This window comes from Gossypium raimondii, chromosome 3 (genome assembly GCF_025698545.1).
Source record: "Gossypium raimondii isolate GPD5lz chromosome 3, ASM2569854v1, whole genome shotgun sequence".
NCBI classification, from domain to species: Eukaryota; Viridiplantae; Streptophyta; class Magnoliopsida; order Malvales; family Malvaceae; genus Gossypium; species Gossypium raimondii.
In genome coordinates this window covers 58,942,447-59,014,535 of record NC_068567.1, presented here as the reverse complement: position 1 = coordinate 59,014,535, position 72,089 = coordinate 58,942,447, and the positions used below count along the sequence as shown (strand labels likewise).

General features: G+C 34.4%; 5 protein-coding genes across 5 annotated transcripts; 4 read left to right on the top strand and 1 right to left on the bottom strand.

Moving 5' to 3' along the window:
• The first annotated feature begins 44,482 nt into the window (after positions 1-44,482).
• On the top strand, positions 44,483-48,212 carry LOC105795048 (beta-xylosidase/alpha-L-arabinofuranosidase 2). Its single transcript, XM_012624503.2, has 6 exons — positions 44,483-45,039; positions 45,711-45,998; positions 46,101-46,270; positions 46,363-46,460; positions 46,586-46,936; positions 47,014-48,212. The coding sequence occupies exons 1-6, from the start codon at positions 44,590-44,592 to the stop codon at positions 47,994-47,996; spliced, it is 2,340 nt and encodes a 779-aa protein (XP_012479957.1). The 5' UTR covers positions 44,483-44,589; the 3' UTR covers positions 47,997-48,212.
• Positions 48,213-49,459: 1,247 nt separating this feature from the next.
• LOC105795046 (uncharacterized) lies at positions 49,460-52,635 on the top strand. Its single transcript, XM_012624500.2, has 2 exons — positions 49,460-49,631; positions 50,150-52,635. Exon 2 carries the CDS (start codon positions 50,498-50,500, stop codon positions 52,424-52,426), a length of 1,929 nt encoding a protein of 642 aa, XP_012479954.1. The 5' UTR covers positions 49,460-49,631; positions 50,150-50,497; the 3' UTR covers positions 52,427-52,635.
• Positions 52,636-52,751: 116 nt separating this feature from the next.
• LOC105795047 (uncharacterized) lies at positions 52,752-55,749 on the top strand. Its single transcript, XM_012624502.2, has 4 exons — positions 52,752-52,876; positions 53,429-53,837; positions 54,735-54,794; positions 54,898-55,749. The coding sequence occupies exons 2-4, from the start codon at positions 53,442-53,444 to the stop codon at positions 55,378-55,380; spliced, it is 939 nt and encodes a 312-aa protein (XP_012479956.1). The 5' UTR covers positions 52,752-52,876; positions 53,429-53,441; the 3' UTR covers positions 55,381-55,749.
• Positions 55,750-60,717: 4,968 nt separating this feature from the next.
• On the top strand, positions 60,718-66,986 carry LOC105795041 (dynamin-like protein ARC5). The gene is made up of 17 exons (XM_012624493.2): positions 60,718-61,194; positions 61,298-61,462; positions 61,561-61,683; positions 62,020-62,241; positions 62,547-62,680; positions 62,774-62,866; positions 63,092-63,155; positions 63,390-63,438; positions 63,544-63,626; positions 64,107-64,264; positions 64,376-64,436; positions 64,979-65,041; positions 65,149-65,249; positions 65,527-65,584; positions 65,934-66,281; positions 66,464-66,628; positions 66,724-66,986. The coding sequence occupies exons 1-17, from the start codon at positions 60,880-60,882 to the stop codon at positions 66,814-66,816; spliced, it is 2,295 nt and encodes a 764-aa protein (XP_012479947.1). The 5' UTR covers positions 60,718-60,879; the 3' UTR covers positions 66,817-66,986.
• Positions 66,987-67,357: 371 nt separating this feature from the next.
• Positions 67,358-69,376, bottom strand: LOC105795042 (L-type lectin-domain containing receptor kinase SIT2). The gene has a single exon (XM_012624494.2). The coding sequence runs from the start codon at positions 69,374-69,376 to the stop codon at positions 67,358-67,360; it is 2,019 nt and encodes a 672-aa protein (XP_012479948.1).
• Positions 69,377-72,089: the final 2,713 nt, after the last annotated feature.

The following is a 72,089-nucleotide window of genomic DNA, read 5'->3' as shown; positions in this document are numbered from 1 at the left end:
GTATATAAAATAATAAGGAAATATTTATAATAATTTAAAAATAAAAAAGGTGTACGTACATATTATGGAAATGCATGTATGTTTTTGAATTATAAATGTGTTACAAAATGTGGATAAAATAAACGTATATATGCGTATATAAAACTATGCAAATAGAATAATAATAAAAAAAAATATATAAAACATGCATCTGTATATGTATAGATAATATAATAATAATGATAATAATAATAATAATAATAATAAATAGGGATTAAATCAAAATTAAATAGAATTTTAGGGTCAAAATTAAAAATAAAAAAGGGTTAAATCAAATTGCGCATGAAAGGGGGAGGACCAAAGAAATAATTATCCCCGCGCTTGGCCAAACGGCGCCGTTCCAGTGGGTGCATGCACATGGTTCCTGGACCAGATTGGAGCAGGAAAGAGATTTCGTGGCCAAATCGTAAATACACAAAATGCTGCATTAAAATCAAATAAAAAAAGGGGGACCAAAAGCACAAATTTCCCCAAAATTCAAAACGCGCAGATCCTCCCCGGGTCGGGTCACCGCGCGGGTCATGGCCACCCAAACGGCGTCGTTTTGTCTTCAATACAAAAACTAAAATTTCCTTTCAAAAAACACCATTCTATTTCATTTTTTCTTTTTCTTAAAACAACAGAGGGAGAAAGGGGGGAAGGTGCTCTGCTAGGGTTTTCCTTAACCCAGCTTTGCGCCGTCGCTCAGCCTACGCTTCCACGCCCCGATTTCACCGGAGAAGACACCGGCCTGACGACTCCGGCGACCAGGTAAGTCTCTTCCCCCTTTCTTTATATTTAAAATGAAAGATAAATAAAAAATAAAACAAAAAAAGAATAGACAAAGTAAAAAATAAAGTCGATTCACCTTCGAAAAAACTTTGTATTCCCAGTGTTTTTTCAAATCGTATTTCTTTACACCCTCCCCCTTTTACAGATTAAAAGTGGCTTTTTATAGCCTGGAAAAGAAAAAGAAAATAAACAAAAAATGCCATTTCTTGCTGTTTTTTCTCCTTTGGACTCCTTTGAGTCAATGTTTCCAGGTGTGTGGAGAGTTTGGCACGCGTGGAGGCCGAAACGTGCGGCGATCGGGCGTGGGGCACAACGTGCAGGGGCTGATGGGGCTTGCGGCGCTGGACATGCGGCTAGGGTTTGGGTGTTTTGGGGTCTGGTTTAGTTGTTTGGGCTTAGGTTAGTTTTGGGCCTGTAATTGTTGGACTGTTTTTTAATTTTGTTTGGACCTGGGTCGATTGGGCCCTATTACAGCTGCCCCTCTTTGCTCATTGTCGTGTAACGGGAATAGAGCAAAGACTACAATGCCCAATTGTGCCCGGTCTTATTGAGCCTTAGCTTCTTTAATGCTTCTCTTCTTTAAGTAGCATCATTCCTTCCTACTGCATCTTCAGAGGTATAGGAACTGGTGCTCCAATCTGCCCCACTCTAATGTCGGGGAGATAGGATTCATACGTCGTAGCTTCTCAAAAGAACAAAAATTGCTATCTTTAATCTGCTCCACTGTAACTTCAGGGAGATAAGACTTATAGCTTCAACTTGTCCTGCTACAACTTAAAAATAAATCTGATGCGATCTGCTCTACTGCAACTTCAAAGAGATGAGATCTGCGGTTTTAATCCACTCCACTGCAACTTCAGGGAGATAGGATTGATTTCTTCTGTCTATTCCACTACTGCCCAGGGAAGTAGAATTATTGGTTTCAATGTACTCTACTGTAACCACAGGGAGGTAAAATCTGCCGTCTTCGATCTGCTTCGCTATCTATGTAGGAAGGCAAGATCTAAACTCTTCAGTCTATTCCACTGCTGCCCAGGGGATAGAATTACTGGCTTCAATGTACTCCACTGTAACCACAGGGAGGTAAAATCTGCCGTCTTCAATCTGCTTCGCTGTCTATGCAGGAAGGCAAGATCTAAAATCTTCGATCTATTCCACTGCTGCCCAGGGAAGTAGAAATTCTGGCTTCAATGTACTCCACTGCAACATCAGAGAGGTAAAATTTGTCATCTTTGATCTGCTCCACTACTGCTTAGGGAGACAAGATCCAAAATCCTCAATCTATTCCATTGATGCCCAGGAAGATAGAATTACTGGCTTCAATGTACTCCACTGTAACCTCATGGAGGTAAAATCCACCATCTTTGATCTGCTCCGCTGTTAATGCAGGAAGGCAAGATCTGCTATTTTCACTGATCTGTTCTCTGGAGAACATGACCTGTATAATGAACCTAATTATGCCTAATGATTAGGATGGTATGATCAAAATGAATCAAATGCTCCTAACTAGACATGTATGAATGACATTTGAATGAATGCAGAATGTCATGAAAATGATATTTTAACGCTTGAATTATTATTACTCCAAGTTTATTAAGGTTTTATCGCTAGTGTGCTATAGCGCCTTTGCTCGACTGGCGTCTCTAAAGAAACACTTGACCAGATTGCCCCCACTGTAAACCTCCAAGTTTGATCCACTAGGATGCAAAATTTGCACCATCTTTCTCCCGTTGTAACGTAAGAGTAAAAGATTTGGCCTTTTCTCAATCCTCTGCTATCACGATTCTAGGATACAGGATGTGAAACTCTTTGGTCTCTCACACAATTCCCAGGGTGTCCTACCAAATGCTCATGCACAAATGAAGAATTTTCTTCTCCAAGAACAACTTCTTCTTATTATTCGGTGATCATTGCTTGCTTGTTCATCTAAGCTTTGTCACCAACACGGCATCTTGCCATTTTATTCAATTTAGACAAGATAATTCAAAGGGATAGTCTTTAATTTAGACTCTTCTTTATCAGATTTCCAACCTGGTGCGTTCTAAACAATAGTCCTGTTTAAAGTTCCTATATTATTCAGAGACTTCTAGAGTAATATGCAAAACTTCCCTTGTGAAAATTTTATTAGTCCATTAATCATTATTCTAATGCAACATGCTTGCAAAAAAGATCATGGATAAGAATTGAGTTGGTTCTGAGCATAACTCGAAATGAATAAGTTGTCAAAGATAATAAAGATGGATAACAAAGAAATTGATTTAGGAATGCATATCTTGGAAATGAATGAAGTGTTCCAAGAATAACAAAAATTGTATAAGGATTAGGTGCCCAGATATATGACTGAACTTCTCTGCATGCATGAAGACCATTCTGACTTTAACATGTGTTTAGGAGATCTACAGTACTTTGTCGATGCCCCCAAAATGTCGCTTACCCTTTCCTGTTGATTCAAGTATAGCAAGATCATTGCATGCCCCGTTCTGATCAGTATTTGAGCTGCTCCGATAATCTCATGCCCCATTCTAATCAATATTTGAGCCGCCCTTTTTGGGTTTTCAACTCAAATCCCCTTTGGTCTAAGGCGCCCTTTGCGGGTTTTCACCTTAGCCTCTCCATTTTTACTTTTTCATCTTTCATTTTCATCTTTTCATTTTTTCACATCACTTTTTTTTTGGACCCAAACTTCCCTTTACGGGTTTTTACCTTGGTCCTTTCCTTCTTTAAGCGGAGTATTTCCTGACTGAATCTGTGTTTACAGGACTTTGCAGGTTTATCATCCATCTCGCTCAAAATCAAAGCTCCTTTGGGGAAAAAAACCTTCTCTATAATCATAAGGTTCTTCCCAATTTGGCATCCGCTTCCCTCCAAAACATTTTTTTGTAGAAGGAAGATCTTCAACATTTGGTCACCCTGGTGGAATTATTTGGGATGAACCTTTTGTTATAGGCTCGCATCATTCATTTCTGGTACATATGACCGTGACGAATAGCTTTTAGTCTTCTTCCTTCTATCAAGTTCAATTGATCACATTGCGATTGTATCCGTTCTGCTTCATCCAACTTGCTCAGCCAATACCCGGAAAGAAAGAATTTCAACTTCAAAGATGAACTTAAAGAGAGAGGCACTACTCCGATAGAGTTTTCACTGCATCATTCTTGAACATACTGCAAATTTCTGATATCGGGCTGTTGTTCAGATTGTAATGACAGTGCTTAAATAGGGTACATCCTGGTATGACCATGCGAAGGCATCTTTAAATGCTTGAAGTAACTCAGCAACGTCTTGCTTTATTTTTCGGTCATGCCTGTTCTCTCAAGATCGCAGCCTCTACTGTCTTACTTGTTTCTCTTATTACTTTACCATCCTCAACAAGTCAGGAAATAAGCTACAATCTATGACATCTTCAAAGTCATGAGATCCCTCTAAACACATGTCTCACTCAAAAGGTGATTTTAAGTCTGTAGCAGCGTCACTCATGTCATTGATATTTGGGGACCCATGGTGGGTACCGAAGAATATACAAAAGAATGTATGAGTAATATGAATAAATGAATGAATAATTTGGCAGAAAAAATCTGAAAAAATGAAAAAAACGTAAAGAATGAAAGAACATTTGCTCAAAGATGATTGTAATAATGTATTCATTAAAATAATAATATTCAGACGTGAGCCTATTTCACAAAGAAATTCTTATTGCTTCTATTTGAAAGCAACAAGTGTGTTCGAACATTACTCTAACAGACTCTAAATACTTTAGGGGTTTCCTCTACAGTCCCATTATTTAGAACACCTCTAAGGTGAATATCTAACAAGGATCCTTTTAAATGTGTCTGCATATATGGCATCGATGTGCAAATTTCTCACCACTTCTTCATACATTGCAGTCCCTCCATCCTCAATCATGATTGGGTAACGGATTTTCTACACTTGATGAGTCACCCAACTTGACAACACCCATGTTGATGAGTTTTTCAACTAGCTTTTTGAAGGTAATGCAATTCTCGATTGAGTGCCCTGTAGTTCCCACATGGTAGTCACACTGTGCGTTCGCATCATACCACTTGGGATACGGAGGTTGTGGGGGTTTTAAGTAGGAAGGAGAAACGTGTGCATTGAATAAGCTTTGGTACAGCTCCTTATACGACATCGAAATTCGCGTGAATTGGAGGTTCTCAGTACCTTGTTTCACTCCAGATTCCTGTCTCAATGAACTTTGTTGACTAGCAAACCCCTTTCCTGGATGACTTACAGCAACTGATTCAGAGTAACCTATGTTGTTCACCTCATTTTCTCTTCTCCTTAAGGCTGACCGCTTGTTACTCTCTTCCGCATCAATCTTCCCACTCCTGATGGCATTCTCAATCATCTCGCCATTCATGACTATGTCAGAAAAGCTTTTTGTGGCACTTCCTAACATATGTGTAATGAACGGTGCCTTCAGGGTGTTAATGAACAACATGGTCATTTCTTTTTCCAGGAGCGGTGGCTGAACTTGGACTGCGACCTCCCTCCATCTCTGCGCGTACTGTCTAAAGCTTTCGCTCGGCTTCTTTTGCATGTTTTAAAGGGTGATTCTATCAGGAGCCATGTCCATCACATGACTATACTGTTTCATGAATGCTTGGGCCAAATCCCTCCATGAACCAATGGTGGTACGACTCAGTTGATTGTACCATTTAGATGCTGCCCCTGCAAGGCTGTCCTGGAAACAATGTATCAAGAGCTGGTTATTGTTAATATATCCTGCCATTCACCTGCAGAACATGGTGATATGAGCCTCTAGGCAACTTGTCCCATTGTACTTTTCGAACTCAGGCATCTTAAACTTATGAGGAAGTACTAAATCCGGAACTAAACTCAGCTCTTTAGCGTCCATGCCTCGATAACTTTCAGTGACCTCCATCGCCCTGAACTTCTCCTCGAGCCACTTGCACCTTTCCTCTAACTGTTTCCGTAACTCCTTTATTCTTTCCTTTTTAGCCACTTCATCGAAGTCAGGAATGGCAGTGTTAGCAGGGTAGTTTCCAGGGTTGGAGCCCGATCCAGCCGAAAAATTTGGGGCACCAGTCTGGAAATGCTGAGGCGTGATTGTGACAGTTGATTTGGGCGGGTATTCAGCTTGAGTTCGCACATGTAGAGGGGTGAAACCTGGAGGATAGAGAGATTCATCATCATTTCCCTCATCGACATTTGCCATGGGGCCCTTTCTTTTATCACTTCCCTTGGTTATCACTTGGGTTAACTTTGCCACTATATCTTCTTGGGATTCTCGCATCTTCTCAGACATCTCTTGTTTCATCTTGTCTAACCGCTCATGCATCTGCAGCTGAAGCCGGTCCTGATCTCCTTCTGATACTGTTCGAGCTTTTCTAATCTCTGATCCATAACCTTTGTCTTTGCTCGAGTGCCGTATCGGTGTTGGATTGATTGGTTGGTTTCCAGGTTAACTGAGCAATGATTTTAACTAATTATGATCATTTAACGGTGTTTAATGCATATGATGTAATGAAATGCAAATGCATGAAATTAAGGCCTAAAGAGATGTTAACTTTGATTCAATTACATTTAAAAAACTTTACTAGAAGGCAAATTTCTTTACACAAAGCAGATATATATATACGGCTTTGCCCTCATATTCCAGTCGAAGACATCTTCTCCTTCTCCATCCGGATGCTAGGATATACCTTGCGAATTCCTCAAAAGGGACGTCTCTTCTATCTCTTTTTGCTTGATCCTAGTTGAGATCTATCATCTGCCCATCTTTGTAATGCTCATCGGCTTCTTTTAGGAAGTTAGATTGTCGAAAACTCTTATATAATCAGCTTGAATCCTCGGGCCATGAAGTAAAGTCACGAACTCTTCTGTCGCCCTACTTGTGTTTCTTGGAATATATTCAGGCAGCCGTATTATTTTCCACTTTATCAAGAAATCCGTATTCCATGACAAGCTTTCTAAGTTAGTAATCGAATGTGAATCAACACCTCTTTTCTATAATGCAAATGTAATGTAATCATGATGTCATGCAATCAAAACAAAATAAACCCAAGTTAGTATCAGGTATAAACATTAAATTCAATATAATCAAGAAATAATAAAAACTCCTTGTCAAGTATCTATTAAGGTTTAGAGTGTTTCTACCTAGGCTAAGTTCCTAAAGCTCACTATATGAGGTTTAGTTTCTAGAGTAAGGGTACCCGAACCAGCAGATTCCTCCATCCTCACCCATTATAGGCTCATGTGGATCGAGTTCAGTTCAGGGGGATACATTTCTCTATGGCTGCACGGAGATGAAAATCTCACGAAGACATAAGTACGGATGTATCCCGGAAGCGGTCCACTACCCTGCACGAAGGTGAAAACCTCACGAAGGACTAGTTTCTCGCTCCCACTTAAAGGGTAAAATGCAAAATGCAAATGGAAAGTTGCCAACACCATGATGAAAAATCAATGAGTGCGAAGAAAACTTATGAATTATTTAAAAACTTTTGATTTTTGACACAAAGACAAACATAATCAATTTTGTGGCTCGACTCTCTAAGGTCCCTAGTGGAGTCGCCAAGCTGTCGAAACCCCCTTTTTTTTTAAACAAAAAATTTAGTTGTCAACTTTTAAAAAAACAAAAATTGGAGTCGCCACCGATCCTTTATTAAGGTGTGATCGGCTCACCTTAAAAATTATTTTGGTCTACGAATTTTGAGAAAACGAGTTCGGGAGTCAGTTACGTACGAGGAAGGGTTAGCACCCTCGTAACGCCCAAAATCGGTACCAAATTGACTATTTGATGTCTTAGTGTCGAAAGTTAAAAAGATTTTAAAATAAGCTTGAATGATGAAATTTGCAAAAGGATAACCAATTGTTCAAGTCATGTAAAGAAATCGAGTCCCAATACGTTAGGGTACAATTCCTCATAATCCCCGAACTTTGAATATCACTTTTATTTTATGTGAAAATCTTCATTTTGAGAAAGTAACATGCCACACCCAATACGTTAGGGCACAACAAGTTAAGTTCCCAAAAATGATTTTTATACTCATGCATTTTGAATAAAGAATATCCTCGATCATTTAAGATTAACGAAGAAAATCCGAACCCAATACGTTAGGGCTCAATTTCCTTCGAAAATCCCCAAACTTCGAATAATGCCTTTATTCAAAAAAAACCTTCGAATCAAGAAAATAACTTTGATGAATGGTTAAAACCAAAATATATTTTCAAAAGGGTATGTTAAAAGTTAATATACAATATGATCTGAGATACTTTAATTTACTGACATATACGAATAAATATTTACAAATATATATATACAAATACAATACACAAGTAAATTCACAAATACGTGCATGCATATATTTGACACACATGTACAAGGATACATATAAAAAGATAGAATGGAATATATCAATCAAAAACTAAAAAATGCATGTATATGTATTTGAAAATCGTGAAAAGGATAAAATACAAAAAATATTTATATGTGTATATATTTACAAAATAAAAATGTATAAGTGTATGTATTGGTGAATCATGAAAATACGTATATGTATATTAAAATACTCATATATGTACAATATGTATATAAAATAATGGAGTATATAAAATAATAAGGAAATATTTATAATAATTTAAAAATAAAAAAGGTGTACGTACATATTATGGAAATGCATGTATGTTTTTGAATTATAAATGTGTTACAAAATGTGGATAAAAATAAACGTATATATGTGTATATAAAAACTATGCAAATAGAATAATAATAAAATATATATATAAAACATGCGTCTGTATATGTATAGATAATATAATAATAATGATAATAATAATAATAATAAATAGGGATTAAATCAAAATTAAACAGAATTTTAGGGTCAAAATTAAAAATAAAAAAGGGTTAAATCAAATTGCGCATGAAAAGGGGAGGACCAAAGAAATAATTATCCCCGCGCTTGGCCAAACGGCGCCGTTCCAGTGGGTGCATGTGTCACGGGGCTAGACCTTTCGTCTCGCAAACCGTGCGGCCTTAGGCGATCCGTTTGCTCCAAACTCGCCTAAGTCAACCTTAACTCAAATGAGGATTCCTTAAGAACTCCTCCAAGGCACCAATTGAAGAGCGGAAGTGATTTATGCCAAAAGAAGCTGTCACCAAAGAACAACAAAAAGCCACAGAAAAGAATGCACACAAGGTGTTTGAGTAAATGCTCTCAAAACTCTATTACTCTTAAGAATTCAGAATACAATGGAATGAGTACAAATGAGGGGGAGGCTCTCTATTTATAGTTGAGCTCCCCCAAAACCGACGGTCAAGATATATTTACATCGACGGACGAGATTAACCTTATCCCTTAATTTTAGGGATTTACAAGATATGCCATATCAAATCTAATCTAATCTTTACAAGATATGATTCCCTCTATCTTCTAAGATTAGTTACCATATTAGCCTAAGTTGCCATGTCTTCATCATTGGGCCAACTAGGCTTCAATCTGATAGGTTTCTCCAATATTTCTCTGAATCGGGCCAGCTCTCGTGGGCTAAATGTTCCCCATCTTATGGATATTCCTCCATGGGGCGCATCTTGTGCCATGGTCACGGGCTTTGCACTTTGGCCCGTGACATTCTCCCCCACCCATTCTCGCAACGCCCTCGTTGCGACTTCCGAATGGCACTGACTTGATTCAACTTTGAACCCTCTCGTTGCCTTGGCTTCTTCCTGACTTGTCTTCCAATCAGGTTGTCCCTTCCTGTGGAACCTTTGCCTTGGCTTCCGTCGCATCTTTACTTGAACCGTTGCACTCATTGGTACATCCCGTTGGCAAGAAGTCTCCGCACTAACTTGCCCAAATTTTGACTTGCTTCCTTTTGAATCATCTCAATTCTCACACATTGGCTTCGTATTGCCCACAGTCCCTTAGCCTCCTTGCTCATGAACTTTGAAAGGGCCCCTACGACCTTGGCAAGCCAACAAGTCAGAATTCAAAACACTATCAACGTGTTCGCAATGTACCTTACTCGCAGCATTTACTCGTCCCGACTATTTTTGCATCGCTCCCTTTTTCTGAATGCCCGATGCACAACCCACATTTCCCAAAGGTGTCGGCTTTACAGTCGAATCTGCAGGCTTCATATCGAACTCTTGCGCCACTAACACTTCCGAAGGAGCTTTCGTAACTTTCCATTCTATCGAGTCAATGTTCCCCCCATACGAAACATCCTCGACTAGTTGGATTGTCGACAACACCTTTGCCCCCACCTTCATATCTCGATGCACCGGCACAACAATTTTTGTTAACGGACCAGTGCAAATATGAATTTGATCGGCGCATGGATACAGAACTATTTTAATCCTGTCAAGGAAGTTTAAGCCAAGTACATAATCCTTATCATCTAATTCGATTACCTCAAAGTCTTACTTGCCCTTCCATTCACCGATTTGTAGTTCCACATTCTGAACTACTCCCAAAGTTGGGGCCTCCTCAGAATTTACTGTCTTGATCTTCCTACTCGATTTCCTAATCGACAGACCAAGCTTCTTTGCAGCCTTCTCCGATATGAACAAGTCTGATGCTCCCGTATCAATAAGAGCACTCCGCTTCTGACCCGCAATGTTGATGTCTACAAACATCAACCCTTCTTTTCCATTCCTTTCCTTAGGAATGAGCACCATCGAATTGACCCTCGATGGCTTTCCCTCAATAAACCGCCTCTTCACGCTCATCATTTCTCTTGATAGCCGGCGAAGATACCTTTGGCGGTCCCTCTTCATGTGCGGTCCCTTACAAAAGTAGCATCGTAACTTTCCCCTCTTTTCTTTCGGGCTATTAGGTCTCCACTTCCCATTTCGTGGTTTCCTATCATCACCATCACTACTGCTACCGTTGCCATCATAGCTTTGTCCCTCTTCATCCTCCTCATGGTACCCACCATTGCCCCTCCTGTTGGGCTTGGAAGATTCAAACCTGTCCCTTCTCGGAGCAAGTTCCACTATAGACTCCGCTACCATCATGGCATTGGTGAGTTCTTTAACTCCTCGACGTTGCAATTCTTGCCTCGCCCATGGTTTCAGCCCATCCGTAAAAGAGAAAAATGCTTCTTTCTCGCTCAAATCAGATATTTGAAGCATGAGTTCACTGAACTCCTGCACATACTCCCTAACCGTGCCTCGTTGCATTAGCCGTCGCAACTTTGCTCGAGCTTCATCCTCGGCATACTCGGGGTAAAACTGTGCTTTAAATTCATCTTGGAACTCCTTCTAAGTCCCAATCTCAGTACCACCACGTCTCACATCAGTGGACCTACGTCTCCACCATAACAAAGCAACGTCAGTAAAATACATAGCAGCAGTGTTTACCTTTGTAACATCATCTTCGATGTTCATCGCACGGAAGTATTGCTCCATGGCCCAAAGAAAGTTGTCCACCTCACTTGCAGACCTTGCCCCTTTGAACGCCTTTGGCTTGGGCACATCCATCGCTTGTGGCTTCGGCTTTGAAGCCAACATTCCATTCCCTATGGCAGCCTTGAAAATCTTGAGCTCCCCCTTAAGCTCATTGATTTCCTCCTTCAAAGCTGTCACCATAGCCTCGAGAGCATCGTTCTTTTCAGCCAGCTTATTCTCCGAGGAACCGATAGTATCCCACACAAATTCCCTGAGCTATCCTTGCAATGTTCGCAACTCATCATTGTGTCTATCGTCGACATCGTCGATCCTCTCCTTGACGTCCCCCATGGACTCCTCGAGAGTGACGACTCGCTCCTCCAAAGCTGAAATTAAGTCCCTTGATCGACTCGCTTTTCTGGCCCTTCCTCGGGTCTCTATTGGCTCATTCTGACCAACAACTTCTTTCGACATCCCAACAGTGCCTTTGAACCAACAACTCCGATATTACTTGGTTCAAACCTTACTCGGATACCACTTGTCACGGGGCTAGACCTTTCGTCTCGCAAACCGTGCGGCCTTAGGCGATCCGTTTGCTCTAAACTCGCCTAAGTCAGCCTTAACTCAAATGAGGATTCCTTAAGAACTCCTCCAAGGCACCAATTGAAGAGCGGAAGTGATTTATGCAAAAAGAAGCTGTCACCAAAGAACAACAAAAAGCCACAGAAAAGAATGCACACAAGGTGTTTGAGTAAATGCTCTCAGAACTCTATTACTCTTAAGAATTCAGAATACAATGGAATGAGTACAAATGAGGGGGAGGCTCTCTATTTATAGTTGAGCTCCCCAAAACCGACAGTCAAGATATATTTACATCGACAGACGAGATTAACCTTATCCCTTAATTTTAGGGATTTACAAGATATGCCATATCAAATCTAATCTAATCTTTACAAGATATGATTCCCTCTATCTTCTAAGATTAGTTACCATATTAGCCTAAGTTGCCATGTCTTCATCATTGGGCCAACTAGGCTTCAATCTGATAGGCTTCTCCAATATTTCTCTCAATCGGGCCAGCTCTCGTGGGCTAAATGTTCCCTATCTTATCGATAGACCTCCATGGGGCGCATCTTGTACCATGGTCACGGGCTTTGCACTTTGGCCCGTGACACATGCACATGGTTCCTGGACCAGATTGGAGCAGGAAAGAGATTTCGTGGCCAAATCGTAAATACACAAAATGCTGCATTAAAATCAAATAAAAAAATGGGGGACCAAATGCACAAATTTCCCCAAAATTCAAAACGCGCAGATCTTCCCCTGGTCGGGTCACGGCGCGGGTCATGGCCACCCAAACGGCGTCGTTTTATCTTCAATACAAAAACTAAAATTTCCTTTCAAAAAACACCATTCTATTTCATTTTTTCTTTTTCTTAAAACAACAGAGGGAGAAAGGGGGGAAGGTGCTCTGCTAGGGTTTTCCTTAACTTGACTTTCTTGCGCCGCCACCTACACTTCCATACGATTTCACGGAGAAGACAGGCTGACGACTCCGGCGACCAGGTAAGTCTCTTCCCCCTTTCTTTATATTTAAAATGAAAGATAAATAAAAAAATAAAACAAAAAAAATAGACAAAGTAAAAAATAAAGTCGATTCACCTTCGAAAAAACTTTGTATTCTCAGTGTTTTTTCAAATCGTATTTCTTTACACCCTCCCCCTTTTACAGATTAAAAGTGGCTTTTTATAGCCTGGAAAAGAAAAAGAAAATAAACAAAAAATGCCATTGCTTGCTGTTTTTTCTCATTTGGACTCCTTTGAGTCCATGTTTCTAGGTGTGTGGAGAGTTTGGCGCTCGTGGAGGCCGAAACGTGCGGCGATCGGGCGTGGGGCACAACGTGCAGGGGCTGATAGGGCTTGCGGCGCTGGACATGCGGCTAGGGTTTGGGTGTTTTGGGGTCTGGTTTAGTTGTTTGGGCTTAAGTTAGTTTTAGGCCTGTAATTGTTGGACTGTTTTTTAATTTTGTTTGGACCTGGGTCGATTGGGCCCTATTACAAGTATTGTATGTACTTATGTGTACGTATTTCTAATACATATTTGAATTGGCATTTTATAATCCATACATATATACATACATTTTCTATAATATATATATACGTACACTTTTTTTAAAATTATTATAAATATATTTTTACATATTTCATTTTTTATATACATACATATACTTATATATATCGTATTTTAATACATACATACATACATACATACATACATACATACATACATACATACATACATCCATACATACATACATAATCTATTGTTAGTTTAGTATTATTATATAGATATTTTATCTCTTTCAAATGCTTTAACATCTTTATTTTATTTCAACTTATTTCAATATTATTAATTTATTTACATTTATTTTAATATTTAAATTTATATATACTATATTTATTTCTTAAATTATGTTTAAATTTATATATATCGTTAGTGTTTATGTAAGATTGCGTGATTTTAATTAGTTTCCTCTTATTAGCCAATGTGGGTATTTACATGAGATTATTGTTGCTATGTGTATTACTTGCTTGTATATATATATCCACCACTCATTTGATTAATGTATGGTTTATTTACAAATTATCATTTTCGCGTTGCATATTATCATTTAATCAACTTACATTTTTCATTCAAGGATTTATAAAATAAGACTCGGTATCCAAGATTCTTGAGAAGATTGTGCCCTAACTTACTGGGCTTCAATTTTCCTCATTGAATTTAAGTAACCGAGTATTCCTTTTTCAATTAAAGCAAAGATTCCAAATTAAAGCTTATCTCGAAGATTCAAAATGTTGTGTCTTAACTTATTAGATATATCATTCTGTTATCTCGAGGCAAGGTTTTTTAAAAAAGGGCAAATTCGTGTGTTGTCATTGGAACTTCAAATAATCGTACCCTAACTTACAGGGTCTCGATTTCTTTGTTGAAGCAAGATGACCAAATTTTTTTGTTTTCAAAATAATAAATTTCAATAATGATTTTAAAAGGGAAATCGCTTTTTAATCTTTTTCACTCGACCTTAAGACATTAAATAATTAATTTGGTACTAATTTTGGGCGTTATGAGGGTGCTAATCCTTCATCGTATGTAACCGACTCCCGGACCCGTTTTTCTAAAACTTGTAGACTAGAACCATTTTTTAGGTGATCCAATCACACCTCAATAAAAGATTGGTGGCAGCTCCATTTATATTTTTAAAAGTTGATCCCGTTTTATAAAAAAAATGGTTTCGACAGTTACAATAAGATAAAATAGGATCATATTGGATAAACGAATTTAACCAAAAAAGATAAAATAATATCCTATGAGGGTAACACACATATGACAAGATCATTGTACAACTAAAATTATAAGTTGCTTTCATAATGGTATATAATAAGGAAGAATTTCGCCATGGTACTTTTAGTGGATTAACTCCATGACTAAATAATATTGTAATTAATAAAAGAAGAGTCAAAACTTAATTGCAAATTATTTTAGCCCTAATTATATATGTTCAACCAGTCTCTTCGCTAGCTCAACACAACTCTATATGGATTGCATTAGAGCCAATATGTTGAATGAATGAAAACTACGAATGGAGAAATAGATTGCATGTATTATTATCCACAGTGAATGCATTTTTTTCATAAAAGACAAAAGATGAATTATTGATTAATTTAGTTTTTTTAAATTAATATTTAATTGATTGTAACTAAATAATTGAAGTTCAAAATGAAAATTAAATTAATTAGTCAGTACCATTTTATGGAGCGAAACAATTGAATCTATTTTAACATAATTATAGTTGGGTTGAGAAAATAGTTATTGGGTTGAACAAATTATATTAATTGAGTTAAAGATCAGATAACACATATAATTATATTCAATACATGAAATACCAAAATTTAGCCCATCATATTGCGATGGTTGGCAACCCTAGTGTTCCAAAAATGATGTGCTGCCGATCATATAGTCCCAATGGGATTATGTTTGTTTTCTATTAAAATATTATTATTTTAACTTATTTTGTTCAAGTAAAACTCTTGTGATATTTCTTTATAAATAAGGACTATGGACTAACCCAAAATATATCATATATTAAGATTAATTATTTTGCCAAAAAATAGAGGGATTTATTGTTCCTAAATAAGGTTCATTTTCGTGAGAACTCGAGTTAAGTCTCTAACCCATGGAAAAATTTAATTTTCTCCACTGAAAAATTAAAAGTTTTTATTGTGTGATCGGTTTGTGTTTGAGAATTGTGAAGAAGATCGTGTTGATTGAAAGCCGAGAAATGACCAGACCACTAAGTTAAAAACACATGTAATAAGTTGGGTAAAGTTTATTGTTATAAATAACATAAAGGCTTGATTTTAGAAAAAAAATAAAATTTCGTTATGCATCAAACTTTTCCAAACTAAGATGGTGTTCAGTTAACTTGTGAAATCAACTTAGTAAATAGCTTTATATATAGTACACATTAACTTTGAGGTGAATTCTCTATTTTTTATATTTTAATCAATTTCTTTTTACTAGAACCTTGTAAATATAATTTTTGTAAAATATCAAAATATTTAATTTCATAACACTTTAATATATAATTAAAATTTCACGGTAATTAAAATTGAAAAGTGAATAAACGAAATAAAAAATACATATATAAATAATAACAATAGTATAATTATCTTTTAATTTAAATTTGTTTTAGCAAATAGATCCCAAGAGAGTTTATAGGATTTTTCGAACCTTATGAGATAAGTGAATATTCTTGAAACCATAAAATGTAATGTGCATTTTGATTCAAATGTATACATAAAACTTTTATTTTAATTTAATTATACACATTTAAAGAAATAAATACATTAATTTTTTATATTGAATAAGTATACTTTTTGTGTGTGTAATATGTAAATATAAAAGCTGTGATGTATCGGCACTCGATATTGACAATTTATAAAAATCAAATCAAATCAAATCAAAATGGTATGTATAAAACTGTACAAAATCAAAGTTTATGTATGATATTACAAAAATATAATATAAAGATTTATCTCTATATTTTACACAAATCATTACTAAATACAAGCACTTTGATTTTTTTAAAGAAAGAAATAGAATAGTCAGAAGATGGGTAGGGATGAAAATGATGGAATTGTATAGTATAATTCTTAAAGGGACCACTCCTTCCAGGTCGATATTTCGTCCACATCTTATGTGAGCAATTTGCCATTTGGTCGGCTAATCATCCTTTATAAAAGTCTTACCCTTAAATTAATTTTATTAATTTAAAATAACAAATTTCTTTTATTTTAGTTTTTTAGAACTCTTCTTTTGTCATTCAATATTAATTCGTTAAGTATAGATCGCTCAATGCACAGTTTTTTAACACAAATTTCCTCTAATATTGGCGATATTTTTGTAGCATAACATGACTTTTTTAACACCATTAGTATTTCGGGGTAATTTGCATATCATTTAATAGGTTTGGGTACCAAATTGAATCTAAAAAATCTGAAGTACCAAATTAAGAAAAAGTGTCAAGTTTAAGTACCAAATTGAATGAAAAAAAGCTTAAGTATCAAATTAGTAAAAAGTATTAAATTTAGATACCAAATGTTATATTAAACCTTTCTTTTTTATTATTCTTCAAGAATCCTAATTAACTTAAAGCATTAAACAACGGTTGGAGTTTCAACTCCAACACCCCTTAATTCACTCATTTATTGTAGGTTTAGTCAAAGCTCGTGATTTAGCACTACGGCTCAACCTCTCCTCAAAAAATACAAACAATATTAAATCAACAATAATTTAAGTTCATAGAATAGATTAGACAAAAAATGCATCAAGCAATAACTATATCAATTTATTTTTATATTAGATAAATATAATTATTTATGTATGTAATATATAAACATAAAATATTATTAGACCAATAATTGTGTTACTAATTAGTGAGAATTGATTAAATCAAATTTTCATGTATAAAATTATGCAAAATTAAAGTTCATGTATAAAATTACACATTAAACCAAAGTTCATGCATAGTTTTAAGATATTAATAATATCTAGGTTTAAGGGTGTAAAAAAACTCTCGAACTTAAAAAAAAAAAACAACAATTAAACCATTGCTTTTTTTTTATTTGGCACTCACTTAGATACTTAAACGCCAAAACTCAGTAAACTCAAAATGATGAGGCAGTTAAGTTTGAAGTTTTTGTTCTTTTTTTTCAACTAAGACGCCACTTCGGATGCCACGTGTACTATTTATGACATCAACATTTTTTAAGAGTGAGTAAAACTCATTTCGATTCCAAAAAATCGAAAAAGAAATTAAATTTTGGTTAATTAAATCAATTCGATTCGACCGACTATTCACCCCTTTTTTGTTTCTAATACGAATTGTCTTATTTGTTATTGTAACTAAATTAATTTATTCAATTTTTAATTACAACAAACATCATTTACACCAATCATAAGAAGCACAGTTAATAAATTTGTAACAACTTAAAACATCATCAAAAATAGAAAATTAATCAATAGTCCACATCCATTATGAGGAAATTGTTAGAGTAGTTATCAAAGTAGTTAAGACTGTTAGTGTGGTTATCGATTGCTTGATTAGTCATTACAGCAGTTTCTTTATTGTACGTATGTCTATAAATGCATGAGACTTCTACATGCATTAAAGGAATAATATAAAAAGTAAGAAAGTCTTCTCTTTCTGAATATTTTTGTATAAGTCTAACATGGTATCAGAGGTAAGTTGTTTCTTGGTGTTTTTTGCTTGATTTTCCGCTGTGTATGTTCAGTATGGCTTGCAGTTCTGTTGATGCAGTTGTCGATAGTAGGATTTTTTCATCAAAGAAGATCAGTATTCTTCTTGATGACAGCAACTATTTGTTGTGGCGACAGCAAGTTCTTTTGGCAGTCAAAGCACACAAGCTTCAGCGTTTCTTGGATGAGAATCAAGATCCTCCTACTCAGTTTATTTCCGATGACAGTGGGGGTTGTTGTGAAAATCCAGAGTTTTCACATTTTGAGCAACAAGATAGTGCGCTTGCGTCGTGGCTATTGTCTTCTATCAGTCCATCCGTCCTCCCTCACCTTATTGGCATGGATACAAGTGCGAAGATCTGGAAAGCGGTTGTCGCCTTGTATAGGAGTAAAACCACTTCCAAGTTGATGTTTTATCGGCGGACTTTGCACTCTCAGCGCAAGGGTGAAATGAGCATGAAAGATTTTTTAGTCAAGATTAAAGGCTGCTGTGATCATCTTGCCAGTTGTGGTGAAATCATTAGTGAGCATGAGCACATCACTGCAATTCTCAATGGACTTCCTCCAGACTATGAATCTGTTATTACCATTGTTACTTCCAGCCAAGTTCCCTACACGGTTCAAGGAGTAGTGTCTATGCTTCTTGATGCTGAAGCACGACAACAGCTTGTGAGTACTGAAATTTCTAGTTCTGCTAATGTGGTGTCGCATCAAACGTCTGACTCCACAGTTTCTAATGATTCCATTCCTTCTTATCAACCATCGTCTATGAGTCGGGGGCGTGGGCGAGGTCGTTCTTTTCGCTCGAAGATTCAATGTCAGTTGTGTGGGAAGGCTGGTCATCTTGTTGATCGCTGTTATCATCGGTTTGACTCTTCTTATAAGAGTACCAACTACAGGCCTCCTCCACAAGCAAACATCAGCATGGCTGGTTCCGGTCCTTTTACTACGCCTTGGTTCACTTCTTCTCAACCTCAATGGAATTCATCAGGTTGGTGTTTTTCCACTCCTCCATCTTCTACTTGGACTAATCCGTTTGTTGGTAGTTCTCCACAACAGGTTCCCATGCCGTCCTCTGGCACAGCTCCAACACCACCTCAGGCGTATGTAGCAACTCCTGAAACTGTAGCTGATAATTATTGGTATCCGAATTCAGGGGCCACACATCATCTAACAAATTCAGCCAGCTCCATTGGTGATGCTGGATCTTTCAAAGGCCCAGGTAAGGTATTTGTTGGCAATGGTTCGGCTTTGCCTGTTATGTCTGCTGGACAGTCGTCCTTGCTTACTCACTCTCGACCTCTGTACATGCGATCCTTGTTACTGGTTCCTGGAATTACTAAAAATCTATTATCTGTCTCCAAGTTTGCCAAAGACAATCAGGTCATGTTTGAATTTTTCCCTGATCAGTGCCAGGTGCGTGATTTGAAGACAAGGGAGATTTTACTTCGTGGTTCTGTTCATCATGGGTTATACAGGCTTCATATTAATCAGTCTACTGGAGCTCATGCGCCTTCTAAGTCTGCTCATTGTTTTTCGACTAGTGTCAAACTTCCTCTTAGTGTTTGGCACTATCGACTAGGACACCCCTGTCGTGCTAATCTTACAAAAGCACTTATACGATGTAATATACCATTTACTGATAGTAATAAATTTGTTGATTGTGTTGCATGTCATCTTGGTAAGGAATGTAAGCTTCCTTTTACAAAATCAGCAACTGTGTATACGTCACCTCTACAACTGGTTGTGGCTGATGTTTGGGGACCAGCTCCGATTGCTTCCAATGGTTTTCGGTATTACGTTGCCTTCACTGATGCTTACTCTAGGTATACATGGCTTTATTTTCTGAAGAACAAGAATGAAGTTCAAACTGTGTTTCCACAATTTCATCGCAAAGCTGAAAGAATACTTGGAACAAAGCTCAAGTCTCTGCAGACAGATGGGGGAGGAGAGTTTCAGGCATTGAAAACTTATCTGAATCAACAAGGTATTGTGCACCGACTCACTTGTCCCTACACATCTGCTCAGAATGGCCTTGTTGAACGCAAACACAGGCAGATTGTTGAAGCAGGTCTTTCTATGTTAGCTCATGCATCAATGCCTCTGATGTTTTGGAATGAAGCCTTCTGCAGTGCCGTATTCTTGATTAACAGGTTACTCTCTCATCCTTTGGGTGATGTCTCACCATATGAAAAACTATTCCAAACAAAACCCGATTACTCTTACCTTAGAACTTTTGGTTGTTTATGCTTTCCCAACATTCGCCCATTTACCAAAACAAAGTTACAATTTCGTTCAATACCCTGTGTTTTTCTAGGTTACTCCTCAGTACATAAAGGCTATAAATGTAAAGACCCCAATGGCAAAGTCTATGTCACCCGTCATGTCACCTTTAATGAAACTACTTTTCCATACAAAAGTCATTATCCACCAGTCACATCACCTATCTCTAGTCCACAAGTTAGTGCTAAACTTTTAGTTGTTCCTTCACCTCATGTGTCGTGTTCTAGCACTTTGCCTACACCTCCACCAAATACAGCACCTACCTCCACTACACCTATCCCATCACATTCAACACCTACCTCCACTACACATTTTCCATCACATTCAATGTCTCACTCACAATCTGCTTCCCATAATGTAATACATAATACACCTACTTTATCACCTTTACCACCTCTTTCTCAACAAACAGTACCATCCCCACAATCTGCACCTGTGTTGACTTCTCTTCAACAACAGGAGCAACCCCTTCAACCCTTGACACTCAACAATCATCACATGATTACCGAAGCAAAGTGGAGTTTTAAGCCAAAGGTGTATCTTAGTACAATGACTTCTTCCCCAAAAGATGATCCTTCCAATATTCATGAGGCAATGATGTCCGAGTGTTGGCGAAGCGGTTTATAGTGAGCTCCAAGCCTTGGCACGAAATAATACCGGACTTTGTGCTCCCTTCCGGAGAATCGGAGGCGAGGGTGCAAATGGTTGTTTAAGGTTAAAAGAAAGTTTGATGGCTCCATTGATGATACAAGGCTCGGTTAGTTGCAAAAGGTTTTTCTCAACATGTTGGGTTTGATTTTCATAATACGTATAGTCCGATGGTTCGAGCTTCCACCATCCGCCTTTGTTCTTTCGATTGCGATTATGCGAGGGTGGTCTCTACGCCAAGTCGACATCAACAATGCTTTCCTCAATGGCAAGCTTCTTGAAGAAATATACATGGATCAACCTCCTGGCTTTGAAGTCCCAAGTGTCTCGGGTCAGAAACTGGTGTGCAAACTAAATAAAGCACTGTATGGCTTGAGACAAGCTCCCCGTGCCTGGTTTCAGACTCTTAAGGAGTATCTCGTGACTCAACTCGATTTTAAAGCATCTAAAGCCGATTCCTCCTTGTTCATTCGTGTGGTTGATGGGAAGTGTCTTCTACTCATGGTATATGTTGATGATATTATTCTTACTGGAAGTCATGATCAAGACATTGAAGATGTTGTGCAGCGTCTTCACAGCAAATTTGCTCTCAAGGACATGGGAGCACTCAGTTTTTTTTTGGGCATTGATGTTCGACGCACTTCACAGGGGCTGATGCTCAGTCAAAAGAAATATGTTACTGAACTACTTGAGAAGACTGGAATGCTTGGAGCAGCATCCACGCCAACTCCGATGGTAAGCACGCCTAAGCTAGTAGCTTCTGATGGTAGTCCTCCATTTTCTGATGTGCACTTATATAGAAGTGTTGTGGGCATGCTTCAGTATGTTTGTATTACACGGCCCGACTTGTCGTTCTGCACCAATAAACTTAGCCAATACATGAGTGCACCAAGTGACACTCACTGGAGAGCAGTCAAACGGGTATTAAGATATTTAGCTGGCACCATGGACCATGGTTTGTGTCTTACAGCAGGACAACTAGACCTGGTAGGATACTCGGATGCTGACTGGGCTTCTTCCATTGAAGATCGGCGTTCCACTTTTGGATATGTGGTATATCTTGGATCAAATCCTGTGGCTTGGTGTTCAAAGAAACAGTCCGTAGTCTCTCGATCCTCTGCTGAAGCAGAATATCGCAGCTTGGCTAACTGCGTGTCTAAACTCCTATCTATTCAACAGTTGCTAAACGAAGTTGGAATGTCGATGTCTAAGATACCAACCATCTGGTGCGACAACTCTTCTACAGTATCTGTTGCTGAAAATCCTACTCATCATACTAAAATGAAACACGTTGAAATAGACCATCATTTTGTTCGTGAAAAAATACTTGCTGGTTATTTACAAGTCAATTTTGTTCCTCTGCTCAACAAATTGCGATGTCCTTACAAAACCAATCACGCCCAAGCAATTTTCTTCCTTCAGACGTGCTCTTGAGTCTTGCCATCGAAAGATCTTTGTAATACAAAAACAAATAAGCAAGGGAATGTTAGAGTAGTTATCAAAGTAGTTAAGACTGTTAGTGTGGTTATCGATTGCGTTAGTACATTACAGCAGTTTCTTTATTATGCGTATGTCTATAAATGCATGAGACTTCTACATGCATTAAAGGAATAATATAAAAAGTAAGAAAGTCTTCTCTTTCTGAATATTTTTGTATAAGTCTAACAGAAATAACTTAGCCTAATCAATGTCATTTGAATAGACAATATTGATAGATCTTTTTTAAACGACAGTTTTCCAAAACAAAGTTTGAGGGGCTCGAATGTGAATTTCCTAAAAATAGGACCATTTTAGAAATGTACCGCCAATAAATGTTCCCTAAATGCTAAGATATCAAAATATAATGTTTCTAAAGATAAAATTACTAGAAATAATAAAAGAAAAGTATGAAAGTTTCCCGAAATAGAAAGTTTTTGCAAAAAATAGTAACGACAATGATCAAATTTATCTAACGATCTCTTTTTTCCGTATTTCAATTTCATGAAACAACTTAAAATGTCAAGAAATAAAGTGTTTAACAAAAGGATTAAGTTTGAATTTCATTTGAAGCGCCTTGCTTCTAGTGACTGGTCCACTAAGTAAAACAAGTCCTTGTAAATCATTTGCCGAATTTTCATGATTTTAACATAAAAAAAATTAATGGTTCACATATTTTTGTTTTTTAAAAAACAAACAAAAACTATATATGTTTTCTAAAATAAAATGAAGCATTAGTGTTTTCAATTTTGTAGCGGATACTCTTTAATCAATTATTTTATTGACTAAGAAAAAAAAACTCTAAAATTTAGAAATTAATTTAAAATTTAAACTATATTTTAAAGGTTATAATTCAAACAGATAATTTGGAGGTGGACTCAGGAATCATAGTGCTTAGAATCCAACGAATTTTGATAACTGAAGGATAGTGGTGGATTTAGTATGTCCTTAGAGAAGATAATTTAGTTGTTGACTGATTAGCTAAGCCGAGTTTAAAATAGAGGACAAGTTTACAAGTTTTTGAAGACGCATCCAAAGAAATTTTTGGGTTTCTACACCAAGACAAAACTAGTGAGGCTTTTGCTCATGTAATTTTAGTCTTTTGTTTTTCAAAAACCAAACATGGTTTTCTTAATATGATATTTATTTCTTTTTAGACTTAATAATAGAAAAATATAAAACATTACATATATCTCTAAATCAGTGTAATAAAGTTTTGGCTTATAAATTTAAAAAAACTTTTAAGAAAAACGAAAAAACCATTTAATTTAAAAAATTAAAACCAATTATGTGATACCAGGACGTGAGTGAAATAAAATTTTTAAAATATATATTTATAATTTTATATTGAATATTGAAAACCCTTTTAGAGTAGCAGATGATGCTTCTTTTATCTTAAGTTCTAATGTTGAAATCATAGTTTTTAAGTACTTTCTTTTAAGCATACACCATAAAAATAATCAATTTTGTTTGTCTTAAATTACATTTTAATTATTTATATTAAAAATGTTACGTTTTAATCACTTACGTTATTGTTTTGTTACGAAGTGGTCACTTTATCGTTAAGCTCTGTTACATCCCTAACGGCGGTCCTATGTGGCAGTCCAAATGGGTTTTAAATGCCAACTTGGATGTCTTACGTGACAATCCAAATTAAATTTATTTAATTAAAAACTTATTTTCATCCCAACAATTGGAATCTAAGTTGGCATGTAAAACCTATTTAGACTGTCATGTATGACCATCGTTAGGGAGGTAACGAAGTTTAATGGTAAAGTGACCACTTCGTAACAAAACGATAACGTAAGTGACTAAAACGTAACATTTCAAACATATATAAATAAAAAGTAATCTGGCGCAAACAAAAGTGACTATTTCAGTAGTTTATATAAACTATTAGATATAAATACTTTTATAATAATATTTTGTTGTTTTTAAAGAATAATATTTTAAATTTTTCCAAATTAAATTGGTGTTTTATTGATTGAACGTTTTATATATATAAAATTATTTCATATCCTTTATGTAAGTGAAACAAAAATATATATATATATTTTTATAATTTTATCTTTAAAATTGAAAGGAGAAATTTCTCTTAGAGTAGGGGTTGAGATTTTTCTACTCTAATCCTTTCAATTTTTAAATATGAAAATAAATGGGTTTTGGTGCATTTAAACCCATATATTTTTATATTTATTTTTGTTAAAAAATATTTTAAATATTTTATAGTTAAATTAGTGTTGGAGTTTATAGAGAGAGAGTATTGATACATAAATTAGTATAGAAGACGGTGTGGGTTGGGACACTGGCGGCTTGACTCAAAAGCCCGCCAAACCCGTGCTGAAATCGCTCTGAATGCACTTTATGAGATTATTCAATAAAAGCTGAATTTTCAATACAACTTTTGTCACAATCGTATATGTTTTTCAATAATTATTTTTATTTTAAAAAATACCAAAATTTTATTTTTGACTAAGCGCAGATCAAATTTGAATTATTTATTGAATCATAATAATATAATAAAAGCTAAAGAACTTTATTAGTCTTTCCTATGACTATACCGATTAAGACAAGTCTTTAATTATATTATTACTATTAGGAAAATAAATATGAAAGACTTTAAGGTATTATGGAAATTGGAAAATAGAATGTATTTAAATAAAAATTGTTAGTGCCTGTCGCATTGAAAACTTGAGATATTATTTGCTTTGATTTTGTTTTTAGGGTTGGACGAGAGTTTAAGGTATTTTTTTAGAATAATTGAACAATAAAATTATTATTATTGAAAAGTGGTTTATCTTTAAAATTTTATTTTCAAAACTAGACTGTATGTGGACGTATGGTCACTCACCGAGAGATGACATGAGCGTCTGACCTTTGATGGGATTCGAACACCTGACTTATGTCATATAGATCGATTGTACGTCTTCTTCGAATAATTAATGTAATCATGGATGGATATCTGTATGTTTTGGATGAAAATATGCCCTTTACAACAGATATATACTTGATGATCAATTCACGTCGGGTCAATCCATGAAATCATTGGAAACAAACCAAAAATCCGCTGGAAACCAGCTAGTGTTCCATTGCAGCAGCTAGAGCATATCATATGCTGATGCCTGATGCCTGATGCTGAATTGGCTGGCTTTTGACAAAACGAGACAGCTACAGGTTTTCAACATTTTCTTTAGAAGCTTTTGGGCTGATTTGCTTGTAACTTTGATGTTTTATGAATAAGGTTTTCAACAATATTAGTTCATCGTGGTCTCTGCTTCACCAAATCTTCCTCCATGTTATAACCAAACCAAAGCTAAGCAAATAATTCAGAAGCCTGCCATCCAGTCAAAGTACCTTTTGTCATATGCCCTGTCACAGTCCATTTATTTTAAAGGGTAAACCATATATAAGTTGAGTACATTATTAGTAAGTTTACGTTTTAATTACTTAATTTCAAAAATAAAAAAAAATGGTCATTGAACTATTTGAGAGTTTTTATTGAAGTCGATAGATTGTTAATTTTTTTTTATAAAGTTCAGCTAGCAAGTTCCAAGTGATGATTTGATGATCAGTACAGTGGATTAATATTTATCGACGAATAGAAGAAAATAACTTAGATTTAAGTCAATCTATGGTTAGTGTCGGAGATCAAAAAAGAAAGCTGTTTGGATATTTGTTTACAGATTCATAGTTGTTCCATGAAAAAAAACTGAACTATAAAAGAAAAAAAGAAGGAGAATTTTCTATTCGTGCAAACGATGCAAAGAAAGAAGGCCATATAGTGATTTTAACAACTCAACGACTTCAATAAAAATTTTCGAATAATTCAATGACCATTTTATAACTTTTTGAAATTTAATGACCAAAACATAAACTTACTAACAGTTTAATAATTTGGGTGCACTTTTACCCTTTATTTTAATTGCAGCAGTGACAAACCATGCAGGGTAGATTTCTTTGCTAAAAATATTTGCCATAACTTCAATTCGGACCAGCCCATTTGCTTTACAGTCAAGCGCAAAGCCTCAGCCCTTTGGAAGCCGAACTTAACTAGGCTGTAAAAAGATCATTACCTAGCCAACCGAGAGCTGCTGAGGCTCAGTACCTACGGCCTATAAGCCCACTGGGCAGCGGCTGCCGCCTTTCCTTGGGTCCTCAGGACCTAGGTCTCCCTCACTTTTGTTTTTTTTAGATATCTATTTTACGATTCATGTTTGAAGTTTGTGTATATTTATTTTAATAATATTATTTTTAGAGTTTAAATTTATATTCTCCTTTTTAAAGTGCGATATATTTTACTATTACATCTAATTATTTATAATTTTTTCTTTATAAATCAAAACTAATTTGAATGAGTTAGCTAAATATATATAAATAGAGTATAAAGTAACAATAATGATACCAAAATTACAAAGTAGAAATATCTATGCAAGTCACAATAATAATGATTCCAACTTACTACAAAGAGTATAAAGTAAGCAAAAGTTGATAATACGCCGTGACATATCAATAAAAATAAAAGGAATAATGCAAATCTTTTGCTGGTGGGGGTTAGGGAATTTGTCTCAATTCAGTTTCACAATCATAGCCCTTTTCTTTCTCCATTATGAATCCCATCAAATAACCACCATCCTTGAAGGCCTTCATTTTGCCTTGGTGGACCACACCGATCCACCGTAGCATTGGTCCTTAAGATTTCATTTGAATTAGGTTAAGTTATGCTCTCAGTTCCTTCACTTTATGAAAGTTCTAGATTTAGTCCTTATACTTTAATTTGGTCATTTTAGTCTATCTACTTTTCAAATTTTGAAAATTTAAATTCATTAAGTTTTGTTGTTTCCAATTTTTTATGGGGCAAACATATTATCACATGTTTAATCCCATGACAGCTTTTTATTTTCACATATTACTTACAAAAAATCCAATTAATAAATTAACTACTATTATTTGCGTCAAACCAAAAATTAAAAATTCGAAAAGTACAGGGACTTAAAATGATCTTGTTGGAGGATATAAACTAAATCTACAACTGTACGCGTAGTACTGGACTAAGAATTAAGTTTAACCTAATAGAATTACTACTACTGTTAAAGTCATGACAATATTTTCAAAATTTAAAAAGTACAGGGACTAATAGTAAAATTTAACCTTATATTTAGTGTTTTGTTAGAGCATAAATTTCTTGCATCCTCACTTAATAAAAACAAGATAAATCATAAAGCTCGAAACTCAAAAACAAAAAACAAAAAAGTGAAAAAGTAATAAATAAATACTAATAATAAGTATAAATTATAAATCTGAAACTTGAAACTTAATATAAAACTTAAATCTTAAACCATCAAATCTTAAACTTTAAATTTAAAACTTGAAACTAAAAAAAATAAATTATGTTGTTATTAGTTGAATCATTTCTTTTTAGTGAGTTTAATATTCTATTATTTAAATTCTGCATAGGGATAATTATATGTATCTCTCCCCTAGGCATTGTCACGATGTTCACGTCAAAATAGCAGATAAACTTCGATGCTGTACATATCAGTCATGGTATCGATAGCAGGAAAAAGGACTGATTGGATAAAATCCGAAGTCCACATTCAATATATAAACCAAGTGGGGGGAGCCCCACATTTATCAGTGGTCACAAGGCCAAAAGCAAAAAAGAAAGTGGGGGCAATGAGATAGCAGATCAGACCAAGTTGCTGAATAGCTTTAGTGCTAAGTTAGTCATTATGTATTGCGTTTCTATTTGTATGGTATTAACATTATAGCCATTAAACCAACAAGTAGGCTAGCAGGCACTCCACTTATTCCCACAAGAAAATAAGTACAGCTTTTTCTTTTATACTGCATGGAAACTTGGGGGGGGAGGGGTGGAACAGACAAAATGAGCCAACCCTTGTGACTTAATAATCCGAGTCATGGATTCAGGCACCTCGTGATCTTTGATTTTTGTTCATATATATTTCAATTATTTTGACCTTATTTAGGAATTAGGATAGAGTGTAGCTAAGTAGAGTAAAACACAAAAAGAGACGAATAAAACAAGAGGTTGACTGATGAACCGCCTCCAAAGATGGCCAATGAGCAATGATTTTGCCTTCGGCATTGGCTTAGAAAACATTAGATGATTATTATGTGAATGAGAAGCAAATACTTTCCGCCCATGTGAGTGTTTACCTGCCTTTTAGACTTACAGGATGACAATGGAAACATCCTACGTACCTTTTTATGCTTAAATAAAAACTAAAATATTATCCGTATAATTTTGTTTTTGGTCCTTTATATTTGATTACGTGATATTTTAGTATTCGAAAATTTTTAAATTTAACATAAAAGAGAACAAAAACATCATAGTCCAAATCTTGTCCAGTCAACAGATTTATTCCATGGCTCTATTTTCTTTCTTTATTTTTCTTTTTCCAAACATAACATAAACATCATAGTCGTTTTTGTTTTTTCCCCTCATTTATTTATTATTTATTGGGAGACATGTTGATCAATGTCTGTATTTATAATTTAGTAATGCAAATAATAACATGGAATGGTTAGTATATATTGTATATGTTTCGTTTCAGCTTCCGACGGTGAAAAAGGATTCAGGGTTTGGTGAGCAATGTGGGGATCTTTGATTTGGATATTATTAACACAAGAAAAATGGGGAGGGGCTAGTGTTAGGTGATATGTAAATAACACGTTACCTGCTGCTTATGAGCTCAGCTATGGCTCAACAGTGGTGGTGGGATTGTGGGGGCTCTGGGGTTGTCTTCAATTCAAAATTACTAATTGCTAATATTACAAAATTCTTTTCGGGTCCTTATTCCAAAACTTTTCCAAGTTAAAGCTAGGATACAATTATATAAATAATTGATGAATGTGTTTACTTCTTTTTATTCCGATAGAAATTTATTATGGTAGACTATTAAAATAGTCACTTTTGTTTATCTTAAGTTACATTTTAGTCACTTACGTTAACGTGTTGTAATAATTTATTCACTGCGTAGTTAATTGTTGTTAACGGTGTAATAGTAAGCTGACGTGGCACGTTAAATTATCGTTTCAAACAAAAATTTTAGGTTAAATTATACAATTGATATTCATATTTTTTTTTGTTCTGCGCAATTTAATTGTTTTCTTTTATGTTCTTTTAATTTGCTTTGTTTTTTCTTTTTTTTTTCATTCTCTTCTGCTTCTCTCTCTACTTTTCTCTCTTCTCCATCTCTTTTAACATAAAAGAAAAAATTAAATTGCTCAAAATAAAAAAAATATAGGGACTAATTGTATAATTTAACCTAAAATTTTCGTTTGAATGATGATTTAAAGTGCTACATCAACTTACTGTTACACCGTTAACGACAATTAACGCTTAGTGACAAAATGTTACAATACGATAACACAAGTGATTAAAATGTAACATTTCAAACATAAGTGACGAAAATGTAACCTGAAACAAATAAAAGTGACTATTTTAATAGTTTACCCAATTTATTATATATCTACCTTTAAACTAATGAGTATACCCGTGCATATTATATGTAAGTTTCTACTATAGCGGTTATCATTAAAAGCAAGTAACATAATGATTAAAAACGTAAAATAAGCTTGTAAAAGTAAAGAGGTAATTAGTTATAACTTATATGACAGAATTAGAAGTGAAGAACCAAAATTTGAGTCATAAGACGCACATTTTAATGTATTAATGACATTTAATTTAAAAAAGTTTTAAATTTTATAAGCAAATAAAGAAGGTCTGCTATTCTAGGATGTCTTATTTTTTTAGGGTTTTGTCTTTTGTTTAAGCTTGGTATGCGGCGGTGGTCTTGGTAGTGATTGGTTTATTTCTTTCAGATTTGTGGTGATAGAAATGGAAAATGATTAGGCGAGACTTACTTTGGAAGATGAGGGGGAGGAGATTTTACAAGTCCAAAAGAGGATTGATCTTCCGAAGGAGATCTATGATCTGTGATTGGTCGGTTATTTCTTAATTGCAAGTGTAATCTATTTCCCGGCAATGAGAAGTACAATGGCTAATCTGTGGCACTCGGTGAGAGGAGTCCAAACTTCATATCTGGGAGAAAAACGTTTTCTGTTTTGGTTTTTTCATAAAAATGGATCTTGATCGAGTACTGAATGGTGCTCTATGGGCTTTTAATAATTATCTCTTGGTGATCCATCGCATGGAGGATGGAGAGAATCCACTTAAAGTTCCATTAACCCATGTGAGTTTTTGGGTGCAAGTCCATGAATTGTTGTTTGGTTTCTAATTCTTTACCCATATAGCAAAACAATTAGGCGATTTTTTTTGGGGGGGGGGGAGTTTTTGGAGTGCGGCACTAAAAATCTAGAGAGGGGTTTGAATAATTATATGTGAATTCAGGTTTGGCTAGATGTTACGCGTCCGCTGAGGAGGAGGAAGAGGCTAATGTTTGCTCTGGGTAAGTGTTCGTATGTAGTTTTCAAATATGAAAGGTTGACTTTGTTTTGTTTTTTCTGCGGTTGTCTGGGACACAGTGATTCTTTTTGTCAAGTCAGGATGGCAAAAGGAGTAGAAATAACGTAGATGGGATGGGATCTGTAGACTCGTGCTCAGTTTAGAAGGGTTATGACAATGAGTAACAGATGGTTAAAGGGAGAAGGAGGGAGTAAAGACGTTGGCTTAGAATAATTTGAACCGATGCTGGGGATAAATTTGGAGGGGGGACTCAGAACATATGGGTATTATAAGAGGGAACATCCCCTTCTCAAGGTTTGAAGTTTCACACATCACGGGTGCACTCAGCAACATCGTATGGCGGTATCTAATAGAAGTCCCCATTTCCCAAGTTCTAACTTCATCTAACCTGCCAATAGTTTCCCCGCAACATGCATACATTACTCAAACATTTCATACAATTTATCATTATATATACATCACGCCACTTAACCAAACATTTACTATCTACCATTAAACAATCAACACACGACTAACAAGCTCACATAGTACTATACACATACATAACCTTAGGCAATCTCTATACATAAACAACATGATACATGTAAGTCATAAGACATCATCTATCATCTAGAAGGCAAGGTACAGAGACTCATCTTGCTTCTCTATCCTTGACAGCGTAGCTTGTTCGAACGCCAGAACCTCCTTTATCCTGGTAACTAACCATGACAACCATTTATTATTGTAAAATTATTAATTATTTAGAAAAAAACCAAAAAAATAATATTGACAAGTGCGGAGTATTAATTTACAATGTCAAAAAAATATTTGTACAATATAAATGTTTTAATTATAAATAGAAATAATTTAAAATATCAAAATAACTTTTTTTAATTATGCTTATTAATTATTATTTTGAGTAATATGTTTTGCGTAATTTTCTAAAATAAAATTGTTGTGTTTAATACCCAATAATTTCTTTAATTTTTAATTTTATTTAATATGTAAAATATATTTCTCATTCACAAGTGTTGTAAATATAATTATCAAAGTAAGTTCATTTATTCAAAAATTTTCAATGAAAAAGAATATGTAAAATGACAAATTTATAATATAATGAATAATATACGGTAATTTAGTCGATTCAGATTGTTTTTTTTTTAAAATTTGTGCTTATGTATATTATAAGTAAAAGAAAAATATTTTATAATTCATTGTACAATTTACATATCATCACAAAAAGGTCCTCCGTAATTAATTAAGAATAAGTAAATTAATTATCGTGTAAATAATTATAAACCTATTATTCTATTGTCGACCCACTCTTCAAATCACGTCGGTCTTCTGAGGTGGAAAGGGAAAAAGGGTCACACATCCATTTATATTTCCATTTGAGATTATAGTTATTAACTGCTTCGACATTTTTCTTACTTTAATTTTTATTAACAAAGTTGGACGACTAAAATAAATCCTTATGCGTAATGATAATGGTATCCATCATATCATGGTGGTTATTATTTAAATAAATATTAAATTATTTAAATTTCGTTCTAAAATCAAAATATTTATGTATTTTTAAAATTATTTTAGTATGTATCGGTCCATTGATAACATATTTTGATATTTTATGTTTTAACTATTTTTATATAATCATTAAATAAGTTATTTAGTATACTTAATAATTTTAAATTTTATATTCGTATGTAATCAATAACTTAAAACACTCATTTTCACATGTTTCTCTTCTCCATTAATCTGTTCACCATGTTATAATATATATAACCTTTTCTTCTTCCTTTTCCATAAACCTTAAGATTTTTTTAGGTTGGAACAGCTAGCAGAAAATGACTGTTTAATTGATTCTAAATTAGTTAAGTAAAAGACATATCCAACTGTTTTAATTTAATACAAAGTGGTTTTGTCACATTCAATGTCTCATTCAAATTCCAAGTTGCTTTTCACTTGCGTTTCCTACCCTAAAGTGCAGTACTTTTAGACCCTTTCCACTGCTCTTCTATATCTTCCATCCTAACCTTCTTTTTTAATTGCACTTTGATAATGACCATTGTTCTGGTCCTCTTAAGTCCTCCATTGATGGGATTTCGACCCTAAATCATGTGATACGTTAACAACCTCTCCTCCTAATCAATCAGTAGGTCTAACAAATTCAGACTAATCAAGAGTTGATATTCAATAAGTTTGAGGATTAAATTCCAGTCTTTCTTTAATTCTAAGCTATGGACTTCTATGACGTATATCATTTCTTCGGCTGAAATTTTGTATTAATAAATTACCATTTACTGGAAGGGTCTAATAAGGTTAGGAAAATTAGCTAAGGATTAAAATAGTGATCAAGGACCACAGCAATCACATGGGGGCCGGGGTTAAGGCCATGTTCTGCCTACCTGACCTTATTATACCCTCTAATCTTAGCTTCAAGACGGTGAAATCCATGCATGGCACCATATAGAATCATCCTCATCCTAATGAATGTCCCATTGTCATTACATAACGTCCCTCCTACCAATCAAATCATGCAATATGATAATCTTCCATCGAATCAATTGAGTCACCCACACATATAATATATATACATGCTTATCGTGATTGAAATGTAAAGAGAGATCAAATCATTATTGATATCCCAAATATTCTTAAGTTGGCCATGGAATTCCGAGAATTACATTTAAATTGTTATTTGTCTTTGGCTTTGTTTGATGATAAAAGTTCGAGCAATAAAAAATTTTGGAATCTCATGTTTAAATCATTACATTTATTTTAATTTTAAATTTTATTATGCGTCCTATCTAAATTTATTATATTTTAGGTTAAATTTGGTGTGTGTAGATGTTATCATATATATATATATATAATAAACAAATAATCTTTTTCTGGTTTTTACCTATGAATTCAATAAAAATAAATATTATATTTATATTTAAATCTTAAATTAATTTAAATTAAATTATTATATGATGTAATTAATAGTGAAGTATATAATATGATAATTAAACTAAATTGAAATATTATATAATGTAATTAGATTAAGTTAATAGTGAGTCCTATAATTATAGATTAATAATTAATGAAATATTTTGAAACTCAAACAATTCTCCCAAAATTTAATATTTTCATATATACTATTGATAGCCCCTCCCAACTCTTAAATAGGAGGATAATTCACTTTAACACACTCGAATCCATAATCTCTTGCACTGAAAATAATATCGATACCGGTTGAATTAAGACTCAATCAACACTCCCTACTTTTTTTTATATATTTTTATATAATATATAATTTTTATCATGATATTATATTAAGGAATCAAGAACCGACACCTTCTTATGGGCAAAAGGAAACAAGAAAGAATAAAACAAGGATTAAAAAAACAACCAATTATAGGAATCAAATTTATAGATCTCCCACCCAAACCCAGAAATGATTAATTATTGCATATGGCAATTACTTTCTTTTTCTATGAAAAAGCACATCCAAATGCCTATATTGACAAAATTAGCAAAATAATCTGTTTTTCACTTGTCAATTCAATTCTGTGTAAAAGTCATCATACGTAAACACTACAAACCAAAATAAACACAACTGTTAAAATGTTAGAATAAAAAAAACAAAAGGATTAGGCTAAATCGTCTACCTAACAGTTCGGGGGCAGATTAAGCCTGGAAAATAGTTTGACAGATAATGAAAATTAAATGATTGATGATTTTTATAAGAAAAAAACATATTGTCTACTTGTCTTCAAGTAGAAAAATGATCAGAATGCTTCTTCCTTTTTTAATTTTTTCTAAATTAAGACTTATTATCTATATAGAATGGTTACTTTAAAGTGATTTAACACTAATTAATTGAACTGAACAGCTAGTGCTTCTAAAAAAGGCTGAAGGCATTATTCAATTAAAAAATATAAGTACCAATGATCTTTCACCATTGGAGCTACCCAATTGAGACATATATGGAGCTAAATTAGAAAATGTTAAATAATTATAGGGTGCAGCCCCTTTTATAGCAAGTAACTGACAACAACGGTATAGGTAATTGAATTTGAGTGTTAGATGCGAGGATTAGAGGTGCTCATGGGCCGGGCCCATTAAAAAATTTTGGCCCGGGTCCTAGGCCCGGGCTGGCCCGAAATACGGGCCTAAGATTTTGCCCAGGCCCGGCCCGGGAAAAAATCATAAGCTCGGGCCCGGTCCTGTCCATTTTTATTTTAAAAATTTTAAAAAATTTAAAAAATATTTTAAAAATATTTTAAAATTTAAAAAAATTAAAAAAAGTATTTTAAAATTAAAAAAATTAAAAAAGTATGTAAAAATATTTTAAAATTTAAAAAATAAATATATTTATTATATCGGGCCGGGCCGAAAAAGTGGTGCCCGAGGCCCAGCCCGTTTTCTAAACGGGCCTCATTTTCTTGCCCAAACCCATATTTCGGGCCTATATTTTTACCCAAACCCTCCCATATTTCGGGCGGGCCCTCGGGCCGGGCCAGGCCGCCCGGCCCATGAGCACCTCTAGCGAGGATCATCTTTTTTCATATATTATTTTATAATCAAATCATGGAATTTATACGTATAATTGTAATTGTCATGCATATAAATATTTGAACCCATTTGATATATCTATTATGTTAATTTAAAATAGTGTATTTATTGATATTTTACTGAACGGTTAAAAGTTTTTTACATAAAACAAATAGTTAGAAAATTTTAATTTATGTCAAAATTGGTACGGATGATTTGTATGAATGGAATATGAAATATTAATCGTACAAAAAAATACAAAAGGATGTAAGTGGATCCCTTCCCTCTATATATAATATCAAGTCTTTTACTGAATTGATGTCACGAGCCAACCAAACAAAAGCTCAATTGTGAAATTATTAAATTACACTCACATATACAAATTAAGTTATACTTTTACGATGGTATTCTTGTTTATTCTATATAATAAATCAATAAAATTTGAATCCGAAACCCTATGCGTAAAACCAATTAATTTCACTATTATAACAAAAACACCGATTAATTTTTATGTAAAATTTTAATAAATATAATATTTTTTTATATATATTTAGAGACCTTGGCATAAGTATCTTAAAAATGATGAATTCAGATACATAGCACTCCCCACAGCCACAAGGATTAACCGATTAACACACAAACTTTCTCTTGAATGATGTTATTATATTAATTTAAAATTTTAGTATTTTTAGAGAAGTTAAATTAATAAATTTTAAAAGAATTAATTTAATATTTAAAGGGCCTTGCCCTGGCACCGTCATTGACTCCCACTGCTTCATTTTGCAGTAGGATAATAATAATAACAACACACACCAAGTTTATATTATATATATATATCAAAGAATGTCTAGTGTTAAGGTTTTATGAAATGCAGAAGCCTATATAGTCTTGCAAGTTGCAATATTATTATATAGTAAGGCCATTGAAGATTGGAATTTGGACATGTGGGCCTTAATTTCTGCCCCTTTTTTTAATCATGAAGCATCAGTCCGTTTAAATGAATTGATGTGTTGATTTGTGCTTAATGTGACTCATTTGCAGCTAAGGTAGGTTACCATGATAAGTACGTTTTGTGACGATCAATATCTGAAATTCACATAATTTCTACATATTGATGTCAACAAAGTGTTGTGCAGCATTAGCGGCACCAACTTATATTTCAAGCTACCGAGAAATTTAACTTTTACAAGACATGACTGTTGACTTCATAATCCAACTGGATTTAAAGGGTTTTTTACATAAATAGGTTGAAAAATAAAAAAATTTACTGAAATAGGGTGTCAGAAAAAGTATTTATCAAAATGGGTTACTTTTTTCATTGGAGCCTATTAGATAGGCGCCAATGAATAAAATAATAATAATTTTTTTTTTGAATAAAATATTTTTTTTTACTTTTTCGGGTTAGTATAAAACCCGTATAATACATAGTATTGGCGCCTATCTGGGAGGTGCCAATGGTGGTGCCTACCTGGGAGGCGCCAATGGTGGTGCCATTCTGAGAGGCGCCAATGGGCCGGGCCGGGCCGGGCTTGGGCCTATAATTTTTGCCTGGGCCGGGCCTGGACAAAATTTCAGGCCCATATTTTGGGCCGGGCCCGGGCCTAAGAGTCGGGCCGAAAATTTTTTTGGGCCCGGCCCGGCCCATGGACAGGTCTAGGCGCCAATGAAGGCCTCATAAATTTAGGATTATGTTATAAATTTTTGTGTTTGTAATTATTTAAAATTTAATTTATTAGTAATAAATTACTAAATTACTAATAAGTTACTAATAAATTTATAACATAATCCTAATTTACTAACAAATTAATTATAAAATAATTACAATATTCATACAAAAAATTACAATATTACAATATATACCGACATTACAATATTCATACAAAATTATAATATTACAATATTCATACAAAAAATTGCAATATTCATACAAAATTATAATATTACAATATTCATACAAAAAATTACAATATTCATACTAAATATAGATAATTTATAATTAATAATTAATAACAAAAATATTGCAATTTTATATGAATATTGTAATTTTGTAATTTTGTATGAATATTGTAATATTATAATTTTGTATGAATATTGAATGTCGGTATATATTGTAATATTGTAATTTTTGTATGAATATTGTAATTATTTTATAATTAATTTGTTAGTAATTTAAGATTATGTTATAAATTTATTAGTAACTTATTAGTAATTTAGTAATTTATTACTAATAAATTAAATTTTAAATAATTACAAACACAAAATTTATAACATAATCCTAAATTTATGAGGCCCTTGCGCCATAGACTGTCCATGGTCGGGCGGCCGGCCCGATGGCCCGCCGAAATATAGGAGGTTCGGCCCGAATACAATAAATATATTTTTATTTTTATTTTTAAAATACTTTTTTTATTTTAAAAATTTTTGGTGTTTATTTAAAAATGGGCGGGCCGGGCCGGGCTTGGGCATATGATTTTTCCGGCCGGCCAGGATAAAATTTTAGGCTCATATTTGAGCCGGGCCTAGGAGTCGGGCCAAAATTTTTTGGGCCGGCCCGCCCATGGACAGTCTAGTAATGGCGCCTCTATAAGGCACCTTCATTGGCGCTCTCTATGAGGCACCTTCATTGGCGCCACCGATAGGCGCCACCCGACCCGACCCGTTGACCGTATTTTGACCCGTATTTTTTTAAAAAAAATTATTAAAAATATATAAAAAAATATTTTATTCAAAAAAAAATTATTATTATTTTATTCATTGGCGCCTATCTAATAGGCTCCAATGAAAAAAGTAACCATTTTGGTAAATACTTTTTCGACACCCTATTTGAGTAAAATTTTTTTCAACCTATTTATGTAAAAACCCGGATTTAAAATTTAGTACAACTGTATATTTTAAAAGGAGTAAATTCACGGATGTTAATTTTTTATAATAATTTATTTGGTTTTTTTAATTTTTATTTAAAATTTTCATTTCTTTTAGTTTTAAACTTGTGATGTTTGTTAAATTATCCATAAATAAATAGAAAATTTAACGTTTATTAACTTTATTGACGCGACATAAGTGTGGATTGCCACATGAATGCCACAAAAGCTAGTTACTCTTTTAAAATTTAAAATTCAGAAAATCTTAAAATATAAAAATCTTTTAAAAATCAATTAATTGCTAATTTAGTAGACATGTGAATTATCATGTGAATGTCACGTTAGTAAAATTAACAAACATTAATTTTTGGTATATTTTTAATTGATTTGACAAACAATTTAAGTTCAAAATTAAAAGAAACAAAATTTAAATAAAAGACTAAAATAACTTTTTATTAAAAAAACTCAAATAAATTATTATACTTTTATTAAGAATCTCGAACTCAAAACTTTATTTAAAAAACATTAAGTTTCTTCGATTAAGACCCAAATATGATTGATTCCCTTTCTTGGTGGGATTGGGGAATTTCAACTAAAATTTAATAGGCAATGTAGCTATCATAACCATTGCAAGTTGCAAGGGACTTGACTGATAACAGATAATTGTACATTTTTTATCTGATGCAAAAATTCAAAATGGTGGTACTTTTAAGGCAATATTTACTATAAAAATGTTTTGTATATTTGGTCATTCTTTTGTCCATGCTTGTAATTTTGGGACCTTCATGGGGGAAGTTTTGCTTTAATTTGCAGCATGGCATGTACTTACCTAAACATGGTCCCTTCTGATTGCAACATACCATTAATCTTTCTTTTTTTAAAAAAAAATTATTTGTTGAAAAGTTACAAACAAATTTATTAATGATGTAAATAATTTTGGTTTAATTATAATTTTAATCTCTCTGTTTTAATTTGATTTAATTTGGTTCTTATATTAATCTACTTTTTAATAATTTGACTTAATTTGGTTCTTATATTACTCTACTTTTTAAGTTATTATTAGTAGGTCTACTTTTATAATATCATTAATTGTTTTCATTGAAGTGATTACCACACAAAATTCAGTTAATCATGTTCAATCAATAATAATTTACCTATCAACTGGATACTTAAAGCTATTTAAAAGATGTTCGCATCATCATTTTAGCGATAGTGGCTAGTCATTATTAATGTAGACTTTTTTTATATCTTTCATGTTTGTGTTACGGTATTTTTTGGTTATCGGTATAGACCTATTAATAATATCATAGAGGTAGACTAATATAAGAACCAAATTGTACTTATAGAGATTAAATCCCAACTTCTAACATAGTAAAAAAACTAAAGCCGTAATTAAACAAAATCATTTACATTGTTTGTTACATAATTATTTTATCTCAACAATCATTTTACAAAACGACATATATTAAGTTTAGGTTAAATTCTCTTTGTGAAAGTTGTAGATTTAGTCTTTATACTTTGATTTGATCAATTTTAGTTCCTATATTTTTGAATTGGTCAAATTTAGTCCCTATACTTTCTAAAATTTAAAATTTTAGTCCTTACCCAAACAGTAGTAGTTAAATCTATTTGGTTAAATTTAATTACTAGACTTTACTATGTGTACAGTTGTAAATTTAGTCCATATTCTCCAATTAGATCCTTCTAAGTCCCTATACTTTTTGAATTTAGAGATTTCAGTTTTGATGCAAATGACAATTGTTAATCCGTTAACTAAAGTTTTAGTGAGTAATACGTAGAATCAATGGAAATAACAAGTTGATTTGCCATTACATATATAGTAATATATTTGTCGTATTATATTTTGAAAATAGTAGAACTTAATTTAATGAATTTGACATTTATCTTTTGGTGAGGACTAAAATTTTAAAATTTAAAAAGGAAATTAAACTATAGGGATTAAATTGGCAACTTTCATAAAATACAAGGACTGATAGTAAAATTTAACCTTAAATTTAACTCAAAAAAATTGCTTTCACCAGGAAATGAGACCGCACTTTCCAACATTGAGGGATCGTTTAGTATTGCTTTTGAGAAGTGATTTTGAGAAGTATTTTTGAAAAGTTTGGTTTAAGATTTAAGTGTTTAGTATTGCTGTTAAAAAATGCTTTTGAGAAATAAAATGTCCATTTTAGACATTGTGTTATAAAATAACAAATAAACATTTAAATAATGTTCAAATCGATTAATATTACGACATTTTAATAAGAATATATAAAATAATTTATTATTAATATTTTAATATATGAAAACAAATTTTAAATATTTTTTAAGTAATCAACCAGAGAAGGGAAAGTACCATGTGTTGGAGGGGTGAAAATATAATTAAGCTATCAAAAGTGCTTTTAGGAGAAAAAAGTTAAAAAATTTAACTTCTCTATTTGGGAAAAAAATACTTTTGAAAAGTCAAAAACTTCCTTCAAAAGTTACTTATTTAGCATTCATTTTACTTCAAAAATATTTTTCATCTCAAAATTATTTCTAAAACGTATTGCTAAACACAACTTGAACATTTTTAAAAAGCACTGCTAAACACAACCTAAACAGTGAATTATTATTATTATTATTACAAGCCTATGGGTGGGTTTGGATGTGCGATTGGGTACGGTGCGGTGCGTTTAGCTTACTTTTTGTCTCACGCTACAGTATCTAATCTCACCGCCACCGTTGTTTTTACACCAACCGCAGATAAACGCACCGCCCATCCAAACTCGCCCTAAATCTCTATCTCCCCTTTACATGGATTTTACATTTTTAGATAAACTGTATTGCGTTGGTATTTTTAAATAGTAAAAAAAGAGTAAAATTTATTTTCCTTTTTGATATTATCAGAATTTGACGCTTAACAGTGAACAGACCACGACGTTATTTGGCAACTTTTTAATAAAAAATAATTATATATTTTAGGTACGAATTATTTATAATTTTTATTATGTATATTGTATTTGCCAACCATATATTCATAAGGATTTTACTTTTACCTTTTCTTTTTGTTGTATTAGGTGAATGATTAAAATTTGCCGGCCAAGTTGGAGAATGTTGACAACTTCAAGTACTGTACTGCACCACAGCTTCTTCTTTTATTATATAGAATTGGAATAACAATCCATTTCTTTTTCCAAGTTTAATATAAAATATGATTAATTGTGTATAAAGAGAAGAGATAATTTTAAAATTTTTCAATATTTTATAGATAATCATACCAAAAGCTTGTACATAATGTGAGGTAAAAATAATACAAATTAATATGCTTTTTTAATTGTAATAAAATAATCTTGTAATAATATATTTCTTCTCTACTAATAAATGTTGGGTGCAAACGTAAGATATTATACATTAAAAAAAATTATAAGTTCAAATTTTGAAGACGATAGTGTTATAAGAGATATATTTAATAAATGCTTAATTATTTATATATTTATATAATAATAAAATGAAATAATTAGAATAGAAAAAGTTGAAAGTCAAGTAGTGATGTACCATATAGTTTTCTTATGTTTAAGAGATATAGATTAATGAGAGATGTGTGTGTTTTAAAAATAAAATTATTAATACAATCTATAAATATATTATTTTTATTTTTATAATTTGGTTTTTATGTAATGTTTTAATTAATTTTATGTAACCGTTGATGAAGCCTTAATTCAATTGGCATCATTGTTATTGTAATAATTAGTAGGACGTGAATTTAAGTGTGTTTTCCTCCGGTTTAAGAGTTAGAAAGGAATTATGAGTAAAAATAGGCGTTATATAAAAATGACGTGTTAAGTTACTCTCACTAAATTGAGTGATACTAAACTCAATTAAGATTTTTGTGATGGTATAAATTTTATAATTTAGTTTTTTTTTTAAAACCTAGTTGGTGCCACTAAGTTAAGAGACATCGGATTCGATTAAAGCTTTTATCATGGCACTAGAATTAATTGATATGCAACAAATATATTTATTAAAATTTCATATAAAAATTAATTGATGCTTTGATAATAATGTTAGAATCAAATGTTTATTATTTATCGTGTTTTAGGTTCAAATTTCATTGTGATTAAATTTTATTGATTTATTATATAAAAATAAATATACTTTTATAAAATATAACTTAATTTGTATATGAGAATATATTTTAATAATTTCACAATTAAGTTATTACCCGATTGACATGTGATATCAACTCAACAAAAGACTTATAGATATTCAATATTTATAGTTATTTAATTTTTACAACCATCCATTGGATTCAAAACTACCCATTTTATATATAATTTTCTATACTTATTTTAAATATTTTACTGAGTTGGTGTCATGAGTTAACCATACACCACTTCAATTATGAAATTACTAAAATATCCTTTCGTATATAAATTAAGTTATATTTTTATGATGGTGTTTTATCCTTTTATATAATAAATCAATAAAAAGTTTGATTATAATGAGACTTAAACCCGAGGCACTATGTATAATAAACAATTAACTTTATTATTGTAATCAAAATAGGAATTGAATTTTATTTGAATTTTTTGGCATGTTTGATGAAGTGTTGAAATAATATAATCCATTGAAAATTAATATTTTCGAAACCTAATTTTTGGACACCTTTGATAACACACAATAAAACTACTAGATAAAATTTTTCTATAAAAATGTAAAATGATGAGTAAATAGGGCGTAACAAATCCGATTGTTTTTATTTAAGATTACATTATCCTTTATCAAACAATATAATTATATTAATATTTAATTTTAAGTGATATACTAAACAACTTTTATAACTTAAATTGTATAATTAATTTTTTAGTTGATCAAAAATAGTCTTAATAAATATATTTGTTAATGTAGGTTGCGGTGTCATAGTTGAGTTAAAATTGCAGTACAAATACTAAGGAAACCCTTATATTAGGAGTTAAATTGTATTTTGCGCCATCCACTAAAAAAATGTGCAAATTAGTCTCTGTACTATTAGGTCAAAGAGCAAATTGGTCTTTTATACCTCAAAATATAACCTTCCATTTATTCTTATCCGTTATATCAAATTTTAATAATAAAAATTACAACTGACCAATTTACTTTACAATCAAACATACATACATACATTAATTTATTCTTTTGAATTAATAAAATAAAATCTCCATAATAATTTTAGCTGTGTTTCGGGTCTTACGCATTTACTTTTTGGCTTACGTTGAGAGGCTAAGAAAATTAGGAATATTTTACTAATTATTTTCCAGGATTGGTTCACAGACCAATCACGACGCAGTTTCTGATATCGCCATCTTACCCAAACCGAGGGGTCAATTTGGAAGTCAGGCTCCGGTTTTACTTTTTTTTCACTTTTTGTCCTGCCATTTTCTCTTTCCAATTGTCAAGTTTTATTCATATAAAATAATTGTGACATGAATTACTATATATAAGTTGTTAAATTTACCTAAAACTCTTCTACTCCCTCTGTCCAACTTCCAAGCATAAGCTGTAATAAATAGTAGAAAACTCAACCTTTAATATAAACTCAATGCAGTAAAAAGTTATTTTAATAAGAGACTTCATAAATTTTTATCTAAAACTCGAAAAGAAGATGGGTTAACTCGTGTTGACCTGATGGTCAAAGTATTTATAATTCCAAATATAATTTAGAGTAAACTGCATTACTATTATAGAATATAGAACAGCCAGAGTAAATAAAACTTTTAAACCTGAGCTTATTGTAAAACATGACGGTGAAACAAAATCCCTCACGTGAGTTACAGAAATGCAGAAAAACAGGCCCAGGAATCTAAATTTACGATATTCTAACCTTACTCTACAGTACTACAAAATACATAATTATACATAAAAAAAAGCTTCGAAGCTACTGCTATACGAAGAGAGTAACATCCCATGCATTCAGTACTTCCAAATAATAATAAAAAAAAAACACCCTTGATTAAGTTAGAAAAAAGATGAATCCATCACGGACTCGACCATAGCCTCTTTTATTTTTCTTTCTTTTTAATTATTTTTTCAAAGAAAAATCTCTTGGATTCCCTAGAAAAAATTTGGGTTCATTTCTCTTTTGCCAAGAAAAAACAACCCTAAAAGGAAATTTAATGCATTTACACCAAGTTCCCATCACGGGCTACTACAAAACAACGTGTGAGTGTCTATTTAACAACTCTCCCCCGCTATATAAAATACACACCTAGCTGAACCAGTTTTTCATACCCCTTTTTTTTTTTCACTAATTCTTGAGGAAGATTAGGTTCCTCTAGATATTTGCTCTTTGTTTTTTTTAGTTGCAAAAGAGGATCAAAGGGAAGGTCAAAATGACCACCTTGTTCTCCTCTGTTTTACAAAACAGAGCACCTAAGGTCTCTGTTTTCATCTTCTTCTTGATTTCTTTGCATTGTTTGTCATTGATCTCGGTTCGGGTTTTGGCCCAAACATCACCTGTTTTCGCCTGTGACGCTACTAAAGACCCACAAGTTGCGAGCTATGGTTTTTGTGACACAAAGTTGGGAACCGATGCTAGGGTGGCTGACTTGGTTCACAGGCTGACGTTACAGGAGAAAATCCTCTTCATTGTGAATAGTGCTGGGAGTGTTAGCCGGCTCGGGATACCAAAATACGAATGGTGGTCCGAGGCACTTCATGGAGTCTCCAACGTCGGCCCAGGGACCAAGTTTACTAGCTTGGTTCCTGGAGCCACGAGCTTCCCTCAGGTCATCTTGACGGCAGCTTCTTTCAACACTTCTCTCTATGAAGCCATTGGCAAGGTAAAACTTGTGCCTTGTTCCTTTATTTTTTATCCTTTGTTTTGGCTTGTTCTTCATCAGGTTCATGTCGTTTTGCCTTTTGTTTTAACGTTCTTTTTCTGTGGTTTTCCTTTTTCTTTTGTGTATACGTTTTAGAATATGATGCTAACTTGTTGGGGATTGGGCATTTTCATTGTTCTTTAGATTTTGGTTTTTCTATATTTTTCATAACTATTTTCAAATGTTGCCTTTAGCGGATATTAATGACAATGAAGTTGGCTGTATAGTGAAAAGTTCAATGTCGATATTGGAAAAGTAGTTAAGTAGATGGAGGCCAGAGAAAAATTTAAAATAATGAACTGTCTTTTGCTTCATATTGAAGAAAGAGGAGGATATTAATGCAATTATATGGTTGAATTATTTTATGTTTGTTGTAGAAAGTGGTTGATTTATTAATGTCTCTGATTACCAAATGCTGAAGAATATAGACTTTTTTTGATCACTCAGAAGACTTTGTAACCTTTTACTGATCTCCAGCTTGCAATGCCGAAAATCGAACTCCATACTTATTAGATATCACGTCTTACAAATAAACCGGATTAAACCCGAGGTCCGAATTAAGCCATTAATCTATCATTAAAGAACAAGTTGATATCTAATGTATATCCATATCCATTTTTAATAAAATGCAGGTGGTTTCAACTGAAGCTAGGGCAATGTACAATGTTGGATTGGCAGGGCTAACATATTGGTCACCAAACATTAACATATTCCGAGACCCGAGATGGGGAAGGGGACAAGAAACACCAGGAGAGGACCCATTGCTGGCCAGCAAGTACGGATCAAGTTACGTCAAAGGTTTGCAACAGACCGACGGAGGTGACCCTTCTCGGCTCAAGGTTGCCGCATGTTGTAAACACTATACGGCCTATGATGTGGATAACTGGAAAGGGATCGAACGCTACACTTTCGATGCTGTGGTAATTTAAGTTACAATGCAATTTGAGTTTTTTTGTTTTTTTACTCAAAAGTTGTTTTTTTGGGATCCAAAAGTCATTTGATTGGCCTTGGGGTATGGTTAGGTAACACAACAAGATCTGGATGATACATTTCAACCACCATTCAAGAGTTGTGTAATTGATGGGAACGTGGCTAGTGTTATGTGTTCTTACAACAAGGTTAATGGTAAGCCAACTTGTGCAGACCCTGATCTTCTTGCTGGGGTTATTCGAGGCCAATGGAAACTAAATGGGTATATATATTCATTCCTCCCTTCCATTTCTGGACCCATATAGATTTAGTAAGCAGTGTTTTTGTTTACCAGGCTTTTTGGGGTTGGTGCAGGTATATAGTTTCAGATTGTGACTCGGTAGATGTGTTGTTCAAGAACCAGCACTATACCAAGACACCAGAGGAAGCAGCAGCCAAAGTTATTTTGGCAGGTGAAACTTCTTAATAAGCAATAAAATGAAGATATTGTGCATTTGATATCATATTTCTGCAAAATAACATCTTAATTAGTAAACTAGAATGCTGTGCTAATTGCAAAATGTTAATGATATTCTAGGGTTGGATCTGAACTGTGGGTCATTTCTTGGGCAACACACTGAGGCTGCAGTAAAAGCAGGGCTTTTGAATGAATCGGCCATTGACAAGGCCGTGACGAACAACTTCGCCACTTTAATGCGACTGGGATTCTTCGATGGTGATCCCAGCAAGCAACCTTACGGTAAACTTGGTCCCAAAGATGTATGTACACCAGAGCACCAAGAATTGGCCCGTGAAGCTGCAAGACAAGGGATTGTTTTGCTCAAAAACAGCCCCGGATCGTTGCCTCTATCTCCGACTGCAATCAAAACCTTGGCCGTAATTGGACCCAACGCCAATGTCACAAAAACCATGATCGGAAACTATGAAGGTAAATCAAACCCATTGCTTGGAATAAAAAATGACATGTTTTAATTCACAAAATTTGACATTTTATTTTGTTTGCAGGCATTCCATGCAAATATACGACGCCATTGCAGGGTTTAACGACCTCGGTGGCAACAAACTACGTGCCTGGCTGCACCAATGTGGCTTGTGGCACTGCCCAAGTAGACGATGCTAAAAAAGCAGCTGCCTCAGCTGATGCAACTGTACTTGTTATGGGCATAGATCAGAGTCAAGAAAGGGAAAGCTTTGACAGAGTTAGCCTTCTTTTACCAGGACAACAACCACTTTTAATAACTGAAGTTGCAAAAGCTGCAAAGGGACCCGTGATTCTCGTCATAATGTCCGGTGGAGGCTTTGACATATCGTTTGCGAAAAACGATGATAAAATCACAAGCATCCTTTGGGTTGGTTACCCCGGCGAAGCCGGTGGAGCCGCCATTGCCGATGTGATATTTGGGTATTATAATCCAAGTGGAAGGCTACCAATGACATGGTACCCACAATCGTATGTCGATAAGGTCCCGATGACAAACATGAACATGAGACCCGATCCTTCTAATGGTTACCCAGGCAGAACCTACAGGTTCTACACAGGGGAAACCATTTATACATTTGGAGATGGGCTAAGCTACTCCAAAATCACCCACGAATTAGCCAAAGCACCTCGATTAGTATCAATTCCATTGGAGGAAGACCATGTTTGCCGCTCATCTGAATGTAAATCAGTTGAAGCCGTCGAACAAAGTTGTAAAAACCTAGCATTCGACATTCATGTGAGAGTTCAAAACAGAGGGAAATACGGCGGAAGCCACACGGTGTTCTTGTTTTCGAGTCCCCCATCAGTGCACAACTCGCCCCAAAAGCATTTGTTGGGATTTGAGAAAGTTTCATTAACAGGGAAATCAGAGACATTGGTGAGGTTTAAGGTGGATGTTTGTAAGGATTTGAGTGTGGTTGATGAACTTGGAAGCCGAAAAGTAGCATTGGGACAACATTTGCTGCATGTGGGGAGCTTGAAACACTCATTAACTGTGGGGATTTGAAAAGAAGGTTTTTCAAAATCCTCTGTGATTTTTATTTATTTTTATCTTTTTAATCATCCTTTTGTGATATTTGCCCAAGGCAAGTAAGGGAATGGCAAATAGAGCCTGGAATAATTGTGAGAGAGTTATAGTGATTTTCTCTGGTTTTTAATTTTTTAACCAATTGTTGAAATTTGAACATTTCGAAATTGCAAAAGGACAAAAAGAAAGCATTCACTTCCTGGTTGCCTGGGTGATACTCGCGTCCCCAATCCAACTAAACTCAAACTATAAATATTTAAAATTAAACTTAACTCATATTTTAAACGGGCTTAATTTTAAACCAAAATTACTTTTAAAACCTTAATTTTTCATCTAATCCCTCTTAAATTTGAATTGAGTAGCACCACTCATGATAAGTCTAGGCATGTACATGCGCGCACTTGAATTGCGGCAAAGCAGTGGATCCTAAAGGACTGCATCGAATCCTCAATGGTTGTCACATGAACCAATAACTGGAAGCCATGTGTATAAGTTCGGGAATCAGCCAATTAACTGTCGAGTTTCGTGCCCAGCCGAGAGGAACAGCCGGCTACTTGGACCTGGCTTTGGTAGCTGATGTGGCCCTGGCTATTTTTGTCACCTTATTTATGCAATTGTTTAATTTGGTACACTTAAATCCATTGACTAAAAACTTTCAATGACATTTATTTTTTGAAAAGAAAATAAGATAAAAATATTAAAATTATCAAAAAAATTCTGAACTCAGCCAACCCAAGCGGAGCCGATTCTTAGTGAACATTTTGGCAGTTTATGGAACATTCTTTGATAAGGGCACACCGCGTTACTGGCCGAGGGGGGAGACAATTCCCATGAATAAATAAATAAAATAAAATCACACTTTCACTTGACGTTTTTGCACTCCACAATCTTTTGAGGACGGTCCCATAATAAGGGTACTTTAGACTTTTAAAACGACGGAAAAACATGCATTGTCCACTAGGAAGCGTTTCGGTTCTGCAAGGCTGTTATCAGTCGCTTCCTTACTGACAATTGAGGCTATTTCGGCATTAAACTGTTTTCCAACATTTTTTTTTTGTTTAAAAAACAAAATGTAATAATTTAAAAAGAAAATCGTTACAACCGGCCAATTTATATAAAAGGTTAAAATCTATTATAAGTCCCTGTACGGTTAGTAAATTTAAAATTTAATTTATGTACTTAAGAATTTAGTCATTCTATTTTTCATATTTAAAAATTCATATCTAATTATTATCGGTGTTAAAACTATTTTGTTAAACTTAAGTTTATTACAACATTAACAATTGAATCTGAATTTCGAAATCTGAAAAATAGAGGACTAAATTTTAAATTTGTGAAGAATATAGGGACTGATTAATATTTTAACCTATATAAAAAACCCACTTTTTCTTTTCGTCTTTTCTTTTTAAAAAAATCATTTATCGGTTTCTCCTCTTCCTATATTTCTTCTAATCTTCTTCCTCCTTCACGCTTTGTTAAAATTCTCTTCTTTTATTTCTGATACAATCTTTTTTCCCTATTTTAAAGATTCTTTAGCTCTGTTTAACATATCTTTAGCCACTTCTCAGATCCTTCAGTTTTCTCCATATTTTCTCTAAATTTGGATTCTTCACGGTATATCTACGAATTTTCTTTTCATTTCCATCAAGTTTAATATTTTTACTAGTTATTAGTTCACAGTTTCATATTTTATTTCAATATTTTTTTGCTGTCAATTCTGTTTGTCTAATTTTCTTTTTGAGGGTAAGTTTGCTTATGTATTTCATATGACTTTATTGTTTACATGGTTTCATAAAACTTCATTAAGGTTTAGGTTTTTTGCGCTATGTATGCATGGTTTTGAGCTGATATGTTTTCGTAGTTTTGTTGTTTGGGTGGTATATTAATAAATTTAAGAAGGAATTTAGCTATCTGTTAATGGTATTTGTTGTCTTTTCATGTTAGATTGATAAAGAGAGTAAAAAGAGTTCGTTCTGTTTTATCTTTTACTAAATAGTTAATCCCACAGCTGTTTTATTTCAGTTAATTGTGTGGAAATTCAAGTTTAGAGGAATATTTTATAGCTTAGAATCCACTTTAATGGCTTTTTATTAATATCTGAATGTGTTACCTTGATTGTTTATTCTTGTTAGGGTTAATGAATCCAAAGTATTTGTCGTTAAGGAGCACAAGACGCTCCAGATATCTCTTTGCATCCACTTTGAATGTTCTAATAAAAGGATTTTATCCTAGAGATGTTGTCAGATACGCTGGCAACTAAGCTTTTACAAAGTTGAAGTCTGTGTTGTTGTGTTGATGCTTTATAAGATGGACCGAGAAGATACATCAGGGTTTGTAAGTGGAGGGGGAGCGTCATCGGAATTTCTTATTTTCCTAATTTGTTTTTGATATATATACCATACCAGTCATGTATTAAAGATTTTTCATTAAGGTGGGCCTCTTGTTCCTTAATCTTATAGTTTGCAGCTTTTAGAAAGCTTATGGATTTGAATAAGAATGTGCAGTTTTCTCATGTATCTGAACTCTCAAAAAATGAAAAATTTGGTGATACCACCCTATGCCTGAACTTTCTTGGTCACGGAGGAAGCAATAAGGCCAGATTTGGAACTACTCAAAACGATCTACATGCTGATCTTTCTAATGCACCTGATGATGGCTGCGTGTTGGTTTTGGGGTTGGGCCCAACTCCAAGTGTATACTTGGATAATGATTACATTGTTGGTCTTAATAAGAATAAATCAACAGTTGCTTTATCCACCCAGGGTTTGTTACTTGAGGATGACTCAATCCTAAAACTTGGCCTTTCTGGTGGGACTAAGGGAAGTATAAGCCTGTTGGAATGTCCTCTGTCAACAGAAACTGATGTTAGTATGCCTCACCAGGTTCTTGCAGAGGATTGTAGACTTTCAATTCCTGTTGTTGATGAGGGTTCTACTTCGGCCAAGAAATCTGGTGCTTATATGCCAGCACTCCTTTTTGCTTCGAAAATGGATAGTGGCAAAGGTTTGGTTCATGCACAAGAACTTTTTCAGTTTGGGGATAAATCACTTCGTTATCAATTTCATCAAAGTTGTGAGCCCTCTTCTCAGAGTGACTTCTCAGTAGACACGCTCTCTGAGCAAACCACCACTATAACATCCTCAGATAATCGAGCAAGCAATTCGAAGAAATGTAGGTTTGTTGGCTGTTCAAAAGGAGCAAGAGGGGCTACTGGTCTTTGTATTGGTCATGGGGGCGGACAAAGATGCCAAAAACCAGGGTGTAACAAAGGTGCCGAGAGCCGCACCGCCTACTGTAAGGCTCATGGTGGAGGGAGGAGGTGCCAACACTTGGGCTGCACTAGAAGTGCTGATGGGAAGACAGATTTTTGCATAGCACATGGTGGAGGCAGACGATGTGGGTTTCCTAGGGGGTGCACAAAGGCTGCACGAGGTAAAACAGGGCTTTGCATCAGACATGGTGGGGGAAAGAGGTGTAAGGTGGAAGGTTGCACGCGCAGTGCAGAAGGACAAGCTGGTTTGTGCATCTCTCATGGTGGTGGACATCGTTGCCAGTTCCAGGGATGTACTAAGGGTGCTCAGGGAAGTACTATGTTTTGCAAGGCTCATGGTGGTGGAAAACGTTGTATATTTGCAGGGTGTACCAAAGGTGCTGAAGGGAGCACACCATTATGCAAAGGACACGGTGGGGGCAAACGTTGCCTCTACAATGGAGGTGGCATTTGTCCCAAGAGTGTGCATGGAGGCACCAACTTTTGTGTTGCGCATGGTGGTGGGAAGAGGTGTGCTGTGCCAGGCTGTACAAAGAGTGCACGAGGTCGTACTGATTGTTGTGTCAAACATGGTGGTGGAAAGCGATGCAAGGTTGAGAATTGTGGCAAGAGTGCCCAAGGAAGCACAGACTTCTGCAAGGCACATGGCGGAGGTAAAAGATGCTCCTGGCGGGAGAGCAAATGTGAGAAATTTGCAAGGGGCCGTAGTGGGCTATGTGCTGCTCATAGCAATATGGTACAAGAGCGACAGGCGAACATGGGAGGGCTTATCGCACCCGAAGTCTTCCATGGGCTTGTAGCAGCAACATCCACAAGAAGCAGTTGGAACAACAATCAGTCATCCTCCGGCACTAGTGTTATTTCTGATGGTATTGATTTCCTCGACAAACCAGCGAAAAGGCAACAACTAATACCACCTCAGGTATTGGTTCCTTTATCTATGAAATCCTCATCCTCTTACTCAAGTTTCTTGAGTGCTGAGAAGCAAGAGGAACGAAGAAATGGGGACCGGATGGACATCGGTGGCGGTGTCAACAACAAGAGCTTTGACTTCATAATTCCGGAGGGTAGGGTCCATGGTGGTGGTCTCATGTCCTTGCTTGGTGGAAATCTAAAGAACCCCTTTGATGGAGTTTGAAGTCAAATCATGTAGAAATCTAGTTTGGTTTTTTTAGGTTGTTTTTGTACCTTGAAATTATTCTTAAAATTTGGTTGCCGTCAAAAGACTTGATACACATATACACGGTTTGTGTTGATTGATGAAACCCAGCATAGAACCAGTCATGCATGGATGTTGTAATCTGTTGTGTTCTAATAACGTCGTAAAGTCATGGACCGTTGGCTATATTTCTGGCTATATTATTATTTGCCCGCATTGCAAAGGCTTCAGCCAAACTTAAATCTCTTTTTATTTTTGCTCACTCGGTGCCGCCCTTCTTTGTCTATCTTTCCCTCTCCTAACACAGTAACACTAACAGTATATATACACACCCATAGAGAGAAACAGGTTCGTTTTTTTGACTTTCACTTCTGAAGATTCAACCTTCGCCTTTCACCTTTTGAATTCTCTAACGCCACTCGTTTTTAGGTAAATTTTCACTTCGAATTTCAATCTCCATTTTCATTCTTCGATTCTCATGCTTTTTATTAGGTTATGTATTTAATATAATGACTTCCAACTTTTAGATTTGAATTGAATGCGCAATTCTTTGATATATTGTTTTGCTGCAACTTTTTAGTTTAGGATCGAATTGGTTGAATTGCAATGACTTTTTCTGCTTTGAATCCTTTTCCTCACCTTCAGTTTGATCTGTTTCTCCTTTTCTATTTATAATGCAATGTTCGTCAAAATTTCTCCTCTGTTATTATTTTCCTTCAATATATATATATTTTTTTCTTTTCAGAAATTTGAATTTCGAGCGAAAAGTATAATTCACTTTAACCATTGATTCGAGTGTGTTGCTTAAAAAAACTGATCATTAACCTTTTCTGGCGGGAATTAAAACTTTTAAAATAGAAGAGAAAAATCACCAGAAAAATAACTCCGTTCTTAATTTAAAATCCTTAAACCTTGCATCTAAATTTCAAGTGTAATTCACATTTTCTTTTGCTGGTAATTGATGATTAATACGAAATGCAGAAATTCAAACTCAATGGACTCGTTCTACAATGAAAACCACAAACTCAACGTCCTAAAAAACAGCAACATTCCGAAGCTGATGACTCCAGCAAGAAGCCGTGGCAGCTACTATTCATCACCTGAGAACCTCATAAAGTACCTGCGCTCCAATTCTCTCTCCAGTTGTGGCAACAGCAGCTCCTCCGGGAAAAGCAGCTTCAGATCATCGGTTTCACCACAGTCGGAGAAGACGCCACTGAAGGTGGTGGAGAAAGATGTGCTTGTCATGGACGAAGTTCTTGTTGCTTCTGATAGTAACATTGTAGGATCTGGTTCTTCGTCGTCTTCGGGAAGTGTTGGTTACTACAAATCAGAGATTTGCAGGGCTTGGGAAGAGTTTGGCCATTGCCGATACGGATCCAAGTGTCAGGTATATTTCTCTGCTGCATTGTCTAATATGATTGAAAGTTCATGATTACGTAAATGTTATAATAAAACTCCGCCTATGCTATTTCTTGGATACTAAAATGATGATATTTTGCATTAATTCTTTGTTTAGTTTTCTGAACCTTTTGCAAAATGAAGGAGGTTCAGTTGATTGCTTGTTGGCAAGCATCAGGGTTCTAGTTTCGCTAATAATTCCATTTGGTAGATGATTTAAGTAGCATCTTCGACTTAAAAAGTTCGAGCATCGACACTTTAAACCAATTTAAAGAAAAAGAATAAGAGGGAGATTTTATTTTGGTCTGATTTGTCTTAGCTCTTCTATTTTGGTGTCATTGTCTATTTAACTGGATGATTTAGTGGACTTGAGCTGTAAGAATCTGTTTTTGGCACCTGTTTCGGAGAGAGAATGTGAATGACCAATCAATTGGTCTTTTTGTATTTGTTGACTTTGGGTTAATGGGTCACTTTCTCCAGTTTTCTTTTGACAAGAAAATTGGAAATAGATTGAGAAAAAACCAAAAAGTCAAGATTTGACTCGTTGAAAAACGATTCAATTATTTTAGATAGTAAATGTGAATGTTAGCTTGTAGGCAAAAACTAGGAACTTTTAATTTCATTAGATGCCAACTGAATATGAGGCGCATGTTTTCTACCACAAGGTGTGGCAAATTTCAATTGCCATGTTCTTGCTGTACAATTTACATTGCTTCCCAACCTCTTCCAGTGAAGATGTTATAGTCCAGTGATTTTATTTTATTTAACCAAAACTGCCTTTTCATAATCTGATCCAACTTTAACCACCCGTTTTATGCTTGTTTGAACCCTTCTGAACTGTGTCTATTTCATTAATCTACTGAAGAAGCCTTGACTATTTGTGCAGTTTGCACATGGAAAGGAGGAGGTACGCCCCGCTTGTTTGCCTTTCAAGACCAAATCTGAGGTTAGCATCCAAGAAATTGTATCTGATGATATATTCCTATACCAAAACATTGGTGTACTTAAATGCTAGAAGGTCATTGCCCGTTTCTCTCTGAGTTGCTTAGGCACAGATATACAAGTCATACGCGAGCACCGTGTCGAACGCATACAGCTCAAAACCTCGCCTTTTGCATCCAGTCACTGAAACGGCTGCTTTTATAACCCAAAAGGACTCATTTGCCAACCCTGGTTACACAGGCCCAAGCTTCAGCACTACTATCAAGCCTGAAGAGACAATCATCAACTCCCTCTCCACTGTCCAACCTGAAATCACCCGCTTGAATACCAACTTCACGATGAAACGTAACACTAAAACCAGCAAGATCAACCCCACCTCCACCTCCACCATCAGACCTGATACGAGTGCCACCACTTTCACCAATGGGTCCAACTGGTCACCTCAAGATGATCGCATTGATGTTACCTTGCCATCCTTTCCTGGCCAAACACCATCAAAGGGGAACATCGATGCATACATCGACAATGTTCTCCATGCTCCTGCTACAAAGAAAAGGTTGCCAGTGTTTTCTGCCATTTGTCCAGAGTAATGATCTCTTTTTGATTCTCAGCTTTGGATCAAGGTATAATCAATATTTTCTTGCTATTAGTACCAAACTGTAGAAATTTTGGCCATCTACTCAACATTGAGGAGTAAACATAAACAGCTTTCCATAACCATTACAGTAGAACTTACAAACCAAGACCATAAAGTTTTTTTTTTTTTGTTCTAATTTTCGGTCAGATTTGTTAGATTCTTGATAAACGAGTCAAGGATTATGTTTGGATACTGAGAAAATAAAGGAAAACTAAAAGGAATTTTCAGAGAAAGATTGATTTCTCGTGAGTTAGTTGCTACTGTCTAACTGTTTAACAGCAACAGTAACAGAAACATTAATCAACTTTCTTTCCAGGTTCTAGTGTATTTGTTCAAGTACTATTTTTTTGGGCACCCTGGCTTATTTCTAGCTCTACATCTTGGTTATTGCTGTTTGTACTTTCATTTCAGAGCTCACTTAGCGGCTCATGACTTGAAGATCTTCCACTTAATTTTTGTTCTGACAACTAAGATAGTAGCGTTTTAAGGGGTGTTTGGGTTATAGAAATGTTTGATTACGTTTGGTAATATGATTACTCTTTGTTTAGATTACTTAACTGACAAGTTATCTTATTTGATTTATGCACTTGAATCCATGTTTTCTTGTACGGATAACAATGTCAATGCCAATCAAGCTAAGACTCAACCGGTAATTTTATTATTTAGTTAATAGAATATAAGATAATACAAAAATATTTATTGATATGTTAACAATTTGACTATCATGTTTTATATATTTTTGTAGATTATGTATGTTAAACTTTGACTAAATTAATCTTGACTTGTATGAAGCGGTGGTTAAAGCTCTTGTCAGATGCCCATTTGGCATGAGTTCAAACCTAGTTTTACCCCATTCCCTACCCCAAATATTGTATCAATTCTTTTTGGAGTAAATTAAAAATGTCTATCTACATATTTAATTTTAAATTTTCAATCATTAAATATATATTAATAAAGGTAATATTTTGAACCTATATAATAGAGATATCAAATTAAGATAAAGTTTTACATGCATGACAAGTTTAACTATATTAGTAAATTTAACGATTGGATTGTTACAATATTAATCATAGAAAAGCTACAAAAATATATAAAATTACTTGAGTTTTATCTTGATGTAAATGAATCTTTTCAATTTTGTAAAAATTAATATACTATAATCGATGGAATGTAATTATATAATGATAATAGTAGTAGACAAATCTCATTTATAATAAATAAATAAATAAAGTTGAAACGTTAATTAAAAGAAAATATTAGAAAAAAATAGAATTTGATTCATTAACATTTAGTATTTTGTTTTCATGAAAATGGATTAAACTCACAAGATTACTTAATAAATACAATAAAATTACCGAATAACTTTAAAGGTAGGAAAATTATTTGATATATTATCAATAGAGTTTTTAAATTTTACAAATGGATCAAAGGTCTAACAAGTATTATATTTATTTAGGTAATTATTTTTTTATATTTTTATTGGTGGAGTTGAAAACTCTCCACTAGTGGTGTATCAAATAATTACCCATAAACATATGGTATTAAGATTATCCCTATATTACTAAAATTTGGCATTGTTGATAATATTATATTATCAACTAAAGGTAATGTTTGTTGAACCAAACGCGATCATGTGATTAGAGAATGTAAGATTTCATCGATAATATAATATTTTGTGATCTAAATGACCCTAATTGTTTTATGCCAAAGTTGATGCGAGAATTTTCTTTTCATGATTAGAGGTATTTATTGGTCGAGTCAAAATATTATTAAAATTTGAAATTAAGTAGATATTATTAAAATTTGTCAAAATATTTTATTTTAATTCATTTTTTTATTGTAATTTGAAATTAAGGACAAATTTGATACTCTTCCTTTTGATTTGTTTGAATTTTACAATTAAACTTTAAATTTGATTGAATTTTGCCAATGATTTCTATTGAAATTTGTCATTCAATATTGATTTTACGATTTGAAGATTGAAAACGATCAATCCAACATTCATTTTAATAATTAACAATAAAGTAATTTATAAAAGCATTAAAATTAAAAGAAAAAAAAATCAACGCAAAATTTTTATTTTAGGAAAGAAGACCAGTATAAATATCAAGAAAATTAAGTTTATTCTTTTATAAATGAAATATTTATTGTTAATGTTTTAATTTCAATATCCGTAATTTATTATCAATTTTATTATAATAAATATTTTTATATTAAAAAATATTGTCAAATCATTTAAATTTACATTTAAGTAGTAAATTTACATGTCACTGAAAACGCGTCCAATAGGGCGCACTTCCAATCCAATTTACTCAAAATGCGTCTTGCAGGGAGTGCTTTTACTCTCCTATTATCAACCCGCCCTGAAACATTTCCTCACGCGAGAATCCTTCAAATATCCTGGGATTCTTGGGATAATATTTTTGCAGGTCATGCTACTGAGGCAAAAGTTGTATAAATGGATTAGGAGTTTAGCTGGTGACGCCATAAGGAAAATTTGAGCATACTGAAACGCAAGAAGGTGAATTTCGCAAGACATTCGATAAGGAAAAATTTTGAGCAAACACGTAATTATATCAAGTAAGTTTCAATTTTTGTTGTTAATGGATAATTACTATTTATTTTTTTGCATAATGTTTTGTTTTAAACATGTGAAATAAGTTATTTGGTTCAAAATGAGTAGACGAGTTAATTCTATTGTTTATTACAACGGTGCAATTTGTGACATCGATGTTAAAGTCATTTTTTCATCAGTGTACACAGCACGGTTGGCTTTCAACTTGAACATACAATTGTCGAAACTCCATAGAAGAATTAGGCAGAAAATCATTGGATCCACCTAGATGAGAGTATCGTCCTTGAAATATAGATATTTAGCGTCGACAAACCCCGTCAAATATGAGGTTTTTGATGTCGAAGGCCCGATACTCGAGTTATATGCGGAGTTTGGCAACACAAGTGAAGCCAAACGGAGGTCGATATCTGTTCCAATTCGAAAGGTTAGAACAAAAGAGGAAGCTGAGAGTCCAACGACATGGTTGTGCAGTGGGTTCACGACTTTGTTAGAAAGCTCTCATTATGATATCCTGGAATCATCAATGGGAAAACACTCATCGATTTCATCCCTAGATTTTTATTGCGACAGACAAAACGTCCAACAGTCGGGGTATGGCAGTAATCGAGACTTCTACACTCCAGCACCATACTCTGTTAGTGGTTTTGATTTCAACTTCGCGAGTCCGATGTTCTACCCTGGGGATACTTACAGGGGTATGTCATCAAGTTACACCGATTGGCAATCCATAGGTGATTTTGGTTGTACCGACAACTATACAAGAAAGGATGATGTACTCCCTACAACCTTCACCGATGAAGACCCTGGACTTGCTAGGGGGTTGTACACTTGAATTGTAATTGCACGTCCTCCAGGGTGATTGTACACTTGCCGCATAGAAGTTGAAATATGTGGGTCCCAGGTCTCCATCTATTCACCAACGCGTTGGCAAGTGTGGGATCCAATTTACACCCCCAAGCATACGAGCCACGTGAAAGAATCCTGCTTCTCTCAAGTATGGTTTGATTAAAGCCGATGGATGGAGCAGATAGATTGCGAATATATGTCTCCAAAATCTAATCTTCCACCTAATTATAAAAAACATGCGAAATTTTAAATTTTAGTATAACAACTTAATAATGTAATTAAATTAGATTAAAAATAATATAAATATATTCTTACCATTTGCAATTGGAAGGCCGAAATGTGGTTGTCATTAAACAAATAAGAGAATTGATCATTGAGAATAAAAAAACGATTAAATTTCATAACACAAAATTAAATAATAAAAAAACTTAAGACAGATTTAATAAAAAGTGAGAAAATTGAGAGTGAATTGAGAAAGAATTAGAGAGAATTGAAAGAGAATTGAGAGTGAATTGAAAAAAAAAAAAAAGGGAATAGAGAGGCTTTTAAATAGGTCTTTTTTTTACCATGGGGGGTGGGGGAAGTAGTCGTTAGAATTTGCCTGTTGAAGGTAGCCATTAGGAAAAAAGTGTCCAGCTAGAAGTGTTTTGCTGATAAAGCAGCAAAGCGTGTTCAGCTGGAAGCGTTTTCTTGCAACTTATGCTGAAAATGCATCCAGCTCAGCGCATTTTCAAAAATCGGCCTAATCTTAGAAATATTCAAAAAAGCAGCTTAGTCCCACAAATATTAAAAAAAACGACATTTTGTCTTAATTCATCCGCACATGTATATAAAAAAAAGGTTAGATTAGACTTGTGAATTATTTGTCTAAAGTATTAGTTTATTTAAGTTCTTCTCCCTTTGATAGTTCAAATTCAATTCTTTTTTAAATCCAACTCAAGTAATTTATAAATTTAGATGTTCAGGTAACAAAAATCTTTCCTTGAAAGTTTATAAAGTAGTGAAAAGTGACTTAAAGTTTGTTTGGACAAAATATTGCCTTTGCAGTTTTTCACCTGTCAGGCTTCGGTCTCACTGTACCTAGGCTTGAGTATCACAGCATCCTTAACAGTGGTGCACTAGTGGTTGTGGGGGTTCTTTGGTGTCGTGGCATTACTGGTGTTGACCACAATTTTTCCACTTCTAACACTTTCAAGTATATCACGATCTTGGAGGCTTGGTGTCTCGACTTTTTCGACAATCGGCTCTAGGTTGATTTCTTGTTAAAGTTTTACACCCTCAAGGTAAAGGGACTTGGTGTCGCGACTTCCATAGCATCAGTATTGTGACACACACCTTGAATATTATTTTCCTCGAGGTTAGACTATTGTCACCTCTCTACAACAACTCAAACATCTTGTTATGTTCCCCATGGTTAAAACAAAAGATTAACAAAAATATAGAAAATAATACTTAAATTGCTTGAGAATAAGCTCGTAGAGTGTTTTAAAGAGCTTAATTTGACATATCAAATTACGATATATTAACAAACAACTTTACAAAATTAACATGTATTTTTAAATATTTTATTACACTCTATAAGATACTTGTCAGACTTAACCTTACTTGTGAAGTCTACAAATTTCACGAAATTGTACTAAATAATTTCCCAAATTTATGGATTTATCGTATAAATAAAAGACAAAAACATAGAAGATGATGATCGCTCTTAATCTGTATATAAAAATATGGTTTAATAATTTAATAACCAAATGAAGGGTGAATTGATGCCTGATGGTAAAACAATTAAAATAAATTGAAATATCAGTCATAAACCCCAATTAGCTGGAAAAAGAAAAAAACACAACAATAAAATTCTGCCGTGTGGCACATCATCCAGGGGGATTGCGGTGAAGATTTGACGAATAGCGCATTCAAGTCATCCATTTCCGCTAAGCTGAAAGCCAAAAAAAGGTAGTTTCGCTTTCATTCACCCTACAGTGACTACTGTGAAGCAGAGCTTAGGACTAAGCAAGTAAAATAGAAACTGAAATGGAGGAAGAAACACTGAACCCACACTCAACTCTCTACGAGGCCTACAACGAGCTTCACGGTCTAGCTCAAGAGCTAGAAGCTCCCTTCGACGCGCCGGCTGTGTTAGTCGTTGGACACCAAACGGACGGCAAAAGTGCGTTGGTCGAAGCACTCATGGGCTTCCAATTCAACCACGTCGGCGGCGGAACAAAGACTCGCCGGCCCATCACTCTTCATATGTCTTACGACCCTCTTTGCGACGTCCCATTGTGTCATCTCGTCTCTGACGATGACCCCACTCTCGCCCACGAAAAGTCTCTCGCCGATATTCAGGTTTTCTTATACGATTTCTTTTCCCATTATTTTTCTCTCTTTCTATCTGCAATTCGAGTTTAAATTTTTAAAATGAACCTATCAATGTGATTTTCCATTTTAGGCCTACATTGAAGCTGAAAATATGAGGTTGGAACGTGAGCCATGTCAATTCTCAGCTAAAGAAATCATCATTAAAGTGAAATACAAACACTGTCCCAATTTGACTATTATTGATACTCCTGGGCTTATTGCTCCTGCTCCGGCTCGAAAGAATCGTGCTTTGCAGGTGTTTTCTCAACCCACCAAGCGTTTCTACTTAATTTTGTTCCTTACATTTCTGTAATGTGATGGTTGTACTGGTGACGAGCGGTGATATTCAAGCAGAGCCAAGCGCGTGCTGTGGAGTCCATAGTGAGAAAAAAAATGCAGCATAAGGAGTTCATTATATTATGTCTCGAAGATTGTAGTGACTGGAGTAATGCAATGACAAGAAGAGTTGTAATGCAAGTATGTAATTTTCCTGCCAACTGCTTATAAGTGTTAACTTTTTAGCTCAAAGAATGCAGGGTTGAGAATGTGAGACAGGTTACTAGTTCTTACGAGGATCAAAGCCAACGCACTTTTGAGTTGTTTGGTTGATGCAATGCTTTAAAGTAATCTAGCAGCTAATATAATCTATGACATTCCTATTTACAGATACTGTTAGCTTTAGCTGTTTAGTTTTCTGGTGTTATGAACTACCTCTTGTAGTTGCAAAGAAAGGATTTGATTCATTTAAATTTTTGTATTTTGGTTCTGACGATGTTGCATAGCTTAACATTTTGTTGGTTGATACTTGGTTAGATTGATCCAGAGCTTTCAAGAACTGTTGTTGTCTCTACCAAGCTTGATACCAAGATTCCTCAGTTTGCACGGTCTTCAGATGTGGAAGTTTTTCTCTCTCCACCTGCATGTACACTTGATGGCTTCATATTGGGTGACTCTCCATTCTTTACATCAGTGCCTTCAGGAAGAGTTGGTTCCGAGCATGACTCCGTTTACAGATCGAATGATGAGTTTAAACAGGTTTGCTTTTGCTTGCAGTAAAGTCATGGAGTTGGTTATGATACTGAGAAGTTTCTGCTTCTTTTGTAACTTGTGCTTGTTAATATTTGTTTCCTTCGTTTTATGGTGGGTAGTCTAGTTTTCTGTGGGAAGTCTTTAAAGCGTCATCCCTAAACGGGCATAACACAAAGAGCTTAAGGATTTTTTTTTTTTTAAAGTAGTCAGTAAATCTAAAATATTAACTATCTTGATGCTGTACACTATGGTGTATTGGGATTTAAACCTGGTTGATCCATTCATTCCCCACTCTTTGATTTCTAATGTAGGCAATAATATCTAGAGAGGTGCAAGACATAGCATCTTTGGAGGAGAAATTAGGTCGACAATTGTCAAAGCAAGAAAGAAGTAGAATAGGTGTAAGCAAACTTAGGCATTTTCTAGAAGAATTGTTACAGAAAAGGTATGATGCTGCTTTTTCCCATTCAGATAAACTTAAAACAAGGATATTGAGACTGTACTGTGCAAATTAAATTTGGAAATATATAATTGCAAGGTATATGGATAGCGTTCCTTCGATCATTCCACTTCTTGAGAAGGAGTACCACAGCACCACAAGAAAGTTGACAGAAATAAATAAAGAACTCAGGTTCTTGCTGAGCTTTTTTCTTTTAGCAATTTTGATGGATTTTATTAAAGCTGTTTGACCACTTAAATAAGATGATGATCTGCAGTGTGCAGAATCAAATATATATTATTGGTTTTACTGTTATTATTATTGTTTTATAGAGCTTGGTTCAATCCTATATATCTGGTTGTGTTGCTTTCAGTTTCTTCTTCACCATAATCTTTTCGTTATTTTCTTCACATGCAGCACTTTGGATGAAGTGAAATTGAGGGAAAAAGGAAGAGCTTTTCATGATCTATTCCTAACCAAGGTTTTTATGTATTATCATGTCTTTCTGTCTGTTGCATGCGTATCTTATTTCAGCTTGCTTTGCAAATAAGGTGGGACACTTTAAAGGTCATGTCAGGATTTAAATACCGTTCCTTTGAACCAGTGAAATTTTACATACAAATTCAAATAAATACAGAAGACATTGACATTAAGTTCAAAATTGTCATTCCAGTTCATGTTATGCATTCTGACTTAAATACGCTTTATTTCTCAGTTGTCATTGCTACTGAAAGGGACAGTTGTTGCACCTCCAGATAAATTTGGTACTTAAAATATTTCTTTGGAAGATATCACTTGTTTTTATAAATTAAGTTGTTCTCAGTTGTGATGTTGGATCACTAACAGTAATGCAATGTGACTTATTACAGGGGAAACACTAGTAGATGAGAGAACTAATGGAGGAGCATTCGTGGGTGCTGATGGTCTTCAATTGCCATATAAGATAATACCTGTAAGCTAAAGAGATGGTTAACTTTAGATATTCTTGAAACCTGGATTTTTTAATGTGTTTCTTGTCTTAGTTGTACTAATGTCCATGATGTAATCAATCAAGTCTGTTTTTCACTTCAATCTCTATCCTATCGTTTGGCCAGACCTTATAATCTCTAATTTAAGTAAAGATAATACCTGTAAGCTAAAGAGATGGTTGACTTCAAATATTCTTGAAAACTGGAATTTTCAGTGTATTTCTTGTTTTAGTTATACTAATGTACCAATCAAGTTTGCTTTTCTCTTCAATCTCAATCCTTTTCTTTTGGCCTGAGCTTTAATCTCTAGATTAAGTTGATTTTTCTATAGAATTCATAGATCTCTTGGTTTAGAAAAGATATTTTCCTTTCTTCCTTAATCCTCCCATACATAAAACGGATGGAAATTTGCGAGTTAGAAAATTTTTCCAGATTCTGCTCATGTGGGTTTCATTGTATTTTAGAATTCTGGAATGCGTCTTTATGGAGGTGCACAATATCATCGTGCCATGGCTGAATTCCGCTTTATTGTGGGAGGGATAAAATGCCCACCAATTACAAGGGAAGAAATAGTCAATGCTTGTGGAGTCGAAGATATTCATGATGGAACAAATTACTCAAGGTAGCATCTACTTATGGCTTATCGTCTTTCTGTTGCTAATTGTTCGTTTTCATTTCATGTGCAATGAACAGTTCTAATTATTTCTTTTCCACCTTTTATTTTGGAAATCAGGACAGCGTGTGTTATAGCGGTTTCAAAGGCTCGTGACACTTTTGAACCTTTCCTCCATCAGGTGAAAAGTGATATTAGCTATCTGTACCTTTCAGTTATTCTTTTTCTTTTCATGTTTCTCTGTTGCTTTCTTGTTGTTAACTCAATTAATGGTTGCGAAATACTTTAAAACCTGAAAATTAAGATTTTGAAATGATGGAAAACCTCTTAGTTATATTCTCGATCCATTTAGTTCTTGCACCAAGAATTACTGGTTGATAACATTTAGGAGAGGAATGTGTTTGCTTGGGGTCTTTGATAAGCAGATAAAGGATAGGTTTTTCAACCGGGTGCCATTGGCTTTGTAATAAGGTATCCTTTTGTTCCAGTTTCTTACCTCTCTAACCAAACTTGTAATAAGGCAAAAAAAGGTGGACATTATGTGGTTGTCCTTGACTTGATATATGAGTTATTACTTTCTAGGCATATGAGTGGGGAGGATGTATCATGGTCAAAAGGTGCAAGGCATCATATCATACAACCAACTTGACAATAAAAGTTTGATTTTGTCTGCTTGATTTTGTTACTAGTGTCCTAAATGAGATATTTTTTTTCCTTGTGTAGTTGGGTTGTAGGCTCTTGTACATTCTGAAGAGATTACTTCCTATCTCCATATATCTTATGCAGGTTTGTGAGCTTTTTTTCCTTCCCCAGAGTCTAGGACTCTCATGCAATTAAGTATTGCACTTCTTTTATTATGGTTTATTCTTTTGAATGTTCCTGATTTCCAACAGAAAGATGGAGAGTTTTTAAGTGGCCATGAGGTGTTTCTCAGGCGTGTTGCTACTGCTTTCAACAACTTTGCTGAATCTACTGAAAGAGCTTGCCGTGAGAAGTAGGTCACTTTCCTTTATTGCAACCCAATTATGTTCGTTAATGCTAATTTGCGATGCATGGTTTGATAATTTATTCCAGTTGCCATAATTCGTATAAATTTTTTGTTAGTAGAGGTACTGAACAAAGAATGATTTGCTTGGAGGTGTTTTTTGGTTGACTCATATTAAGTTGTTGGTCGTTTTAAGCCATAAATATACATTCTAATAATTAATAAAGTAAAGATGATGGAGCCTCTTAATCACCAAATATTACCCAGTGTTTGATATTTGCTGCAGATGCTTGGAGGATTTAGTAAGCACAACCCGTTACGTATCCTGGTCCCTCCACAACAAGGTCAGTTACTTATGAGCACATATTATTTCATGAAAGTGAAGCCTCTAAAGTTAATCTTAAAATTTACTATAAAGAAGTCTAATATCTCTGGACTTGGATGGTGAAATTGGCCATGGCTGATTCACATGTCCAATTTAAGAATTATGTGTCTACTGTTACTGCTTGCTAAAGAAAAACAATTCTTGCAATTCCTCCATGGTTTTGATGGTTTATTTTCTTTCTGGTTGTTCCATGTTGCTTTAGGATTTATCATCAACTCTTGAATTTAGAATGACATGCATATGTTCTGATCTGTTGGTTCATCTGAGCTGTTGCTCTGTTCATCTTGCACCATATGTTGAATTTTCAGAATCGGGCTGGGCTACGTCATTTTTTAGACTCATTTGGTGGAACTGAGCAATCCAGTGTGGCAGTGAATTCTGTATCTCCTGGAAATTCCCAAGAGTCATTGCCTGGGTCTGTTGCTGCAGAGAAGCATGAGACAAAGTCAAGAGCAGATATAAAGCAAGTTCCTCTATCCTCAGGCATCGATTCAGGCTCTTCTGCTCAGACAGTAGAAACAAAACTTGCTGACCTTCTAGATAGCACACTTTGGAACCGGAGACTTGGTCCTTCATCAGAAAGGATTGTTTATGCATTGGTACAACAGATATTTCATGGCATAAGAGAGTACTTCTTGGCCTCTGCTGAACTAAAGGTTTGCTTATTTTTATTTTGTTTCTAATTATTTGATGCTATGCTATTGTTGCCACTTGCCATCCTAAGCTGATTTCTCATTAGCTAAATGCATATAAATGGAACACTCATTTTTGATTTACTAACTTGTCATTACTGTCTGGTTTGGTTTTTTCCTTCACTGTTTTTCTCAATGTTTTGCAGTTCAACTGCTTTCTTCTAATGCCAGTTGTGGACAAATTACCTGCACTTCTCCGGGAAGACCTAGAATCTGCATTTTCCGATGACATGGATAATGTATTTAACATCAGCAATCTGCGACGCTCTTTGGGCCAACAAAAGAGAGATACAGAGATTGATCTCAAAAGGGTATTATTCCAAATCTATTTAATGTCCTTTACAAATGTTAATCTTGGCATGCTTCGTTTCCAATTGACGTGTTATAAGGAATGGTGATTTTGCAGATTAATAGGCTCAAAGAGAAATTCAAGGTAATACATCAGCAACTTAGTTCGTGTCAGAAAGTACCAAGTTCATCACCTGCATGTGCTGATTGATTCAGGTCCAAATTTGAGAACATAATCAATCACTTAGGTGTGTGCAGGATAGAATTGTTTGCTTGAAAATGACATGGATATCAATAATTTTAATTTCTTTTTAAATTAATCATATTTTTTACTTGAAAAATTAATTACTTGATTAATGAATATTTTGTCTTTTACTGTTATCTTTTAATCTACTAATATTGATATAATCTCATGCCAACTATTTTGGTTCACTGTATGTATAAAAGTATTTTCTTCATCTATTTTATTCTTAACTATTTCCTTGAGAAGTTCCCTTGATAGTTGTTTTTTTGACACTGTAAGTTGAAAGAAAATATTTTATGGACTTATGATCATAAACTTATTGAACACAATGAAGATTAATTTACAGTCAGAAGTTGGTTACATATTTACTGCACTTGAACAATGAAAATTGGATGATTGATTGAAAACTGAAGTTAAAGAAAGATGTCAAGTTGCCATGTTATTCATCACAAGTCAACATTTCTGGTTTACAGTCATATTTGATGGTTCCTTGTCATGATAAGATGATCTAGAAGGTAACTCTTGTAGTGTGACCAATTGTCCAACTATTCTTACTTGAGGATGAAGACATTTTTTGGCTAGAAGGATTGTCAGAATCATCACCAAAGGTATCCGAATAATCTGTTATTGCAATAGGAACTTCCATATGAATATCATGGGGTAGAGGAGGAAGGGTGGCATCTCCTAGTAGAAGTTGCACGACTCTTCTCATGGTGGGCCTGTAATCAGGATGGGGATGACAGCATAAAAGACCAAGGGTAAGCACCAGCTGAGCTTCGCCTGAATGATAATTTTTTAGTGTGGGATCGATGGCTCGGGTGATCTCTCCTCGAGAATGCAATTCCCTAGCCCAATCCACCAGCACCAGTTCATCAGCACCGCTCTGGGGCTCAATCGGTCTTCTTCTGCTGGCAACTTCAAGCATAAGCGTACCATAACCATAGACATCAGTACTTGTGGTGGCTTTCCCGGTCCTTGTGAGCTCAGGAGCCAAATACCCAAGTGTACCAACAATGTGTGTGGTCTGTGGATCATTATTGTGTTCGTAAGTTCTGGCCAGGCCGAAATCCCCGAGCTTTGCGTTTAGATCTTCATCTATCAGGACATTGCTTGGCTTGACATCTCTATGAACTACTCTCTGATTGCAATTTTCATGGAGATATAGCAATGCATGTGCAATACCAGTTAAAATCTTGTACCTTTGGTCCCAAGTAAGGTTTTTTCCCTTCAGTGGACCGTCTTCATACAAAAGCTTGTCCAGGCTCCCATTGGGGAAGTAATCATAAACAAGAAGGAGCTCGTTTTGCTTCCGGCACCAGCCATGCAAGTGTACAAGATTCCGGTGCCTAAGCCTCCCCATACTTGTAATTTCAGCAACAAATTCTCTCATTCCTTGACGAGAACCACTATACACCCGCTTAACTGCCACTTCTAGTCCGGTACTACGAATCACCCCCCGATAAACTCTCCCAAACCCTCCAGAACCGACGAGGTTTTTCTCTCTGAACCCTCTTGTTGCGGAGAAGAGCTCAGAGTAATTGAATCTATGCGCACTATATTCGATTTCCCAATCCTCCATAATCTCATCTCCATCTCTGATTCTGAATATGATCTGAATAACACCAATGATCGCTAGGAAAATCAGAGTAATGCTTGCTAAAGTGATACCTACTGCAAATCCCTTGCTGTGCATCAGTTTACTAGGCTTACTATTCAGAAATGGGAGCTTTCTTGGATCTAAATCTTGTGCCCTTCCCTCAATACTAAAGCTCCAGCCATGTACATAATGTAAGGCCGCCAACAAGCCAGTGGAAGCAGAGAAGCCAACATACATATACTCATCTATCACCAATGAGAGATCAATGGGGAATGATATCAAAGGGCGGTGAGGTCTCAACATGCCACAAGGAGATATTGATACATTCATCAGCATCTTGTTGCTGTCATAGTCAATCCATGCCTGAACAGGTTCCCCACTCTTGAGAGCGACCTGGTTGCTCCGGTTGTCATTGGAGGAATAGTAAGCAGCTGGCTCAGATATGCTGGATATCAGGCTGGATATATCTATTCCTACATGGTTATCATTGATATCTTGAAGTTCAACGTTCTGGACTACATCGAACTCCACCGCGAAAAAATGAGCATTGTCGGTGTCATTCGGAAGGCCTAAGTATTGGTTTGGAAGACTTTTCAGCTTTTCAGTAGGCATGAGAACAAAGGCAAGACCATGACCTCCAATCTCAGGGTACTTTGGACTGATAGAGAATACAAAGTTTGTGCTAAATGTAACAGCTGCTTGAGTTCTGTTGGGATTGCTTTTCTTAAATCGTATTGGAGATGGATAGAAAGAATGCCCGATAAGTCGCACTGAATCGTTTGTTAATGCCAATATCCCATCGGACTTGATAAATGAAGCTCCTTCCGTTGTCACGTTTGCTTTGAGGAATCCGTTGTACGTGAAATTTATCTCTGCATGGACGAGAAGGCCTAGAAGGAGCAGGTGGAACAATAAACCAAGTGCTTCCATAGCTGAGTTGAGAATTAAATGGTTTGTTTTTCTAGGAGAAATCTTTATACTGTGATGCCTTTAGTCTAGTTTGATAAATCTAAAAGATAATATTTTTGATTGGTAGATCATAGAAAACTTGAAACTTGGAAAGTTACATACTCTACTATAGGAAACTGTGTATAACCAAATTATTTAGAAAGACTAAACTTATATTATCTGGATTTGGATAACATCAATATTATATATTGATATTTTAAAAAAAAAAATTGGAGGGGTTGTTTAGTGAAGACCAATTTGAAGGACAAATTCCTTGTATTGTGTTGGTCTCCTAGAATTTGCCACAAAACTGTGTTGATGGATAGTATTGGGTTCCAGAGAGAGATAAAGCAAAACTTACAAAACTGGAAATCTGGAATTAATTTAAAGCACAGAAGTTGTTTGAAACAATGAAGAAAATGATGTGAACCCCATATCTCCACGACAAATTCTTACAAATGGGTATAAAAAAATTATTGTACGAATCCCATCGATGAGTACTATTGTCCAATAGAAGGCTAATTAAGGAAAATTTCTGTAAATGTTCAATTGGTTCTTTTTATAAAGATTTATGATTATCGCTCTTAATAATATTATCTTTGAAATTCGAATTTGAGTTCTTTCATTTAAAATACAATGTCTAGCTTAAATGAAATTTTAAATAATTTAAAAGTGATTTTATATTAATTAAATATTCTACAACACATCCTTCTAAATTCAGGATGGGGTTGTCTGGGTCTTTGCATGGTGCTATAGCATCCTAACCCAGCCTCCATACTAGTTGGCCCCTACTCCTAGTGGTAGACCTAGACCTTAGTTCCTTCGGCCAAGTTAGTGCTTTGTTAACAAAATCGGAAATGACAGCTTCTTGGAGGTAAAGCAAACCTCAAAACTGTCTAGCAAATAGGGTACCACACACTTTCTGATGCCATCAAATTTTGCGACCTCACATATCTAAATTTTTTTTAAACTACCAACTTGGGAATTTTTTCATTTTTCTGGTGTGAATTTCGAGACTTCATCCTTCTTATTTCCATTTTTCTTCGATTATAAATAACTTCTACTTTCATCTAAGTTTGGGATATATTACACTTTGAAAAAAAATTATTTATATATGGTTTAAATTATGTTTTAATCATTAAATTTTAATTTGTTATATTTTAGTTTGTAACATATTGATTATTATGCTATTATCTAGCGATAATGGTGCAATGGAAGTCTAATATGACACAAATTTTACCATTAAATGCTAACGTGTTATTACTATATGATTTAAGCATGTTTTTTAAAGTACTTATTTCTTTTATTTCCTTTATCTTTATTTTTTTTTTATTTCTTCTACTTATCATTGTTTTCTAGAACACTCTCCCTTCCTCAAAGCTTCATTCACGATCACTGGCTGCCTGTTCCAATGCCGTCACCGCATTGCCCCCGACGAACATACGCTGAACTGCTCCCTCGATTGCCTCTTCACAAATCTCCAATAAATGTTCTTCAAAACCCATTAAAAATCCTTAGATATAAAACGTAACTTTTGAATTACCCAAGCTCGGATCTCCATCATCTGTTGTTGGATCGGCTCATTTTTTTATATGTGTTCCGCCTCACCAATACCTCTTTCCGATTGCCGGGATTGGCAAGCAAGTCCCTTGCCCCGAATTTGACCCCCTATTTTTTTTCTTCGATGTTCTCTTCTATTTTTGACACATTTTTCTTTATTAGAAGTCTGATCTTAGGCTTAATGTGGGTTTTTTTTTTTTTTTTGGTGCTTATCGATTGTTGTTTGCTTGACTATTTGGTTGATTTGAATATAGGTTTATTTGATAAGTGAATGATGTTGTTGGGGTGCCTTGAATCAGACTGAAAGCTAGTGGTGAAAGTGATATTGTTTGAGAGGTTTGCTAGTATTTGATGTTGGAGAATTTTGTTTCAAATTCAAGATGGGCTTGTGACTGTTGCTATGATAAATCTGCCATTATTTTGTTTTTCACTTGTTTGATTTGATAGATGATGAGAAATTTATTAAATCTAATTTCTTTTTTTATAGTGTCAAGAAAAAATATGAGATTTATTTTTTTAAAATTTATATTTAATCCACTCTTTCAATTATATCCATTAAAAAGTGTGGATGAAGCTTGAGAGAAGAAGTGTGTTAAAGAGAGGGTGAGTTGGGAGAGACCATAGAACAACAAAAAGAATGGAAAAAAGGAAATGAAGCAAAAAAAATGTATTTAAATTTTGTAGTGATGACATATATAATACGTCATGCTGAACAACGTAATTCGTGTCACGCTCCATTACATCACTAAAGTCGAATAACGACACAATGATCAAAATGTTACAAAACTATACTGTTAGCGACCAAAACGTAATAAATTAAAGTATAATGACCAAAATGTAATTTAAACCATATATAAATCACTATTTTTTATAGTTTACCCAAAATATTATATTAAATTTAATTTAAATAAGTTTAAAGTTTATATCATTATTTAAAATTTATTTTCTAGTAATATTTTATATACTTTTTGGTTATATTTTAATAAAATATTTTTATATATAATTAAATTAAACTAAATTAAAATATTTGATCAAATATGATTTAATATGGATTAATTGAATGAATAACTTAAATTTGAAAAGCTTTTATTATCATTAGAAGTGTTGATGAATCTAAAGCTCGAGCCTGTTTCAC

Coding starts and splice junctions, on each gene's coding strand:
- LOC105795048 (XM_012624503.2), top strand. CDS start 44,590: ATGACCACCTTGTTCTCCTCTGTTTTACAAAACAGAGCACCTAAGGTC. Junction 46,271..46,362: donor GGCCAATGGAAACTAAATGG/GTATATATATTC, acceptor GGGTTGGTGCAG/GTATATAGTTTCAGATTGTG. Junction 46,937..47,013: donor CATGATCGGAAACTATGAAG/GTAAATCAAACC, acceptor TTTTGTTTGCAG/GCATTCCATGCAAATATACG.
- LOC105795046 (XM_012624500.2), top strand. CDS start 50,498: ATGGATTTGAATAAGAATGTGCAGTTTTCTCATGTATCTGAACTCTCA.
- LOC105795047 (XM_012624502.2), top strand. CDS start 53,442: ATGGACTCGTTCTACAATGAAAACCACAAACTCAACGTCCTAAAAAAC. Junction 53,838..54,734: donor GATACGGATCCAAGTGTCAG/GTATATTTCTCT, acceptor CTATTTGTGCAG/TTTGCACATGGAAAGGAGGA. Junction 54,795..54,897: donor CTTTCAAGACCAAATCTGAG/GTTAGCATCCAA, acceptor TGAGTTGCTTAG/GCACAGATATACAAGTCATA.
- LOC105795041 (XM_012624493.2), top strand. CDS start 60,880: ATGGAGGAAGAAACACTGAACCCACACTCAACTCTCTACGAGGCCTAC. Junction 63,627..64,106: donor TGCCATATAAGATAATACCT/GTAAGCTAAAGA, acceptor ATTGTATTTTAG/AATTCTGGAATGCGTCTTTA. Junction 65,250..65,526: donor GAAAGAGCTTGCCGTGAGAA/GTAGGTCACTTT, acceptor TATTTGCTGCAG/ATGCTTGGAGGATTTAGTAA.
- LOC105795042 (XM_012624494.2), bottom strand. CDS start 69,376: ATGGAAGCACTTGGTTTATTGTTCCACCTGCTCCTTCTAGGCCTTCTC.